This window comes from Leiobunum rupestre, chromosome 3 (assembly GCF_980474605.1).
Source record: "Leiobunum rupestre chromosome 3, qqLeiRupe1.1.hap1, whole genome shotgun sequence".
Classification (NCBI taxonomy): Eukaryota; Metazoa; Arthropoda; class Arachnida; order Opiliones; family Sclerosomatidae; genus Leiobunum; species Leiobunum rupestre.
In genome coordinates, this window is record NC_143386.1 from 71,558,648 (window position 1) to 71,630,736 (window position 72,089).

General features: G+C 35.5%; 3 protein-coding genes across 5 annotated transcripts in view; 2 read left to right on the plus strand and 1 right to left on the minus strand.

The window, feature by feature from the left end:
- The first annotated feature begins 16,508 nt into the window (after positions 1-16,508).
- Positions 16,509-17,418, plus strand: LOC149954534 (uncharacterized). Of its 2 annotated transcripts, none has more exons than XM_090170364.1 (6): positions 16,509-16,533; positions 16,605-16,773; positions 16,858-17,015; positions 17,081-17,152; positions 17,228-17,282; positions 17,388-17,418. In XM_090170364.1, exons 1-3 carry the CDS (start codon positions 16,510-16,512, stop codon positions 16,932-16,934), a joined length of 270 nt encoding a protein of 89 aa, XP_090026490.1. In that variant the 5' UTR covers position 16,509; the 3' UTR covers positions 16,935-17,015; positions 17,081-17,152; positions 17,228-17,282; positions 17,388-17,418. The 2 variants fall into 2 exon arrangements, with proteins under 2 accessions (XP_090026490.1, XP_090026489.1); XM_090170363.1 differs by having other exon boundaries at positions 16,858-16,930.
- A 7,450-nt stretch (positions 17,419-24,868) lies between these two features.
- On the plus strand, positions 24,869-56,400 carry LOC149954535 (ABC transporter G family member 23-like). 2 transcript variants are annotated; one of them, XM_090170366.1, is made up of 12 exons: positions 24,869-25,130; positions 28,501-28,660; positions 29,655-29,809; positions 40,553-40,754; positions 43,201-43,431; positions 44,282-44,608; positions 45,733-45,817; positions 45,882-45,920; positions 49,776-49,891; positions 52,726-53,062; positions 53,327-53,413; positions 55,939-56,400. In XM_090170366.1, exons 1-12 carry the CDS (start codon positions 24,967-24,969, stop codon positions 56,151-56,153), a joined length of 2,118 nt encoding a protein of 705 aa, XP_090026492.1. In that variant the 5' UTR covers positions 24,869-24,966; the 3' UTR covers positions 56,154-56,400. The 2 variants fall into 2 exon arrangements, with proteins under 2 accessions (XP_090026492.1, XP_090026491.1); XM_090170365.1 differs by having other exon boundaries at positions 45,733-45,910.
- A 9,438-nt stretch (positions 56,401-65,838) lies between these two features.
- The window catches only part of LOC149954536 (glucose dehydrogenase [FAD, quinone]-like), an 11,505-nt gene continuing 5,254 nt past the window's right edge, over positions 65,839-72,089 (minus strand). Inside the window, exons 3-11 of the mRNA XM_090169948.1 lie at positions 71,605-71,794; positions 70,902-71,033; positions 70,165-70,286; positions 69,788-69,958; positions 68,476-68,617; positions 68,111-68,259; positions 67,521-67,695; positions 66,570-66,792; positions 65,839-65,977 (exon numbers count right to left, since the gene is read on the minus strand). Of these exons, the coding sequence (XP_090026074.1) occupies positions 65,839-65,977; positions 66,570-66,792; positions 67,521-67,695; positions 68,111-68,259; positions 68,476-68,617; positions 69,788-69,958; positions 70,165-70,286; positions 70,902-71,033; positions 71,605-71,794 (1,443 nt within the window). The remainder of the gene's footprint in view (positions 65,978-66,569; positions 66,793-67,520; positions 67,696-68,110; positions 68,260-68,475; positions 68,618-69,787; positions 69,959-70,164; positions 70,287-70,901; positions 71,034-71,604; positions 71,795-72,089) is intronic.

Below are 72,089 nucleotides of genomic sequence, written 5' to 3' on the forward strand. Positions count from 1 at the left end.
AATGGCTGGCGGTGGCCGAACGGCGGCGGTTGGGGATCGACGGGAATGGCTGGCGGCGGCGGCGGATCGACGGGAATGGCTGGCGGCGGCCGGACGGGAACGGTTGACGGAGGCGGCGGATCGACGGGAACGGTTAACGGAGGCGGCGGATTGACAGGAATGGCTGGCGGTGGCCGAACGGCGGCGGTTGGGGATCGACGGGAATGGCTGGCGGCGGCCAGACGGGAACGGTTGACGGAGGCGGCGGATCGACGGGAATGGCTGGCGGCGGCCGGACGGGAAAGGCTGGCGGCGTCCGAACTCGTTGTAGAATCGGTTTATTAGACTCGGAGTCGGACTCGTTCTCCCTCCCAAATATATTTTTTTTATAAATGTGATCAGGAATTTGAGGAATAACGTGGAATGTTTCCCCTGTTCGTAATGGAACTGCTAACGGCGGCTGCGGGTGAACGGAAATGGCTGGCTACGGCTGCGGATGGACAGGAATGGCTGGACGGGAACGGTTGGCTGCGTCCGAACTCGTTGTAGAATCGGTTTATTAGACTAGGAGTCGGACTCGTTCTCCCTCCCAAATATTTTTTTTTATAAATGTGATCAGGAATTTGAGGAATAACGTGGAAACTGAATAGCGTGGAAACTGAATATCGTGGAAACTGAACAGCGTGGAAATGTTTCCCATGGTCGTAAGGGAACGGCTAACGGCGGCTGCGGGTGGACGGAAATGGCTGGCTGCGGCTGGACAGGAATGGCTGCACGGGAACGGTTGGCTGCGGCTGCCACTGGACAGGAATGGCTGGCGGCGGCTGACTGCGGCTGCGGCTCGACGGGAATGGCTGGCGGCGCCTGGACAGGAAAGGCTGGCGGCGTCCGAACTCGTTGTAGAATCGGTTTATTAGACTCGGAGTCGGACTCGTTCTCCCTCCCAAATATATTTTTTTTATAAATGTGATCAGTAATTTGAGGAATAACGTGGAAACTGAATAACGTGGAATGTTTCCCCTGTTCGTAATGGAACTGCTAACGGCGGCTGCGGGTGGACGGAAATGGCTGGCTACGGCTGCGGATGGACAGGAATGGCTGGACGGGAACGGTTGGCTGCGTCCGAACTCGTTGTAGAATCGGTTTATTAGACTCGGAGTCGGACTCGTTCTCCCTGCCAAATATATTTTTTTTATAAATGTGATCAGGAATTTGAGGAATAACGTGGAAACTGAATAACGTGGAATGTTTCCCCTGTTCGTAATGGAACTGCTAACGGCGGCTGCCGGTGAACGGAAATGGCTGGCTACGGCTGCGGATGGACAGGAATGGCTGGACGGGAACGGTTGGCTGCGGCTGCGACTGCGACTGGACAGGAATGGCTGGCTGCGGCTGCGGCTTGACGGGAATGGCTGGCGGTGGCTGGACGGGAACGGCTGGCGGCGTCAGAACTCGTTGTAGAAGCGGTTTATTAGACTCTGAGTCGTACTCGTTCTCCCTCCCAAACAATGGCCCTTAACGGGTCACGGTGTGCAATAATAGCTGGCTTTACGGGTGAAGCGAGGTCCGGCTCTTGTAAACCATAAGGGCGGTGGTGCACTGAGATAAGTAAGCCGTGATATCATGATCCTATCTCTACCTCCGACTAAGATTGGTAGGGGCTGGAAACTGAGCTACGGCTCAGGCTAGCGGAGAGGATCTGGTCAAACCGGCCGCCTCGGAAGTTTGGGTAACCTGCTGAGGGGTGGCGGGTCTCCGTATGAGGAGCTGTTGCCCGGTTTCCTGGTCTTTTGGGTCACACCCGGAACTCTGGTGCCAGCTGTGCCAAGTTATGTGTACCGCTGTGTGCCAGTCGTTCCCCTTTAGGAGCCCTTGATGAAGGGTATGGCTCTCTATCTATGTAGGTAGGGTGTCGGCTGGAGTTGCTATAGCATCCACTCTCTATCCCACAGCTGTAAGCGAAGTGTAAACTGGTCAAGCCATTGCTGCGACTTTGGTCCGTTGAATGGCTTGCGTCGAAAATGAGACCATCAGTAGTAGGGTACTACTACCCATGCTAGGGTTGTTACCTGTCCGGGCTAGTTGATGCTGGCGTAGGGCATTTTAATGAGACCCCTATCTCAAATCCAATCCAAACTACGAAGAAAATTCGTGTAGGCTCTATAAGCTTTGGCGCATGTCAATATGGTTTAATTTAAAAGTCAATCAGATCCAAAATTATAAGACTGCGTATTTTTTAAACGTGTTTAAGGGGTTCGGATGAGAGGGGCTAGCGCTTCCAACGGTCAACTGATCTGCTCATTCAGGTTAAATTTCCCCGTTAACTGTTATCCGAACAGTTATCTGACTAATATTTTTAGCATTATATCCTATGGAAACCAAATTAAAAATTATAATTTTGATGAAGTTATTTTTAAGCACTTCATCCTAACCTTGTTTTAAAATCAGATAATCAGATATCGATCTGATTTTTTTCTTATCCTCTGATCAGATATCGCAACTGATATCTGGGAGTCGGTTGGAAGCACTAAGAGGGGCTGAAGAATCACCGCTAACTACGTTTAACCAGCGGGTAGAGAAAGCCCTTTTAAGTATATCCTAAAAATATGGTATTGATGTTTAATGGATGAAAATGTTTACGGTCGACTCCACCCACCTCTGCCAAGGCCGTGTGAGGGGAGGGGGGGATTAAAAGCATGGTGCTTTTTCTTTTTTTTTTGCCACCGAAAAATAAAGCTAGAGAAAACGAGAGATAAAATTTTTAAGAAGAAAACTTAAATTTAAGAGTGGTAAAAGATGCGCTACATGTGATTTACTTTATAGTAAGAGGAAAAAGAACGATGAAGGATTAAAGTGCGATAATTGTTAGGACTGGATTTGTTTCACTTGTTTGAAACCATGTGAAGGAAACTGTGAATAATTCCCAAATGAAGTGTCAGAGTATTTCTTCGAAAACTGCGTAGCAGAAGAATAAATATTGAATTTAATAAAATATCACTATAAACACTTTTTAAAATTTTTCATATCTAATGATTTAGATTGTGTATTAAATTGATTCTATGATCTGTATAAATTATATTTAATTCTTAGGTTAAAGGTTAATTTTAACCACCGCCAGCAAACCCCGTCCGGCAGCAGCCTACACCAGCTGATGCCATCCAGCCGCCGCCAGCCATGACGCTATAACTTCCTATAAACCTTAAATAAACCTCTTATGTATAAACGTACACTGCAATAAAACCACTTAGAAAAGGTTTCTATTAACCTTAACTCATTCCTCAAATTCCGGATCAGATTTATAAAAAAAAATATTTGGGAGGGAGAACGAGTCCGACTCCAAGTCTAATAAACCGCTTCTACAACGAGTTCTGACACCGCCAGCCTTTGCCGTCCGGCCGCCGCCAGCCATTCCCGTCGAGCCGCAGCCGCAGCCAGCCGCCGCCAGCCATTCCTGTCCAGTCGCAGCCGCAACCAACCGTTGCCGTCCAGCCATTCCTTTCCAGTCGCAGCCGCAGCCAGCCATTAGCCGTTCCCTTACGACCATGGGAAACATTTCCACGTTATTCAGTTACCAAGTTATTCAGTTTCCACGCTGTTCAGTTTCCACGTTATTCCTCAAATTCCTGATCACATTTATAAAAAAAATATATATATTTGGGAGGGAGAACGAGTCTGACTCCGAGTCTAATAAACCGATTCTACAACGAGTTCTGACGCCACCAGCCTTTCCTGTCCAGCCGCCGCCAGCCATTTCCGTCCACCCGCAGCCGCCGTTAGCAGTTCCATTACGAACAGGGGAAACATTCCACGTTATTCCTCAAATTCCTGATCACATTTATAAAAAAAATATATTTGGGAGGGAGAACGAGTCCGACTCCGAGTCTAATAAACCGCTTCTACAACGAGTTCTGACACCGCCAGCCTTTGCCGTCCGGCCGCCGCCAGCCATTCCCGTCGAGCCGCAGCCGCAGCCAGCCGCCGCCAGCCATTCCTGTCCAGTCGCAGCCGCAGCCAACCGTTGCCGTCCAGCCATTCCTTTCCAGTCGCAGCCGCAGCCAGCCATTAGCCGTTCCCTTACGACCATGGGAAACATTTCCACGTTATTCAGTTACCACGTTATTCAGTTACCACGTTATTCAGTTACCACGTTATTCAGTTTCCACGCTGTTCAGTTTCCACGTTATTCCTCAAATTCCTGATCACATTTATAAAAAATATATATATATTTGGGAGGGAGAACGAGTCCGACTCCGAGTCTAATAAACCGATTCTACAACGAGTTCTGACGCCACCAGCCTTTCCTGTCCAGCCGCCGCCAGCCATTTCCGTCCACCCGCAGCCGCCGTTAGCAGTTCCATTACGAACAGGGGAAACATTCCACGTTATTCAGTTTCCACGTTATTCCTCAAATTCCTGATCACATTTATAAAAAAAATATATTTGGGAGGGAGAACGAGTCCGACTCCGAGTCTAATAAACCGATTCTACAACGAGTTCGGACGCCGCCAGCCTTTCCCGTCCAGGCGCCGCCAGCCATTCCCGTCAAGCCGCAGCCGCCGTTAGCAGTTCCATTACGAACAGGGGAAACATTCCACGTTATTCAGTTTCCACGTTATTCCTCAAATTCCTGATCACATTTATAAAAAAAATATATTTGGGAGGGAGAACGAGTCCGACTCCGAGTCTAATAAACCGATTCTACAACGAGTTCGGACGCCGCCAGCCTTTCCCGTCCAGGCACCGCCAGCCATTCCCGTCAAGCCGCAGCCGCCGTTAGCAGTTCCATTACGAACAGGGGAAACATTCCACGTTATTCAGTTTCCACGTTATTCCTCAAATTCCTGATCACATTTATAAAAAAAATATATTTGGGAGGGAGAACGAGTCCGACTCCGAGTCTAATAAACCGATTCTACAACGAGTTCGGACGCCGCCAGCCTTTCCCGTCCAGGCACCGCCAGCCATTCCCGTCAAGCCGCAGCCGCAGTCAGCCGCCGCCAGCCATTCCTGTCCAGTGGCAGCCGCAGCCAACCGTTCCCGTGCAGCCATTCCTGTCCAGCCGCAGCCAGCCATTTCCGTCCACCCGCAGCCGCCGTTAGCCGTTCCCTTACGACCATGGGAAACATTTCCACGCTATTCAGTTTCCACGCTGTTCAGTTTCCACGTTATTCCTCAAATTCCTGATCACATTTATAATAAAAAATATTTGGGAGGGAGAACGAGTCCGACTCCGAGTCTAATAAACCGATTCTATAACGAGTTCGGACGCAGCCAACCGTTCCCGTCCAGCCATTCCTGTCCATCCGCAGCCGTAGCCAGCCATTTCCGTTCACCCGCAGCCGCCGTTAGCAGTTCCATTACGAACAGGGGAAACATTCCACGTTATTCAGTTTCCACGTTATTCCTCAAATTCCTGATCACATTTATAAAAAATATATATTTGGGAGGGAGAACGAGTCCGACTCCGAGTCTAATAAACCGATTCTACAACGAGTTCGGACGCCACCAGCCTTTCCCGTCCAGGCGCCGCCAGCCATTCCCGTCGAGCCGCAGCCGCAGTCAGCCGCCGCCAGCCATTCCTGTCCAGTGGCAGCCGCAGCCAACCGTTCCCGTGCAGCCATTCCTGTCCAGCCGCAGCCAGCCATTTCCGTCCACCCGCAGCCGCCGTTAGCCGTTCCCGTCTGGCCGCCGCCAGCCATTCCCGTCGATCCCCAACCGCCGCCGTTTGGCCACCGCCAGCCATTCCCGTCAATCCGCCGCCTCCGTCAACCGTTCCCGTCGATCCGCCGCCTCCGTCAACCGTTCCCGTCTGGCCGCCGCCAGCCATTCCCGTCGATCCCCAACCGCCGCCGTTCGGCCACCGCCAGCCATTCCCGTCAATCCGCCGCCTCCGTCAACCGTTCCCGTCCGGCCGCCGCCAGCCATTCCCGTCGATCCGCCGCCTCCGTCAACCGTTCCCGTCTGGCCGCCGCCAGCCATTCCCGTCGATCCCCAACCGCCAGCCATTCCCGTCGATCCCCAACCGCCGCCGTTCGGCCACCGCCAGCCATTCCCGTCAATCCGCCGCCTCCGTCAACCGTTCCCGTCCGGCCGCCGCCAGCCATTCCCGTCGATCCGCCGCCTCCGTCAACCGTTCCCGTCGAGCCGCAACCGCCGCAAATCGTTCCCTTTCCATCTGCAGCCGTTGCCGTCCAGCCACGACGCTATAACTTCCGACCTCGAACTTTTCGTCCCAGATATAAACCTTAAATAAACCTCTTATGTATAAACGACCACTTCAATTTAGTTCTAATAAATTCAACGTTTCAATATGTGCAAAGTAGCCTGTTAAAATCGTTAACGGAAGAAAACTTTTCCTTTTTTCCCTAATCATCTATAAGGGGAAGACAAACTTCCACTTCCGGTCATCCGCAGATCACTTCCGCTCACTTGTAGACCAAAACTCAAGTCGTGGATTTTCCAAGTGCAACTTTACTATAATTCTTCAAATTTCATTAAGAAAATCTGCGACTTCATAAATTTTACCTCATATAGTGAATAAAGAAACGTTTTTGGCTATAACGCAATTTTCTTTGGTAAAAATTGTTCCACTCATAAACTTCATTTCTAGTCTAAAATTTACTTTTCTAAAGATAGTGTCACTCGTTCTTAGACAATTGATATAAGAATAATATTTAATTTATATTTCTTAGTTAATTAACCTTTTTTTAAGAAAATTTCGTTATAGAAAATCTGACTATTTAATATAATTTATTTATTATTGTTTTAAAACTATAGTCAGGGCCGTCTTTATACTTTTGCCGCCCAAAAATTTGCCACCCTTTTATACAAAATCGTAATTCTTTTCTGTGCAATATTGAAACAACAGCCACCATTGAGCGATTACCGCCCTGGGGCTATATTCCCATTCTAGCTTAATGCATAATTAGGCCCTATTTTTATCAAATAAAAACAATTTCGAGAAAAGAGAAGAGCAATAATAAATGTTTCTCTAAATAAATCAGCAAGTGAAACTATTTGTACGATTTTGCCCAACTTGTTTAAATGGAAAACGACGCCTTTAAAATTCAGTCAGTGGCGACTTCTAACAACGACAAGGGGAAACATTTCCACGCTATTCAGTTTCCACGCTATTCAGTTTCCACGCTATTCAGTTTCCACGCTATTCAGTTTCCACGTTATTCAGTTTCCACGTTATTCAGTTTCCACGTTATTCAGTTTCCACGTTATTCAGTTTCCACGTTATTCAGTTTCCACGCTATTCAGTTTCCACGTTATTCAGTTTCCACGTTATTCAGTTTCCACGCTATTCAGTTTCCACGCTATTCAGTTTCCACGCTATTCAGTTTCCACGTTATTCAAGTTGCTGTCATTTTCCACGTTATTCAGGATGCACGTTATTCAGTTTCCACGTTATTCAGCCTCCCCAAGAATTGGACACCGACGTTTCCTCCGAGGGACGATCTTCCCCGAAACGCAGAAAAACATTAAAAAATTAAATTGTAAATAAATGTAAATTCCAAACAAAAAGAATGTTCGTAAAACATTTATCTCTTTTCAATTTTATATTTCAATTGAAGTTTTTTCCCATTAATAAAACCTTTCAGTTAGGATGTTTTTTTTTTCACTTTTAAACCCGTTTATTATCATTTTGAACTAGCATGCTAATTAACAATAATTAAACATAGATCTAACTACCTAGGTAAGTAAGTACACTAACTGAATTGCCCTTAAATTAAAACAAATGGACGAAGGTGTATGATTTGTATTTAAGAATTAATTTGACTTCCCAAAACAGTCTTAGCAGGAAGTTAGAGCTACGAATACTTTCACGTTTTTATTGGTATCTCTAGATAGGAGTGAGCTAATTTTCTTTGACGATCGATTGTGGATAAACGGCTGTATTTGACGTGATATTGTATGCTCTTTCGATTTAGTAAGAATAAAATTTTCTGTATTAGGCATCGTTTTCGAGTTTTAAGCGAAAAACTGAAAAATGTCCAAATATTTCGTGGTTTTTGGCTCTAAAAAATTTGGCACAAGCCAGAAACCGTCGCAAACTCATATAACTCTTATTTGGGATGCCTACCGTCAAATAAAATTATTTCCAGCTTGTGTATATTTATTGGCAGCGCGGCCTTTTTTCGGGCTTATTTTCCCGGTCTATTAGTTTTTCATTATCTGTATTTATGGAATTTTCTCTGTATCTTATAATTTCCTCCCAAACATCGTCAAAAGAGATAATTTTCTTTAGTAATTCAAAAATATTTATATACTGAAATGTATCTTTATAAATTTTCCCGTTTCTTTCCTGTTCACCCAAATTATACTCAGTGGGAGCAAGTAAATCTAGCTCTTTAGAGCAAAACGTATTTAATTTGTAGTCACTCCTCGTAATGTCGATTAATGTTTCAGTGACAGGAATATTGTCTGGGTCAGAATTTGTGCACATATCATTCACGTTTTCCACTATGATTCCAATGTCATTTGCGAAACTACTAGCAACCGAACGTGGCAATAAATGTTTTTCTCTAATTTTTAAAGCATCAAAGATAATTTTTTTTAAATTAACTAAATATTTTTCAGAATTTGGAGTTTCACTTTGACCAGCATCATTATCAATATTAACAATGTCTAATTATTCCCCAGAAATTTGAACAACTGATGAAGTATTCCTATCATTTCCTTTTAAAACACAAACCTGCGAATTTGAATTCAATTTGAAGGAGTTCCCTCTGAGCATTTTGTTTATATCAAAATATTTGAGATTTTTTGGGCACTAGCAAGGTTTCTTAAATAGACTGGTTGACCGACTCCGTCTGAAAAACCCCATGTAAAAAAGAGCGAGCTTTCCTGCAATATCCCGGGTATTGAGATCAGAGCCATCGCGAGTTTGACTTTTGAATAAACTGAAGGTTCAATCAGGAGCGGATCCAGGCCATCAAGTAAGGAGGGGCGATCATGGACATTCAAAAGTCGTCTGCTATTTCTTCACAATTTTAGTTGGCAGGTATTAAAGTAGATGGCGCTATCGTTTCTAAGCTCGAAGCCTATTCGCCACCGAAAACTACAGCTGCGCCACCTAGTCACACTGCCTAGAACTATATTTGGGTGATACGGGTAATGGCGTTATGCGAAAATGCGCGTTTTATAACATCAATTAAAACATTTTACTAACGATTTTAGCATATTTTTTAAAGCGTGTTCGAATGTTTTGTATTAACAAAGGTGTATATACGACATTTATTTATTAATTTTGAACTGTCAATAGGTATTGAATTCGTAAATATAAGTATAAATATTCGAGTTTAATAACACTATGAGTAGGCCTTGGAGAATTCATACACGGGATCAGTTTGAAAGTTTTAAAGGTATGTAGGAAATTTATTATTATCTTCACATTAGAACAAGCCCAGATTGTTATAATTTCATAGACTAGTAGCTTGAACTAGCTTCAGCATTTTGTATAATGTATTTTAAATAATTTTATTTGGTATATTTGTGAATCGCTCCATGCTTGAAATTTTTAAGTATATTGGAGAGTAGTCTACTCTTGATCCATAGAATAAGGTGTGCGGATGCTTAAAACAAAAGTTAAAATTTGAAGTTGGTGATGGAAAACACAGCATTGAAAGTGTCCATTGTTCATGCAATTGTGGGTAAATATATTTTTTATTAAAACCCAATTCTTTAATGTAACCTGTTTTACTTATTATTCTAGAAATTCAGGCTTTTGCAAACATGCAGTAAATTGCTGGTCTATTTTCTATATAAAGATACTGAGAGCTATCCCAACTTTCTGACTTTAGAAGTGGGGTAAAATGAAGGAAAAGAACTAACTGTGCCTTCAGTATTGTACGGTAATAAAATGGTTAGAGTTGCGAGGGTTAAATTTGGCTGGCTCAAAAAGGTTTATGTACTCTTAATTGGTCACTTAGTTAGTCTCAAAAATTTATTTCTAGCTTTTAGTCGGGATGAAATATTTGTGGAGAGTCCATTTGTAGCGAAGATAATATCAATTGAAGAGGCAGTGACAAAAAATAACTAAGTTGGAAAGGAAGGAATCTACTGGTTAACGCCTGTAGAGGCTACTATGGAAAAATTCAGCTAGGCCTTTTCATTTTGTCTATTCTCTCAAGGGCTATTAAGTGAATAAAATGTTAAGATATGCAAATAAGTATTAAAAATAAAAACCATTTGAATTTACAGTATTATTTTTAACCATATTGGGATCTGCGGCAATAGCTCGAAATGTTATTAATCAACTCGAAAACTCATACCGAACCATCAGGGTGGCAAAGATAGGAAAATTGGGGTCCAATACAAAATAGAAAAATATTTTAACGCATAATTTTGTGGGCCTCAAATGTTACATTTTCCAGCGATAATGACAATCGAACGGCTTGACCTAAAATTAATTTAATTCATTAGCATTTCCTTATTTTGCAGTATATAATAAAACAGATCACCTTTAAAACGATTCACAAAACGTAGGGTCCTCTCTTTTTATTTAGTTACATTGGATTTGTAATAAGTCTACATGGTAAATTATTGCTTGGAATGGCACTGCATTTTATGCGTCTCTTGAATTCTCTTCATCTAAATGACAGTTATTATGATATATATTTAATAATATTAACTTTAAAATCAGTAATAACAAGTAAAATTTGTGTCTCACCATTTCTTTCTAAAAAGTCTATCTTTAAAATGGGCGCTGCAAATCTGTGCCCACTAACTAGGCATCTTCCCTGATTTTATATTAGTTAACCACACATTAAAAAGATTTTTGCATTTCGGAAAATTGTGAAACGATAACTCCAACGTTCTTTTCTCACCATTTACTCGAATTGTAATATTTTTAAAGGCAGTATTACTACAAAAAGGCAATTTATGCCACCTCTGCGCCTACAATCCGTCATATTAATCGTTTGTTTTGATCAACAAAGTACGCAGACAAACCAAGCTGCAGGGGTAGCGACTGTGGCGCCGCCTATACCCGTTTCGCTAGCGAATATGGAGCGTGAAAATGTAACGTGGAGCTCTCATTTTCGTTTGCTTAAACGAAGTACTTTCTACAACTAGAAAGTCTAGTATACTCTAGTCTCTCTCTAAAATTTGAAAACACGTAAAGAGTAGATTGAAAAGGCAGAACAACTGAACAAGTAACGTGTTTAGCTGACGCTTTAGGCAGTTAGGAAAGTTTTTCAAGTATTCTAAGGGGGGGCGATCGCCCTCATGCCTCCCCCCCCCCCCATGGATCCGCCCCTTGGTTCAATGTCGTCAAGCAGACACGTTTTCTTTTAGCACAACGCGTTCGTTTTCAATGGTTTTTCATGCTATTAAAATGTTCAATTAAATAAATATCAACGTAAACGATAACATCGAGTAAAAAATTAGTTATTTTTTATCTTACATGTTTAGTTTTAAAATACGAAATGCCTAAATGCTGGGTGTTAAATTGTACAACTTCAAACTATCCGAGAGTTAAGCCCAGTTCACACTATACAATTAATTGGGCCACTTAATTGTATCCAATTAATTGCAAGCAAGAAAATTGCATAATGTGAAAAGAAATATTGTAAAAATGGTACCAACTATTTCTGTTCACACTATGTAATTTTCTTTATTACAATTAGTTGTATAAATTTAAGTGGCCCAATTAATTGTATAGTGTGAACTGGGCTTGAATAGAACATATGGCGACCAAGAAAACTGTAAATATCATGTTCCACATTTTTTTGAAGCTTCAAAAGATTTGGAAAGGCTTGCTAATTGGCAAAATATATTTAAGGAGAAAAGTGGTTTAAAGCCTAGATATTTAATATGCGAAAAACATTTCAATGAAGAGGACATCATCAAGGAAAACATTAATGTAATTAACAGTGAAACTGTTATAACTCCAAGAGATAGGTGGCTTCTTAGAAAAAATTCAATACCGCTTCCCAGTGAATGTAGAGAAAGAGAGCCTTGAAGTCAGCCTTTACAAAGTATTACAAACTCTCCAAAAACAGAAATCTCAAAACTTAAAACAAACTTGACGTATATCCGAGTTGATCCAGTTAATTATAATACATTATCTGACAGTAAGCAGTTAAGATCATCTTATATTAGAAACACAGCTAGACTCACATCTGAAGTTTTTTCTAATGAAGAACCTTTACAAGAAGTTATATGCTGTAAATCAAAACAACAATAACAAGATTTGGAAAACCCATTTAAAACAGAAAATTTCGTAACATCGCAAAGCTCTTCCAAATTTCCAAAGGTTGATTTAAAAATATACACAGAACTTAACTACCGTAAAAATTGTAGGCCTAATAAAATAGCCGGCCTAATAAAATCGCTCGAGCGCGTTTTCCAAAAATTTTCATGGTTGCAGACGCGAGCGTCATCTACTAGCGTTTGAAAACCGTATCGTAAATGCTCAACGCTAAAACGGCCATGTCGGTCAACCAGTCTATTTAAGAAATCTTGGCATTAGTAATCCAAATGTTTTCTATAAAATACGGGAGGTCACGTGTACATGTTTTTTTTTCAACGTTACTAGCTATAGTTATTGAAGATAGAGAGCGCGCGTTCGAGTCGTTAATGATTTTGATGTTGAAGGCCACGTGCGAAACGGGCGTGCCATTAAAGTATTCAAAAGCTTAAGCCCTTGAGGTAGAGAAAAATATTTTATTTAGTTTTTTTTATGGAAACACCTATTGAAAAATAAATTTTTATCTCAATAGATATTTCTATAAAATAAAATGAATAAAAATAAAACACATAATATGTTGCTATTTCGTACACTTTGTCTAAAATCGCAAAATCTTTTAACTCTCGCTATGGTAAATCCCAAAATCACTTCAAAAAGTAATGATAAAATCTTCAAAATCTCTACGAAATCCCGAAATCCCGTACAAAATAATGGCAAGTGTCCGACCCCTCGTCCTTAGTAGTTTGCTCTTCGCGATTTGCACGCGTTGAAGAAAAACCTATATTCCTGAGGTCTAAAGTGAGCACACTTAGACTTTTAAAAGCAAGAGACTGGGTGGCCTAATTTAAGCAAGAGGTCCACATTAATTTATAAAAACAACTATTAAATGTGCTTTCAAAACATAAGCTTATAGTTTCCTTTAAACAATTTTGCTCGACGTTTGAGTAATTTATTTATTCCCACCATTGTTATTGTTAATTAAACTACCTAGGCTCTACTGGCCACAGGTCCAGTTAAAAAAAATCCTTATTTCTCAGCCTGGCCCAAACTCAATAGGCAAACTACGGTGAAATTGCGTGTTGTGGTTTCATCCCATATTAGCATATGTCTCTAGTAACCTTGGTTTCATCCATCAAGGCCAATGTGTGGGGAAAGAAGGAAGTAAACCGCGCGATCTCGACTGAAAACGTCGCGCCTTTCCAACGAACCTTTATTTTTTACGATACAAAAATAAAATACTCGAAAGCAGAAAGATAAATCGAGTACCCGAATTAAAAATTTCTTGCTATTTATAATCGAAGTGTAATTACAATTTCCTTATTTGAATTCGTGTTTGGATACCCGATCGAAAGCTGTGATGCCGTATTGAGGGAAATTCCCCACATCTAGGGAAATTTTGAGCTCGAAAATTCGAAAAAGGGAAAAGAGGCCTAGCGGAATAATTATTTTGAAAACTATGTAAACAAATTTTCCTGGGGTTAATTAAGCAATTTTGTTACATAAATTTGAATGTTTCTCTGGTTTTAGAAACCTATGGAATTTTGGGTCCGAAAAGGGAAGTTTTAACACCGTGAAAAGGAAATTTCATTTTAACGATCTGGCAACGCTGATCGAAAGTCAAGAGTACCATTGAAATTATAGAGAGGAACGGAAAGTCGGTCACATTTTCCGACTTCAATTAGATTAGGCCTACTCTTTTCCGGATAAAGTTTGTGACGTAACACAGTCATTTCTTTTGTTGTCTGCTACAATTACGCGTAGATCCAGCTCGGTTAAAAAATTCCAAAGTCTAACAATTTAATTTTAATGGAAATTATTGATTAATATTATACTTTTAATTTGTTCCAATCGACGATAAATCAGGGGGGGGGGCATCCCCCCCCCAAAATAGTGGTTATTTACGATGAGTATCATTTTAATATAAGTGTCAGAAATCAATACAGCTTACTGTTTACATGCCGTTGCGGTCTTTTACATGCAAGAGATACTGCAGCTACAGTAGAGCTACGTAACGTATACCTGCCATAGACATAGGAACTATACTTATACCTAGACAAACTGCTGGATCTACGAAATTGAGGCCGGTTTTGAGCAATGGCGCTTTGTTATGCGTGATATGGACAAAATTACGTGGCGCCGCCTACGGCGTCTACGTGCGGCTAACTATACCTAGGCTATAGCCTTGACTATACTAAAAAAAGTAAGTCAGCTGTCAAATGTAAACAAAGGAAGCATGGAGGAATGTACCAATAAATTTCCAAATTATATAATGAAATGTGAGTAAATATTAATGATATTTATCGGTTAATGTAAATTAATATATTAGTTTCAATATTAATATAAATAAATAAAATAAACTACATAAATAATAGGAATAAAAATAAACAGTGTCTGAGTATTTGGCCATTGACATTGCAATCAAAGATGTAAAAGCAAAAAAAAGGGAGGTATAATTGTGGAAGGGATTCTACACACATTGATAAAGGATTAAAGAACTCTTATTGCCCTTGAAAAAGTATTAGCTTCTTTCTTCATTTGATCGTTTATGTCTCTGCTTATTTTCCTCAGCCTTATGTTAACGTATATTTTGATAATCTTTTTCATCAAAACATTAACGTGGTGTTGTGATCCAAGTTCGTCATCAAACATATGTTCAGTAAGAGTCTGTTACTAACTGGCGCAGAACCAAACATTCTATTTTTAAGTCAATGTTTTTAGCCACAGTTTTGATTGATCCGAAGTATCTCACTGCCTTCTCAGTCAAGCTACAAATCTTGAGAACACTAGCTGTCGGATGACATAATCCACCATTGTCCTTTAAAAGGAGTAGAAGTTTGGTTGGGTCCTCCTTTGCATAGCTATGACTTGATAGTGAGGAATGCCTTTCGTCTAAAGCGTGTTGATGTTTCATCAGTAAGAAACATAATAAAGTCATCCATTTCTTCCTCTAGAGATTCTTCTTCAATAACTCTAAGTTCGTTGGTTGGAACTGGCAACATGCACAAATTTGGAACGTGAGTGTTATCCAAAGCAATTACGTTGCCACTTTTTGATGTTTCAATTTTAGTGACCAACGTGTTTTTGTATGCGGCAGTGAAGTTTCTACAAGTAGGATTGTTGTTCCAACCTCCTCGCTGACGAATTGTGTTAAAATATAACTCTAAATGGTCTTGCGAAAGTTTGTAAGTTAAAAGGTACCTTAAAAAATAAACAATGGTTTACAAAATTTGGTATTTGCCAAAAATTTTAAGTGTATTTAAAAAATATATACTTCAGTGGTCCATCAGGGGGAACAATGTACTTCTCTCCAATGTCCAAAACACTGTGAATTGTGACACCAAAACCAATTATGGCTGTCTTTCTTTGGCTTTTAAAAATCAAGTTGCATTCCAAGTCTGTTAAATTGAATAGAAGTTCTTTAGTCTTCATTATGTCACGTTTGGTTATTTCAAGGTTGGAAAGCCGAATTAGTGCCTTGTAACCTTTAGCCCATGGATTTCGAGAGTTTAATACATCAAACAAACTGCAATGAACAGTGAGGTCAGATATGGTGTCAAAATTGTTTAGAAAAGTTGCTTAAAAATTGTTTTTTTGTAGATACCGATCAATTTTTGATATAAATTTAGATGTTGGCCCGCTTCCTTGAAACACTGGATCACCAGCCTCTTTCAAAAATTCTATGCTTTTTGCCACAGAACTGCTAACTGTTTGTGCGGCCAAGTTGACTTTCATTTTTTGAGTTTTAAACTTAATATGAAATTTTGATAATTTGTTAGCCAACGTTAATCCTTCATATTCTTGATAGCTCTGAAGGATGGCAATATATGCCCATTCGAATTTCTAAATATTTACATTAAATGTTGTTCAATTTCCTTGATAACTTTTTAAGGTGAATTTCTCTTACTTCACCAGTCCGTTGGTCAATCAAAACACCGTAAAATTCCCATAGATTTCTCAATAGCTTTAACATGTGGCAAGCATCAAGGACCAAATGGCTCGCAAAATGGACAACTTCACCTGGATCCGCTAAAAAAGATATAACATTGTAGTCTTGAACAGATTATGTTCACCATAAACATATGAAAGTTTTATGATTTTGGTAGAGTGTTCCATGGTAAAAGATTTACTTGCTGTCCATGAAACACTTTATGGAAAGCTGATTAGGTAGAATTGTTTATTTTGATTTATTTTTTTTTGTCCAAAGGTACTTTAATACTTTCATTTATCTATGGCAATCACAGAACAAATTCAGTTTGTTTTTACCAGGGTTGGGAAAACTGCATTGAATAAGATCTTCCGTTATGACAACACCAAGAGATTGAGCCATGGAAATGTTACTTCTAAGTCCATCGCATGTAAGAGCAATACATTTGGCCCCTGTTTTATAGATTTGAAAGAGACACTCTTTTACCAAATTTTTTAACAGATGGCTAGGAGTGCCATGGACGAAGAAATATCCGACAGGGACTTTCCAATGGCCATTTATGGCTACAACCATAAATACGAGGGCAGATGTCGCAATTTCATCAGTATCTTGGGTATCGTGATCCAACCCCAAATTCACATAACCAGAAAATTCCTTCCCAGTCCATTCGGTGTGTTTTTTAATGGACATTTCATCCAAAGACAGTGCTACTAGCAGCGGATAATCAAATTTATCAACCTCATTTTTAATGTAGGTGAAACTTTCAGCCGTGAAGCCTGGTTGACCATTGACTTTGTTCGTCCATTCACGAAGTGTGTTGGGATGAGGTAAACAAAGATGTTTTCTCAAGAAATAGTAGGCTTTTGGAGAATAGAAATGCACCGTCATAGCAAAGCTTCGAATTAGCTGAGGGTATTTTTGTTTTTTCTGATTTTTTGGTCCTGTTTGACGCAAAAATGTAAACAATTCAATTGAAGTTGGTCCGAATCTTTCCTCAATATCCAGTGCATTTTCTTCTAAGAGAAGATTTTGTTTCTTCATTTGATGAAGTACGTGCTTGAGGGAAGAAAGTTTTAAAGTTTTGCGTTTCATGGCTTGCTTGGTAACTTTAAGTTTTTTTTTAGAGCTTGAACTCTATTTCTCCTTTGGGTTAAAGCCTTTTGGAACATAACATAATGGGTAGATGTTTGGCATGATTTCTATTGGGAAAAATTTAATTAAATCTAATTTTAATATTGTGCTATACTTCTATTTTACCTCAACAGTTTTAATTTCTTTCTTTAGCAATTGAGGATTAACACTACGGGATTCCTTGAAATATGTCTACAAAATTGACAAAACAAATTCTAAATAAACTTCACTAGGTAAGTATTTAAAATTTCTAACTACCCACATGATCGTGATTGCTCTTTGCATTTTCCAGTGCATTTTCAAAGTAAACACTTTCTTGTACATCATGCATACATTCATCTTCAGTTCCATTAACTTGGATAGGTTCATCGCCAATCACTATAGACTAAAAAGTGTAAAAAATATTAACCACAGTATGTGTAGATCTTCCAAGCTTACTCTTTTCAGAAAGAATTTTATATTTATTATTAGGGCAACTATACTTACTTCCGAGTGTTTATCATCGTTGGATAGTATGTCTAATTCAAGAGCATAGAAATCTAGATCTGGCTGCTCTGACACACTTGGAGACGCTGCAACATCTAATATTTCCGATAGCTGGATACTGGAATCAAACTGCAGGGTATCTGAAGTTTCCATTGCTTTATGCTTGCTATAGCTCCGCTACAAAGTCGTGTATTATGTATATATACCTATTTCACTAACATTATTAAACACTGAATTATATACTTTTGTCCCAGTTTCATTAAATGTTAGATCACTTTTTTCCCTCGCAAAAACCGAATGAATTGAGTCTTCCTTAAGAATTTTCCGCGTGAGATCTTTCGCGTTTTTGCCAACACGATAATCCGATTCTTTAAAGTGTTTTCCACAAACAAAGTGATACTTTCCGGGTATTAAGTTCAAACGATTTATTGCCTTAAGCCATTTTGAGCACAAGTTTAAGTTAGATTGAGGTAATCTTTATTATAAAAAATGGACAATACAAGGTTTTAAACAAAGATATGAAATTGTTATGATAAAAACAAGAAATACTTGTGAAATGGTATTTTTTCCTTTGGTGACCGACTTTTACAATTGGGAACTACACAAGTTTGTACCATTTTCAATTGTTTGAAGTTTAAATTTACGTAAAATATTTTATTTCGCGTTGTATTTTACCAAAAACTAACTTTATTTTCGTAAATTAAACAATTTTTACAAGTCTCTAAGAAAATACGTTTTTGCGTCCTGCGTTCGAATTTTCCGCTTTTTATAGTTTCTCCGTTCTCCACCAAACGATTTGGTGGCGCCACGGAATTTTGTCCATATCACACATGAGACGCGCGCGGGACGGAAAACCGGGCACAAAACGCTAGTGCCTTGAGATTCTGCAATACTCCGTCTAGGTATAAGTATAGTTCCTATGTCTATGATACCTGCGGAGATAAATTTGCCAGAGCTTTAACAGCGGAACTTCGACCGTCACCTATATGCTAAAGCTCTTGCAGCTGCAGGCCGAGTCACTGACTCACTTCTGGAAAATCGAGACTCGTATCAAAGAGTATGGAGGTAATAGAGATAAAACGACCGGGAGAGGTCCGCAACGGAACGTTCGCCACCGAGGGGGATGACAATGGGGAAAAAGCACAGTAAACCGAGCTTCAAAATAGCTACCGCAGCCGCAGCGCCATTTCGGGAAGAAACGCAATTCATCTAAAAGAATTATTACATTTTCAAATCGCGCCATTGACTGCAATTTGGAAATCGCTTGACTATAATTGTATGTAATACTAATACGCTAACTTTAGTGCCTAATTTACCATTATAATTTATTATTAGCATTTTGGTTTGCTTAACTTCGTAGCTGTTTTTGTCAAAGTTGTAAAAAGTATTATCAATTACTATAAAGAGATTTTAAGCCTTGGACTCTAATGAAAATATCATTATGGCATATTGCCTTTATAAATCGTGCAAGAACTACTCGACATCTAAAAGAAATCGAGATTCCGGTATTTATTTTATACCTGTGCCTAAGCCAACCAGAAATTTAGCCAAATGTATCACCTGGCTTGAAGCGATTGGTAGAAATGATATTACCCCACAAAGTTTAACTCGCTACCACTATGTTTGTTCAAAACATTTTGTAGAGAGTACAGGGCCTACCGAAGAATTTCCTAATCCTGTTCCTGACAAGCAAGCAGAAAAGATACTATCGAAACTGAAGCCTAATCATGTAGACCATTCATATGCCTGTAGACCTCAAGGTTTGTAGAGCAATTTAAAAATATATATGTTATGAACTTTCGCTATAGTTTTTTTGTTTATAGTTGGAGGAAGTTTTAATGCTACAACGCAGCTAACCAATTTTGAAGATTTTGAAGAAGGCAGGAATGTTGATCACGCTGAAACTACGAGCAATGTAATTTGATAGTTTTCATAGGAACAATTTGTAAACAGTAGTGTAGCTCAGACCTCCGAGCACAAGCCCCCCTCCGAGCACAAACAATATTCAGGATTTTATCTAGTATCTAGCATATAATTTGATCTGAAATTAGGGGACCCCTAAACCATTGGGTCCCTCCCGCTATACGAGGTCTGCGGAGTTCTTATCTACACCACTGTTTCTAAATATCCTTTAAATGGTATATTAAATTTATGGATCATTTACAGATGCTTGCAGTTATGCATGGTAGTGCAGCTGGAGATAAAAATCTTGAGAAATGTCTAGAAACTAATGGTGACAATTTTCCTACTGATGTAAATAACTGTGTTACTACAGCAGAGAAACAACCTTTTTCTGAAATTGAAAATTTTGCCCAAAGATATTTCTTATATCAATCGGATAATTTAACATCCCATTCCTGGAATTTAATTGTTGACAATTCGAACTCTGCAATAAGTGGGTTGACATTTGTCAAATCAAATAATGAAATGATTAGAATTGGAATTAAGCTATCTAACTTGCTAGAATTAAATTTGAGTGTTTACAACCAATTACTAAGTAATGAACATGCGGTTTTTCAGTCTGAAAATTTAAGTTACGGAAAACGTGTATTGGAAATCAGTGAATTATTGAATATTATGAAAGATTTAGAAAAGTGGTCCATTTGTGAAGGAGTAACGGGTGATTTGTTAAACCACTTTAAAACAAAAACGCATAATGCAGCTTCTTATTGTGAATTAAGCCACGCTTTAAAGTCCAAGAAATGTCAACCTTTTTTTAATAGTCAACAGTCGAAACTGTGTCAAGAGTGCAGGCGGGTGAAGAAATCATTGAAAAAGCGGATTAAAAATGAAAAATTAAATGAAAAGCTCAAGTGTCAGACAAATAAAGGGCCAATGAAGAAACGCATAGCTGCTTTAAGGTTGAAGAATTTAGCATTAAAACGAAGGGTTAGAACTCTAGAAGAAAAAGTCAGAAAACTTATAAACAAAGATGGAGTATTACTCAGTGAAGAAGAGGGAAACGATTTGGAGGAGCTCCTAGCAAAAAATCCATTAGATTGTAATAATGCTTTTCAGAAGGTTTTGCTTCGTGAACAAATAAGAATACTACAGACAAATATTTCAAGACCGAAAAAATGGCACCCTGCCATCATACAATGGTGCTTGTATATGCGAGCTAAATCACCAACTTCATACGAAGCATTAAAACAAACTTTAGTTCTGCCTTCACAAATGACGCTTCACAACTACTCAAAACAATTAATTGGAAAAAGTGGTTTTCATGAAGAGATGTTAAGTGAAATGAGAGACAAAATTAATATCGAAGATTTAGAGGAACACCAACAGTACTTTTCATTAATTTTAGATGAAATACATACTAAAGAAGACCTTGTGTTTAATAGTGGAACTGGACAACTTATAGGGTTTACAAATTTGAATGATTTTAGAAATACTATTCACGATGCAGAAAGAAAATTTAATGGTTCTTTTTACGAAAAACCAGTCTTAGCTAACAGTGTTTTACAATTAATGGTTAGAGGGCTAACAACAAATTTTAAATTTCCTTTCGCATATTTTCCTGTGGCTAAACTATCTGCAGATGATCTTCACTCGATAGTGAGTGAAGCTATTGAAAATCTCACTTCTGCCGGTTTCAAAATTCTCACCGTGGTCTGCGATAAGGCGGGCATCAATCAAAAAATGATTAAACTGTTTACAGAAAGTGACAGGGTGAAATATGGAGAAAAAGTTGGTTACAAGTGTGTCAATTACTTCAACAATTCAGAGCCTATTTTTTTTGTTTCTGATGTTTGCCACCTCATAAAAACAACTCGAAATATTTTATCGAACAGTGGCAAACTAAAACAATTAAAAAACAAAAAGAAGCGGTACCTTAGACTACTTAAAAAAAATAACAAGTTAATGCTGTGGAAGCATGTATACGACACTTTTACTATTGACAGACGTTCACTCATCAGAAAAGCACCTCGTGTAAATATTGAACATGTGAAAATTACAGCGTTTGGTGCCATGAGAGTTAAACTAGCAACGCAGATACTATCTTCAACTTTTGCTAATGCTATGGAACAACTTCTCGGAGATCAAGCCTCAGAAACTGTTAAATTTTTAAGGCTCTTTGATAAATTTTTTGATATCTTCAATGTATCTAATCTTGATGAGGGACAACATTCCCGGAAACCAGCTCTTAATCCATTTCGGAGCTTGGATGATTGGAGGTTCAAGGTACGTCTTTCATTTGGAGCAGCTCCAAACATTTACATTAATGAAAATCAAAACTATTTTAGTGGTTAAATGAAACATTTCTGAATTACTTATCCGATTGGGAAAAAGAAGTATCGGAGATTGAGTACCACGAAATACCAGATGGATTGGATGGAGACAAATCCAGAATGCTACTGAGTAAAGAAACTCTTTTTGGTTTAAGAATGACAGGTATTGGAATTCTCTAGCAATTAGTTTAGTAGTTAATAAATATTTCAATTAACAAATTATTTTTCACAGTAAAGTCACTCACTGAAGCTATTCAGTTTCTCATTCGAAAGGGTGCAAAATACATATTAACGTCGCATTTTAATCAAGACTCATTAGAGAGGTACTTTGGGAAGCAACGCTCCGCAATTGGGCATGGTTCAAACCCAACAATTGCACAATATGGGCAAAGTGAAAAACGATTGAAGTTAATTGGTTCCCTCGCTCTACGCCCAAAAAATGGAAACTGTCAACTGAAAAGAAAGAGATTTTTGCGAAGAAACGAAGCCAGAAAACGTTTAAGATTATAAATTTATTTCAAATTCATGTCAATAAATTGTTTTTCATCACAGGCTACTTTTTGAATTTTCAATTGACTCCTCAAAGAGTTAGTATTTAAAACTATTTTCTTCGCTATTTGCACTTCATTTTTGTATTTTGAAACTGTGGCCTTCAAATAAGTGTTGAGTAAGGTTCTGTATGATAATTTCTGAGCTCTCTTTGCAATTTCTGAATTATTCCCCCAAAGCTCACACCAAACTTTATTCAACTCTTTTGAATTATCCAGGGTCGCAAAGATCATAGATTTCCTATTTTCATTATCATGTAAAATTCTGTAGCTGTTTACTTTGAGAAAGGAGTCAATAATTTTAGCGGCAGTTTTAAAAAATTCAAATGTTTTTTCATTAATGTACAGCAGGCCACCCCGATCTTGTTTTACAGTCCATGAATACTGTAATGTAGGAACTATAGGCTTTGGAGATAGTGCATTTTTTTGGAACTCATCACAATTATACATTGAAATTATTTTGTTAACTATATTGCCACAAACCTGATGGAACTGACTATCCTCACATTCTTCGACTTTAGCATTTGAATTATGGGGAGTCTCTTGATTTTCATCAGAGAGTGAATTTAAAAAGGAACTATGAAGTTCATTGAACAATCTCACTAAAAATGTATATATAACAATTTTTAAATCCCTAGAGCTTAGTTCCTTAATTTTTGTAATGTGAACAAATGAATGAGACACTTCGTTAAAAAAATCAATATCGTTCATTAATTGTTCTTTTTTAAGAACAAAATTTTGAACATCAAAATACCCAAAGTCATCACTAAATATTCCCAAGTATTCTTCTGCCTGTGGCGTTAAATAATTAATTTTCTTAAAACGAATTTCTTCGAAACAATCAATCACATGGACTGATTTTCCCACTGAAAAAACCTTTTTTAACTTTGATGCTTCGCTCAAAATAATTTTGCTTTTGTTATCAAAGATTTCTCTGTTAAAAACACCAGAGAGCAATTCTAAAAAGAACAATAATAAGAGTTGAAATTACATTTTTCATCAATTATTTACAAATATTTATTACTTACTTTTACTTTTCCTGCTTTTCGTTTTGGAACTTTTAATAGATTTAACTTTGGCATATTTATGATCTAAATCCATTTTCAAAATTAAAAAGGTACGTCAAGACCACGCGCTAAAATTGCTGCAATTCTATTTTGAATTTTGCGTCTTTTTTGATTACAAAGAATACCGAAATGGCGCTGCGGTAGCTATATTGGAGCTCGGTTTACTGTGCTTTTTCCCCATTGTCATCCCCCTCGGTGGCGAACGTTCCGTTGCGGACCTCTCCCGGTCGTTTTAACTCTATTACCTCCATACTCTTTGCTCGTATTCGGAGATAAATTTCAAGGCCGCGGCAGCTGCAGCGCTTAACGGTGAGGCGTTGACGGCCGTTTCTATTCCTTCTTCTAGAGGAGGCAAGGGCGCGAGCCAGGCCAATTTAAAATGTACGATACCTTGTGTTTTTTTATTAAACTTCAGGAAATGTTATTGTTATTTATAATTACAATTTATAACTACACAAAAACCTCGTTTTATTCGCTGCTTCAACTTGTTTGGGTGCACGTATGCGATTATGGTACGTCACAACTCACAAGTATCTTAGTGCTAAAATTATTTTAGTATGCCTATTTATGAAATTACGGTTGTAGTGCAACCGTTCAACGATGGCGTCGTAATTAAACCTGGTAGGCATATATATAAGGGACAAACGATAAGTTTTATGGGAACTTTAGAATATCAAATGCAAGTGCTTTCTTATAAAAAATTTCCTAAAAATGTCTAAAAGCTTTATAGAGTTTTATGGTTTTATAGAATGCCTATGGTGCACTAATACCTACAGTGCCATGGGTGGATTCTCTTGGCCTAAATCAAGGCCCAGTATTCCTCTTGTGCGGATGAAGTTAAATAATGAGTAATTTAGAAAAATAAAAGGTTGGGGAAAATGATCAATAAGTAATCGGCTGACTAGTAGTAACAAATAAGTGTGATCAGAAGTAAAAAATAAAAGTGACACTGATCGAAGAAATTTTCGATGCTTTCCTAGTATGACTAGAAGTAACAAATAAGTGTAAATATGTTTATATGTGTGACCGTGGATATATTTTGGTTGCGATACCGGCGTTGCAGGTTGCTGTGAATAGCTCAAACAAACTTAACACATTAGAAGGATTGTGTGTATTCCGACCGTCGTACGTCTTGTTAATTTATAGATACATTCTTGATTAATAATTCTCTGTGCTATTTGGAAATTTTTACATTGTAAATATCTATAAATCAAAGTACTAGGGTCCACCGATACAAACAGTCTATTGGAAAAAATATCCAAGGCGTTTTTCGTTGATAAGATACGAGGGGCTCGATGATAACCGCGTCAGAGTAAACAATTGCCAGTCTTTTAGTCGGTGATCGGAGTTTTCCATTCGTAACAAAGCAACGTAATTGCTGTTAAGTAACGCAAATGATATGGATACACATGAATTAGTGCCTTTCTTGAATTCAAGTAAAGCTGTATGTGGCAAAACTGGTCATTTAGCCGTGTTTTTCAGAGACGTTTCCTATTCATACTGCAAAAAAGCTGGCGATAAAGCGCTGAATAGCACCAAACTCTTAATTGATAATGGGTCTACGTGAGTAGCTTTACAATTAATACTAAGAAAATACAATTTTTTAGTATAACATTTTTGAAATATATTAACTTATATCTAAAATGCTGAGGCGCAGACGCTTTGTGATTTATCGTGATTTAGCAGACGAAAATCCAGAAGATTATGCATTTATTAAATCAATATATATAAATTCGCCTCCACGTGGCTCTTCGTTAACTGAAAAAGCTATTTATCAACGTAGATCTTGATTACCTATTTAGGAGCTGTTAGCTCTTGATGTTACATTTTTAAGTAATTTTCGGACTATTCTGGCTATAGACGATAAATCGCTTTATAGTACAACACTGGTATAAGTTTAGATACTACCAATTTTAGTAACAGTTTCAGGGCCCGTTGCATAGACGATTTCTCACTATCGTAAATTTACAATTATTGTAACTTTACGATAAAGTGGGCGTGGCTAACGAACTTACGCTTTGTTTCGCTAAAACGATCTGCAAAGTCAATTGACTCGTAGACTTATGAGGTGTCTAAATCAGGGTTCGTACACGACCTGGAATACCTGGGAAACCTGGAAAAGTCAGGGAATTTGAAAATATTTCCAAAAGGTCAGGGAAAAGTCAGGGAATTTGAAAATGATTCCCAATGGTCAGGGAATAGTCAGGGAAATTTAAAATGGTCCGAAATAGTAAGGGAATTTTAAAATGACCCCAAAAACAAATCCGGCAAATAAATTTTTTAAAAATGTATTAAAAATACATAATTAACATTTTTCAAGATTTTACCTCAAAACATAAATTTATTCTACAAAAATGGTCAGGGAAATTTGGCAATTTAGTCAGGGAAAACCTGGAAATGTCAGGGAATTTAATTACGGAAATTTTGTACGAACCCTGGAGTCTTATACCGCGGATGTATTCAAAACAACAACAATGCTCGTGTTTGTCAATTTTATCCCGATGGGAAGAGCTGGTGATAGTAATCGAGGAATAAACGTTGAATCAGTAATTGTAAGAGGAAGGATTAATCGCTACATACCAAACCCTTTGGAATTATCAGACCGCAAGTATTAATCAAACTTTTGGATGAGCAAAGACCCGATCTGGACCATTAGGCCTAGCTTCCAAACTATAAGCAAGGGCTTGTAGCTCCCTCGCACTAAAATTTGGTGACCTCTCCTTTACCGGTATTATTTTAACATACTTATTTCCAACAAACTACGCGAGTAAAAACTTGAACATAAAATCAGAAAATACTTGGAAATGATTACTTTCACAACAGATGGGTATTTTTTGTGTTAAAAATGGCACTTTCCCATTGATTAATAAGTGGGCAGAGGGTATGCAAAAACAAATTCGAAAATACTCGACTCGTCATTTACGATAATGCAACGCGCTTTCGATTTGCAATATCGTAAATTTACGATATATTGTAAATCCGTTCTCGTAACCTATTGATTCTTGTGGAATTGGGGCAAAAGCTACATTAAAGGGGCTCCAAAGTTCTGTGGCAAAAAAAAAATAAATTTGAGCATGCTTTTCCTTCCCCCCAACCCCTCACTCGGCCTTGGCAGAGCCAATCGTAAATTTCGCACTTTACTGACTTTACACACATTTTGCCACCGAACTTTGGAGCCCCTGGGGCATTTTAACATTAGCTGACGTTTCTGATTAATTCTTGAGCTAAAAATTTTGTTAGTTTTTAATATAATAAAATTAGTGATGAAATTTATTACCAGCGACAAAAATTGTCAGTACATGTAGGGTTCGTTTCTGTGACTCAAATTCGCTTACTGTACTTTCGCCTCGCAGCAAGATGAACCAGGTTCGATCCCAGCTTGTAGAACTATGTGAAAACTCGTAACCACTCCTTCTGCGTTGAGTTTGCAAGTTCTCTCCCCACTGGTTAAAGGGGTTTTCCTCCAAGCTCTTCGGTTTCCCCTTCCATAAAAAACTTGTTGAGTTAATAGTTAGTGTAGGGCACTGTTACAGGCGGGCCCTCAGCTAGTGGTGTGTTTCGAGGCACCCTTTTCCCCATATTCGAACCACCGCAGTAAGGCCGCCTCCCCCTTTTTCTCATGCGATAATTACCGTGGCACCCTTTACCCCATAGTCGAACCACCGCAGTAATGACCCCCACCCTTTTTTCCACGCGATAATTTCCGTGGTACCCTTTACCCCATAGTCGAACCTCCCCCCCCAGTAAGGCTTCTTCCCCCTTTTCCCCAGGGGATAATTGTCATGGTACTCTTTTCCCCATAGTAGAACCACCCCAGTAAGGCCCTTTCTCCCCTTTTTCCCATGTGATAATTACCGTGGTACCCCTCCCCCCTTTTCCCATGTGATAACTACCTTGGTACCCCTACCCCCTTTTCCCATGTGATAATTACCGTGGTACTCCCTCCCCCTTTTCCCATGTTATAACTACCGTGGTATCCCCTCCACCCTTTTCCCCATGTTATAATTACCGTGGTACCCCCTCCACCCTTTCCCATGTGATAATAACCGCGGGACCCCCTCCCCCTTTGTCCCATGCGATAATTACCGTGGTACTCCCCTCCCGTTTTCCCATGCGAGAATTTCCGTGGTACCCTTTTCCCCGCAAAAATTACTCAAAAACTCGCAGGCGTCCCCAACCCCTCTGTACTCCTTTAAACCCCCTGTATCCAATGGCTGATCTACTCTCATGACGAACAAATAAAAATACGCTCGTCCTTGAGTCCCGATTTACAGTGCTAAATTCGAGCCAGTGCGAAATCCGATCCGAAATTCCAAAAAGGAACTCAATGACAAAAATATACTGAATGACCTAGTATTAAGGCGAAGCGCAACGACCACGGGTTATACACAGAGAAATTACCTTCGGCGATGTCACGTTAGACCCGATTTCTGAAATATACTAAATGACCTAGTATTAAGGCGAAGCGCTAGGCATACCATCGGTGTGTACGTCCGTGTACCTGCCACGTTAGAGTCGCGAATGAAAGTCAGAAAAAAATGCGACGAAAGGGGCTTAAGAGTTTTATAATGTAGATTATGTAGATATTTCACAAAAAATATGTTTTGGTTTTATGTTCTTACTTTATCTCTCAAGCAGATTGCTTAAAAGTAAAATAATAAAACAAAATTATATAAATGCATAAAAAACAAACAAACAAACCTGAAAGAATACGAATTTTAAAACAAAGATAAGCTAAATAAACTTAAACTTGAAAGATGATCCAAAACCCCTTATGTTTAAGTCGCTTATGTGAACCACGATACGGTGTATTAAAAAGGATTCATATTTTCAATATATCTTAAATTTAAATAATTTTGTTAATAGCCAGGTTTTGATAAAAGTCGTACGTGAAGTCCGAAATGAACATAGCTTCTATTATTTTGTGTCACAGCTACGCTCTTCTGGGTCCGAGTGGTTGTGGAAAGACGACGCTGTTGAAGATCATAAACGGGCTTCTAACTCCCGACATCGGCGAAGTTGAACTCTTCGGGAAGTCCATTGATGATTTCCGGACGCAAGAACGGGCCGCTTTGATAGGATTCATGCCTCAGGTATATAGCTCCAGGGTTTAATGTGAGAGTAAAGTAACACGATTGGAAAATGGTGAATGACGTTTGTTAAGGATACAATAATAAGCGAACAGTTATGGCCTTGGAATGTCTTCCCTTCTCTTAAAGACCAGGAACAGGGTGAATTTCTAGCCGTCTAATCCTGTCCTCGATGTTTTGACGAGTGACAGCTTAACTGACATCTATGACAAATTGATTGACATCTCTGACAGCTTGAGTGACCACTTGGACAATTCTGGATATTTTACAAATCAAAAACAGTCTGAGCCGTTGGTCAAGCTGTCCAAGCTGTCACTTCTCAAGAAATCAACAAGTTCAGATATGTGGTGGTCAAAATACGCGCACGAGAAAATGGAATATATATTACCGGCTTTTAAAATCTGCGTGATTTGCTAACCCTGGGTATTCGTCAATTTCCACCTAGTACACGTGAGCGACTGGATATTTGCGAATTTGTTGCACGAGATTTGGAAACTGAAGGTTGTTCTGTAAAAAAAACTTACCTTATTTTGAGTTTCAAGGAGTTTTTATTCCGATTTTTTATTTTTAATGTTGACGAATATTAGGACTTTCAAAGTGATTTGAAAATTTCAAGAATCTTTTTTTTAAAGAGTAGGCCAGTAGGGGGCTTGTTCACGAATATTCTTCCCCTTGTGCAACACCCTAACTATCTGGAGCGGATTATTTAATTCGGCGTTTCTATGGGAGGAAATGCTTAGGCAAGCCATTAGGCAGGTGGGAAAAATCTCTAGAAACCATGACCAAGTTTATTTTGTTGGCCGTTAGTTTATTTATTAAGTGCTCGCTTGTTTGAAAGGTATTTGGGCGACGGAGAGCTACAGCATTTCCAATATTTCGACATCGAAGCCCATTAGAAAAAAGTTAGGAAAGTGTGGTTACGGAATTGCTTTATTATGAAAGAATTTTTACACTTATTAATCAATCAATATAAATAAATGAAATTATCACCACCCAGGCTCTTGCTCAGTACTCTCAATTCACAATTCAAGAAACGATATACTTGTATGGAAAATTACACGGTATGACCAATTCCGAGATTAAATCGAAGATGACAAGTCTCACTGAACTCCTTCAGCTGCCACCGAAACACAAGAAAGTCTCCTCTATAAGGTAAATCTGGACCAATTCTACTTTTGGTTTAGAAACTTAAGCCTCTTCTCCAACTTAAGTTGTATTCAAGAATAGAGGTCGGTAACGGTTAATCATTATCCATGTTTAAATAGATTTTTTTTCAGGAACAAAATGTAAACAAAGAAATTTACCGGTTAATATTTCGGAAAATGATCAAAAAACATGTATTATTCGCAAAATTTGAGCTGTTTATCGAAAAAAACGTCGTTTTTCCGATTAATTTTCCAAATTTATCAAAAAATTAATCGGATAATACAGAAATACAAATTACTTGATCAAAACGTTTTACGAATAATTTTGAGCTTTATCTATTGATTAAAAGTTAACCATCCCCGACCTCTATTCAAGAAAATACTTTTACATATATTTTAGACAGGTGCCATTTGTATTTTCATGCCGGCGCGCGGCGGAGTGTTAAAAGCAAGGCCTCCACGCATAATGGTTGTTAACCGGTTCGTGACCGATATTTCAAGTTTTATCCCTTATACTTAAAAAATCGTCGTATCTATGCTAAAATTATTTCAAAGGTATCACTTTAAATTCAAATACCTATGGAATAATGTTAATTATTCAGAGTTGCTAGTGGGGGACGTAAAGTTTGATTTGCGCCCCCAATGGCATATCTTTGAATGAAATTGTCGCAGAAAGATTTCAGATTCCTCATTTTTAAGATAAATTATCGAAGAAAAACAATATATATTCAGGGTTTACATTTGGGGTCTGTGTTAATTCAATTCGAAGATGTGCGAAATGTTTGGAGAAAGGGGGTAAAATTTAACGTTTAACCCCCCAATTATTACTCGGGAGTATTTAACATTATTCCTTAAGTATCTATCTTCAAAATGATACCTTTGAAATAATTTTAGCTTGAGCAGTTTTTAATTATTTGGGGTAAAAACTACGATTTCTCTCCTCCCCCGTCAGCGCACCCCTGAAAAGAAAAATTGGCAATATATGAAATATTGATTACGAACCTGTTTACAACCAATATCCATTGAATTTTCGCTTTTAGCACTCCGCGGACACGATTTTGTTTTTATTCCGGGCTATAAAAGAATCGATAATAATTTATTTTCAATTTGTGTGACTGTTCAAAGTGATATACGTTCTATTTTCAAGAAAGAATTTAGGCACTAATAAGCTAGAATTAGCTTCTGGTTAGAAACCAGCACGTGATCCGAAAAATTCCGTTTTCCGCGGTGACAGTTGAAGTGTAAAAAAAAATGAAAACCTTCTTTGAAAATTAAAAAAAAAAGTGGAAGTTGGAAAAAAATGAAAACCTTCTTTGAAAATTAAAAATAAAGGCGGAAGTTGGAAAAAAATGAAAACCTTCTTTGAAAATTAAAAATAAAGGCGGAAGTTGGAAAAAAATGAAAACCTTCTTTGAAAATTAAAAAAAAAAGTGGAAGTTGGAAAAAAATGAAAACCTTCTTTGAAAATTAAAAATAAAGGCGGAAGTTGGAAAAAAATGAAAACCTTCTTTGAAAATTAAAAATAAAGGCGGAAGTTGGAAAAAAATGAAAACCTTCTTTGAAAATTAAAAATAAAGGCGGAAGTTGGAAAAAAATGAAAACCTTCTTTGAAAATTAAAAATAAAGGCGGAAGTTGAAAAAAAATTAAAACCTTCTTTGAAAATTAAAAATAAAGGCGGAAGTTGGAAAAAAATGAAAACCTTCTTTGAAAATTAAAAATAAAGGCGGAAGTTGGAAAAAAATGAAAACCTTCTTTGAAAATTAAAAATAAAGGCGGAAGTTGGAAAAAAATGAAAACCTTCTTTGAAAATTAAAAATAAAGGCGGAAGTTGGAAAAAAATGAAAACCTTCTTTGAAAATTAAAAATAAAGGCGGAAGTTGGAAAAAAATGAAAACCTTCTTTGAAAATTAAAAATAAAGGCGGAAGTTGGAAAAAAATGAAAACCTTCTTTGAAAATTAAAAATAAAAGCGGAAGTTGGAAAAAAATGAAAACCTTCTTTGAAAATTAAAAATAAAGGCGGAAGTTGGAAAAAAATGAAAACCTTCTTTGAAAATTAAAAATAAAGGCGGAAGTTGGAAAAAAATGAAAACCTTCTTTGAAAATTAAAAATAAAGGCGGAAGTTGGAAAAAAATGAAAACCTTCTTTGAAAATTAAAAATAAAGGCGGAAGTTGGAAAAAAATGAAAACCTTCTTTGAAAATTAAAAATAAAGGCGGAAGTTGGAAAAAAATGAAAACCTTCTTTGAAAATTAAAAATAAAGGCGGAAGTTGGAAAAAAATGAAAACCTTCTTTGAAAATTAAAAATAAAAGCGGAAGTTGGAAAAAAATGAAAACCTTCTTTGAAAATTAAAAATAAAGGCGGAAGTTGGAAAAAAATGAAAACCTTCTTTGAAAATTAAAAATAAAAGTGGAAGTTGGAAAAAAATGAAAACCTTCTTTGAAAATTAAAAATAAAGGCGGAAGTTGGAAAAAAATTAAAACCTTCTTTGAAAATTAAAAATAAAGGCGGAAGTTGGAAAAAAATGAAAACCTTCTTTGAAAATTAAAAATAAAGGCGGAAGTTGGAAAAAAATGAAACCTTCTTTGAAAATTAAAAATAAAGGCGGAAGTTGGAAAAAAATGAAACCTTCTTTGAAAATTAAAAATAAAAGCGGAAGTTGGAAAAAAATGAAAACCTTCTTTGAAAATTAAAAATAAAAGCGGAAGTTGGAAAAAAATGAAAACCTTCTTTGAAAATTAAAAATAAAGGCGGAAGTTGGAAAAAAATGAAAACCTTCTTTGAAAATTAAAAATAAAGGCGGAAGTTGGAAAAAAATGAAACCTTCTTTGAAAATTAAAAATAAAGGCGGAAGTTGGAAAAAAATGAAACCTTCTTTGAAAATTAAAAATAAAAGCGGAAGTTGGAAAAAAATGAAAACCTTCTTTGAAAATTAAAAATAAAAGCGGAAGTTGGAAAAAAATGAAAACCTTCTTTGAAAATTAAAAATAAAGGCGGAAGTTGGAAAAAAATGAAAACCTTCTTTGAAAATTAAAAATAAAGGCGGAAGTTGGAAAAAAATGAAAACCTTCTTTTAAAATTAAAAATAAAGGCGGAAGTTGGAAAAAAATGAAAACCTTCTTTGAAAATTAAAAATAAAGGCGGAAGTTGGAAAAAAATTAAAACCTTCTTTGAAAATTAAAAATAAAGGCGGAAGTTGGAAAAAAATGAAAACCTTCTTTGAAAATTAAAAATAAAGGCGGAAGTTGGAAAAAAATTAAAACCTTCTTTGAAAATTAAAAATAAAGGCGGAAGTTGGAAAAAAATGAAACCTTCTTTGAAAATTAAAAATAAAAGCGGAAGTTGGAAAAAAATGAAAACCTTCTTTGAAAATTAAAAATAAAGGCGGAAGTTGGAAAAAAATTAAAACCTTCTTTGAAAATTAAAAATAAAGGCGGAAGTTGGAAAAAAATGAAAACCTTCTTTGAAAATTAAAAATAAAGGCGGAAGTTGGAAAAAAATTAAAACCTTCTTTGAAAATTAAAAATAAAGGCGGAAGTTGGAAAAAAATTAAAACCTTCTTTGAAAATTAAAAATAAAGGCGGAAGTTGGAAAAAAATGAAACCTTCTTTGAAAATTAAAAATAAAAGCGGAAGTTGGAAAAAAATGAAAACCTTCTTTGAAAATTAAAAATAAAGGCGGAAGTTGGAAAAAAATGAAAACCTTCTTTGAAAATTAAAAATAAAGGCGGAAGTTGGAAAAAAATGAAAACCTTCTTTGAAAATTAAAAATAAAAGCGGAAGTTGGAAAAAAATTAAAACCTTCTTTGAAAATTAAAAATAAAGGCGGAAGTTGGAAAAAAAATGAAAACCTTCTTTGAAAATTAAAAATAAAGGCGGAAGTTGGAAAAAAATGAAAACCTTCTTTGAAAATTAAAAATAAAAGCGGAAGTTGGAAAAAAAGGAAAACCTTCTTTGAAAATTAAAAATAAAGGCGGAAGTTGGAAAAAAAATGAAAACCTTCTTTGAAAATTAAAAATAAAGGCGGAAGTTGGAAAAAAATGAAAACCTTCTTTGAAAATTAAAAATAAAAGCGGAAGTTGGAAAAAAATGAAAACCTTCTTTGAAAATTAAAAATAAAGGCGGAAGTTGGAAAAAAATGAAAACCTTCTTTGAAAATTAAAAATAAAGGCGGAAGTTGGAAAAAAATGAAAACCTTCTTTGAAAATTAAAAATAAAAGCGGAAGTTGGAAAAAAATGAAAACCTTCTTTGAAAATTAAAAATAAAGGCGGAAGTTGGAAAAAAATGAAAACCTTCTTTGAAAATTAAAAATAAAGGCGGAAGTTGGAAAAAAATGAAAACCTTCTTTGAAAATTAAAAATAAAGGCGGAAGTTGGAAAAAAATGAAAACCTTCTTTGAAAATTAAAAATAAAGGCGGAAGTTGGAAAAAAAATGAAAACCTTCTTTGAAAATTAAAAATAAACGCGGAAGTTGGAAAAAAATGAAAACCTTCTTTGAAAATTAAAAATAAAAGCGGAAGTTGGAAAAAAATGAAAACCTTCTTTGAAAATTAAAAATAAAAGCGGAAGTTGGAAAAAAATGAAAACCTTCTTTGAAAATTAAAAATAAAGGCGGAAGTTGGAAAAAAATGAAAACCTTCTTTGAAAATTAAAAATAAAGGCGGAAGTTGGAAAAAAATGAAAACCTTCTTTGAAAATTAAAAATAAAAGCGGAAGTTGGAAAAAAATGAAAACCTTCTTTGAAAATTAAAAATAAAGGCGGAAGTTGGAAAAAAATGAAAACCTTCTTTGAAAATTAAAAATAAAGGCGGAAGTTGGAAAAAAAATGAAAACCTTCTTTGAAAATTAAAAATAAAGGCGGAAGTTGGAAAAAAATGAAAACCTTCTTTGAAAATTAAAAATAAAAGCGGAAGTTGGAAAAAAATTAAAACCTTCTTTGAAAATTAAAAATAAAGGCGGAAGTTGGAAAAAAATGAAAACCTTCTTTGAAAATTAAAAATAAAGGCGGAAGTTGGAAAAAAAATGAAAACCTTCTTTGAAAATTAAAAATAAAGGCGGAAGTTGGAAAAAAATGAAAACCTTCTTTGAAAATTAAAAATAAAGGCGGAAGTTGGAAAAAAATGAAAACCTTCTTTGAAAATTAAAAATAAAGGCGGAAGTTGGAAAAAAAATGAAAACCTTCTTTGAAAATTAAAAATAAAGGCGGAAGTTGGAAAAAAATGAAAACCTTCTTTGAAAATTAAAAAAAAAAGTGGAAGTTGGAAAAAAATGAAAACCTTCTTTGAAAATTAAAAATAAAGGCGGAAGTTGGAAAAAAATGAAAACCTTCTTTGAAAATTAAAAATAAAGGCGGAAGTTGGAAAAAAATGAAAACCTTCTTTGAAAATTAAAAATAAAGGCGGAAGTTGGAAAAAAATGAAAACCTTCTTTGAAAATTAAAAATAAAGGCGGAAGTTGAAAAAAAATTAAAACCTTCTTTGAAAATTAAAAATAAAGGCGGAAGTTGGAAAAAAATGAAAACCTTCTTTGAAAATTAAAAATAAAGGCGGAAGTTGGAAAAAAATGAAAACCTTCTTTGAAAATTAAAAATAAAGGCGGAAGTTGGAAAAAAATGAAAACCTTCTTTGAAAATTAAAAATAAAGGCGGAAGTTGGAAAAAAATGAAAACCTTCTTTGAAAATTAAAAATAAAGGCGGAAGTTGGAAAAAAATGAAAACCTTCTTTGAAAATTAAAAATAAAGGCGGAAGTTGGAAAAAAATGAAAACCTTCTTTGAAAATTAAAAATAAAAGCGGAAGTTGGAAAAAAATGAAAACCTTCTTTGAAAATTAAAAATAAAGGCGGAAGTTGGAAAAAAATGAAAACCTTCTTTGAAAATTAAAAATAAAGGCGGAAGTTGGAAAAAAATGAAAACCTTCTTTGAAAATTAAAAATAAAGGCGGAAGTTGGAAAAAAATGAAAACCTTCTTTGAAAATTAAAAATAAAGGCGGAAGTTGGAAAAAAATGAAAACCTTCTTTGAAAATTAAAAATAAAGGCGGAAGTTGGAAAAAAATGAAAACCTTCTTTGAAAATTAAAAATAAAGGCGGAAGTTGGAAAAAAATGAAAACCTTCTTTGAAAATTAAAAATAAAAGCGGAAGTTGGAAAAAAATGAAAACCTTCTTTGAAAATTAAAAATAAAGGCGGAAGTTGGAAAAAAATGAAAACCTTCTTTGAAAATTAAAAATAAAAGTGGAAGTTGGAAAAAAATGAAAACCTTCTTTGAAAATTAAAAATAAAGGCGGAAGTTGGAAAAAAATTAAAACCTTCTTTGAAAATTAAAAATAAAGGCGGAAGTTGGAAAAAAATGAAAACCTTCTTTGAAAATTAAAAATAAAGGCGGAAGTTGGAAAAAAATGAAACCTTCTTTGAAAATTAAAAATAAAGGCGGAAGTTGGAAAAAAATGAAACCTTCTTTGAAAATTAAAAATAAAAGCGGAAGTTGGAAAAAAATGAAAACCTTCTTTGAAAATTAAAAATAAAAGCGGAAGTTGGAAAAAAATGAAAACCTTCTTTGAAAATTAAAAATAAAGGCGGAAGTTGGAAAAAAATGAAAACCTTCTTTGAAAATTAAAAATAAAGGCGGAAGTTGGAAAAAAATGAAACCTTCTTTGAAAATTAAAAATAAAGGCGGAAGTTGGAAAAAAATGAAACCTTCTTTGAAAATTAAAAATAAAAGCGGAAGTTGGAAAAAAATGAAAACCTTCTTTGAAAATTAAAAATAAAAGCGGAAGTTGGAAAAAAATGAAAACCTTCTTTGAAAATTAAAAATAAAGGCGGAAGTTGGAAAAAAATGAAAACCTTCTTTGAAAATTAAAAATAAAGGCGGAAGTTGGAAAAAAATGAAAACCTTCTTTTAAAATTAAAAATAAAGGCGGAAGTTGGAAAAAAATGAAAACCTTCTTTGAAAATTAAAAATAAAGGCGGAAGTTGGAAAAAAATTAAAACCTTCTTTGAAAATTAAAAATAAAGGCGGAAGTTGGAAAAAAATGAAAACCTTCTTTGAAAATTAAAAATAAAGGCGGAAGTTGGAAAAAAATTAAAACCTTCTTTGAAAATTAAAAATAAAGGCGGAAGTTGGAAAAAAATGAAACCTTCTTTGAAAATTAAAAATAAAAGCGGAAGTTGGAAAAAAATGAAAACCTTCTTTGAAAATTAAAAATAAAGGCGGAAGTTGGAAAAAAATTAAAACCTTCTTTGAAAATTAAAAATAAAGGCGGAAGTTGGAAAAAAATGAAAACCTTCTTTGAAAATTAAAAATAAAGGCGGAAGTTGGAAAAAAATTAAAACCTTCTTTGAAAATTAAAAATAAAGGCGGAAGTTGGAAAAAAATTAAAACCTTCTTTGAAAATTAAAAATAAAGGCGGAAGTTGGAAAAAAATGAAACCTTCTTTGAAAATTAAAAATAAAAGCGGAAGTTGGAAAAAAATGAAAACCTTCTTTGAAAATTAAAAATAAAGGCGGAAGTTGGAAAAAAATGAAAACCTTCTTTGAAAATTAAAAATAAAGGCGGAAGTTGGAAAAAAATGAAAACCTTCTTTGAAAATTAAAAATAAAAGCGGAAGTTGGAAAAAAATGAAAACCTTCTTTGAAAATTAAAAATAAAGGCGGAAGTTGGAAAAAAAATGAAAACCTTCTTTGAAAATTAAAAATAAAGGCGGAAGTTGGAAAAAAATGAAAACCTTCTTTGAAAATTAAAAATAAAAGCGGAAGTTGGAAAAAAAGGAAAACCTTCTTTGAAAATTAAAAATAAAGGCGGAAGTTGGAAAAAAAATGAAAACCTTCTTTGAAAATTAAAAATAAAGGCGGAAGTTGGAAAAAAATGAAAACCTTCTTTGAAAATTAAAAATAAAAGCGGAAGTTGGAAAAAAATGAAAACCTTCTTTGAAAATTAAAAATAAAGGCGGAAGTTGGAAAAAAATGAAAACCTTCTTTGAAAATTAAAAATAAAGGCGGAAGTTGGAAAAAAATGAAAACCTTCTTTGAAAATTAAAAATAAAAGCGGAAGTTGGAAAAAAATGAAAACCTTCTTTGAAAATTAAAAATAAAGGCGGAAGTTGGAAAAAAATGAAAACCTTCTTTGAAAATTAAAAATAAAGGCGGAAGTTGGAAAAAAATGAAAACCTTCTTTGAAAATTAAAAATAAAGGCGGAAGTTGGAAAAAAATGAAAACCTTCTTTGAAAATTAAAAATAAAGGCGGAAGTTGGAAAAAAAATGAAAACCTTCTTTGAAAATTAAAAATAAACGCGGAAGTTGGAAAAAAATGAAAACCTTCTTTGAAAATTAAAAATAAAAGCGGAAGTTGGAAAAAAATGAAAACCTTCTTTGAAAATTAAAAATAAAAGCGGAAGTTGGAAAAAAATGAAAACCTTCTTTGAAAATTAAAAATAAAGGCGGAAGTTGGAAAAAAATGAAAACCTTCTTTGAAAATTAAAAATAAAGGCGGAAGTTGGAAAAAAATGAAAACCTTCTTTGAAAATTAAAAATAAAAGCGGAAGTTGGAAAAAAATGAAAACCTTCTTTGAAAATTAAAAATAAAGGCGGAAGTTGGAAAAAAATGAAAACCTTCTTTGAAAATTAAAAATAAAGGCGGAAGTTGGAAAAAAAATGAAAACCTTCTTTGAAAATTAAAAATAAAGGCGGAAGTTGGAAAAAAATGAAAACCTTCTTTGAAAATTAAAAATAAAAGCGGAAGTTGGAAAAAAATTAAAACCTTCTTTGAAAATTAAAAATAAAGGCGGAAGTTGGAAAAAAATGAAAACCTTCTTTGAAAATTAAAAATAAAGGCGGAAGTTGGAAAAAAAATGAAAACCTTCTTTGAAAATTAAAAATAAAGGCGGAAGTTGGAAAAAAATGAAAACCTTCTTTGAAAATTAAAAATAAAGGCGGAAGTTGGAAAAAAATGAAAACCTTCTTTGAAAATTAAAAATAAAGGCGGAAGTTGGAAAAAAAATGAAAACCTTCTTTGAAAATTAAAAATAAAGGCGGAAGTTGGAAAAAAATGAAAACCTTCTTTGAAAATTAAAAATAAAGGCGGAAGTGGGAAAAAAATGAAAACCTTCTTTGAAAATTAAAAATAAAGGCGGAAGTTGGAAAAAAATTAAAACCTTCTTTGAAAATTAAAAATAAAGGCGGAAGTTGGAAAAAAATGTAAACCTTCTTTGAAAATTAAAAATAAAGGCGGAAGTTGGAAAAAAATGAAAACCTTCTTTGAAAATTAAAAATAAAGGCGGAAGTTGGAAAAAAAATGAAAACCTTCTTTGAAAATTAAAAATAAAGGCGGAAGTTGGAAAAAAATGAAAACCTTCTTTGAAAATTAAAAATAAAGGCGGAAGTTGGAAAAAAATGAAAACCTTCTTTGAAAATTAAAAATAAAGGCGGAAGTTGGAAAAAAAATGAAAACCTTCTTTGAAAATTAAAAATAAAGGCGGAAGTTGGAAAAAAATGAAAACCTTCTTTGAAAATTAAAAATAAAGGCGGAAGTGGGAAAAAAATGAAAACCTTCTTTGAAAATTAAAAATAAAGGCGGAAGTTGGAAAAAAATTAAAACCTTCTTTGAAAATTAAAAATAAAGGCGGAAGTTGGAAAAAAATGTAAACCTTCTTTGAAAATTAAAAATAAAGGCGGAAGTTGGAAAAAAAATGAAAACCTTCTTTGAAAATTAAAAATAAAGGCGGAAGTTGGAAAAAATGAAAACCTTCTTTGAAAATTAAAAATAAGGGCGGAAGTTGGAAAAAATGAAAACCTTCTTTGAAAATTAAAAATAAAGGCGGAAGTTGGATAAAAATGAAAACCTTCTTTGAAAATTAAAAATAAGGGCGGAAGTTGGAAAAAAATGGAAACCTTCTTTGAAAATTAAAAATAAAGGCGGAAATATTCGGAATATTTATAGACCAGCCAATATTACTCCTAGACCCTAGCGCCGCCGATCCAACGCGTCGTCGATATTTCCTCCGGCGCCGAACGGCTACCGGCGATTCATTTACATTTCGGCGCACCACCAGGGCTGCCGCCGATACATTTTGATCCCGCCGCTAAATTTTTCTTATACAACGCTTTAGATATTTTCTTCAAAATCATTTTGGATTTTTTTTTTCCAAATTTCAAAAGGGTGGAGAAATTGTTGTCCCTTCTCGACGCCCCCGCCGTAAAAAATCAACGCCGTCGAGGATTTTTGAAAAATCGGCGCGGTTAAGGCTGGTTTTCAGTAGGACAGAAACAGGATGAGGGCGACGGCGGACGAAAAAATATTGTATTAGGCATAACGGGAATTTTTTGCGTCGAAGCTAACCATCGTGGCGTTTTTGGACTAGTGAAAACTAGCCCTTATTTTCACGAAACGCCGCCGCCGACCGAAATAAAATTGGCACTAAACTAAAGATGGCTTTAGGAACATAAATTATCTTCTTCACGCATGCGCAATTCAGTAAATTTGGTCTCCGCAGCTCTACCTTAGGCATCGTAAAAAAACAACAAATGCATAGGAATTTAGGTTACGAAGAATACAAAATTTCGGCTTACAATTAGTGTAGGTTTGCGCCCTTTGGTAACTTATTTCATTCTAGACCTTTTAAAATGCAAAGGTATGATCCGACTTCATTTTGGCAGTCTGTCAATTAAATATCTATCAGCCTTAACTTGGCTTAAAATGTAGATTTATTTAGTAGACTGTACCCACGTGATCTCATTTAATATGAAATTGGTTTAAGCGGAGGTCAGCAGAGACGAGTGTCCCTCGCATCCGCTCTCGTGCACAGTCCTTCGCTGTTGATTCTGGACGAACCGACGGTGGGCGTCGATCCGCTTCTTCGGATGGACATCTGGAAGTACTTGAACGAGCTGTCAGCCACTCAAGGCACAACCACCATACTGACCACCCATTACACGGAGGAAGCTAGAATAGCCAACAAGGCAAGAAATGATTTTTAAGGCTTTAAATAATAGGGTAACTAAAAAGTGTATTTGAAAAGACCCTCAGTGATATGCTGAAGCAGCCACGGGCGTTTTTATCAGAGAACAGCTTACCTACCTAACCACTCGGGCTCGAAATATTCGCTCCCCTCCTTTCTTTCTTTATTAGGTGGGGAAATTTTTGTTCCTCTCTTTTCGCTCTTTATTGGGTGGGGGAATTTTTGGTTCTCTGTTTTCTTTCTTTATTAAGTGGGGAAATTTTCGGTTCTGTGTTTTAGCTCCTTATTGAGTGGGGAAATTTTCGGTTCTCTCTTTTCGCTTTTTATTGATTGGGGAAATTTTCGTTCCTCTCTTTTCACTCTTTTTTTGAGTGGGGAAATTATTTGATCCTCTCTTTTCGCTTGATACACTTCGCCAACTGCAGTTTCATTTATTCTAAACCAAAATGATGCTTTAAGTGAGAAAAGAAAAGCTATCGCACATCTGTTTTCGATGTTTATTGAAATTTTCGCTCTTTATTGAGCGGCGAAATTTTCGCTCTTTATTGAACGGTGAAATTTTTGCTCTTTATTGAGCTGCGAAATTTTCGCTCTTTATTGAGCGGCGAAATTTTCGCTCTTTATTGAACGGTGAAATTTTCGCTCTTTATTGAGCGGTGAAATTTTCGCTCTTTATTGAACGGCGAAATTTTCGCTCTTTATTGAACGGCGAAATTTTCGCTCTTTATTGAACGGTGAAATTTTCGCTCTTTATTGAGCGGCGAAATTTTCGCTCTTTATTGAGCGGCGAAATTTTCGCTCTTTATTGAGCGGCGAAATTTTCGCTCTTTATTGAACGGTGAAATTTTCGCTCTTTATTGAGCGGTGAAATTTTCGCTCTTTATTGAACGGCGAAATTTTCGCTCTTTATTGAGCGGCGAAATTTTCGCTCTTTATTGAGCGGCGAAATTTTCGCTCTTTATTGAGCGGTGAAATTTTCGCTCTTTATTGAACGGCGAAATTTTCGCTCTTTATTGAACGGCGAAATTTTCGCTCTTTATTGAACGGTGAAATTTTCGCTCTTTATTGAGCGGCGAAATTTTCGCTCTTTATTGAACGGTGAAATTTTCGCTCTTTATTGAGCGGCGAAATTTTCGCTCTTTATTGAACGGTGAAATTTTCGCTCTTTATTGAACGGCGAAATTTTCGCTCTTTATTGAACGGCGAAATTTTCGCTCTTTATTGAACGGTGAAATTTTCGCTCTTTATTGAACGGTGAAATTTTCGCTCTTTATTGAGCGGCGAAATTTTCGCTCTTTATTGAGCGGCGAAATTTTCGCTCTTTATTGAACGGCGAAATTTTCGCTCTTTATTGAACGGTGAAATTTTCGCTCTTTATTGAGCGGTGAAATTTTCGCTCTTTATTGAACGGCGAAATTTTCGCTCTTTATTGAGCGGCGAAATTTTCGCTCTTTATTGAGCGGCGAAATTTTCGCTCTTTATTGAACGGCGAAATTTTCGCTCTTTATTGAACGGCGAAATTTTCGCTCTTTATTGAACGGTGAAATTTTCGCTCTTTATTGAGCGGCGAAATTTTCGCTCTTTATTGAACGGTGAAATTTTCGCTCTTTATTGAGCGGCGAAATTTTCGCTCTTTATTGAACGGTGAAATTTTCGCTCTTTATTGAGCGGTGAAATTTTCGCTCTTTATTGAACGGCGAAATTTTCGCTCTTTATTGAACGGCGAAATTTTCGCTCTTTATTGAACGGTGAAATTTTCGCTCTTTATTGAGCGGCGAAATTTTCGCTCTTTATTGAGCGGCGAAATTTTCGCTCTTTATTGAACGGTGAAATTTTCGCTCTTTATTGAACGGCGAAATTTTCGCTCTTTATTGAACGGCGAAATTTTCGCTCTTTATCGAACGGTGAAATTTTCGCTCTTTATTGAGCGGCGAAATTTTCGCTCTTTATTGAACGGTGAAATTTTCGCTCTTTATTGAGCGGTGAAATTTTCGCTCTTTATTGAACGGCGAAATTTTCGCTCTTTATTGAGCGGCGAAATTGTCTCTCTTTATTGAACGGCGAAATGTTTGTTTATCTCTTTTCGCTCTATTTTCAGGCGTAAACTTTCCACTCTATTCTATTTACTCTTTCTTGAGCGGCGAAACTTTCGCTCCTCTCATTTCCGTTTTGCGAAATTTTAGAATCAGGGCTGAATTATTAAGAAAAATAATGAAGTGCTTAGGACATCAAGGAGTTTTGCAATAAGAAAAGTGCAAAATTGAAAGTGGAAGTAAAAAGAAAAAAAGAATTCGGGTTCATCATTGTTGATTTGTTTTTAAGTTCTTAGGGTTTTAACCAGCCCTGGTTTTAATTGAAATAGTGAGAAGAAAACAATCTACGAAATGGCAGTCTCTAATGTACACGCCTTTTGACACGCTTAAACTCTCTCATCTAAAATTAACTAGGTGGGTTTAATGAGAAATGGAGAAATTATGATGGAAGATTCTCCGACGAAAATTTTGGAACGGCTCAATCAAATGTCACTGGAAGCCTGCTTTCTTGTCATTTGTTCCCGACAAAACGAAACCGTTAATTTACCTACAAGTACTAAAAAAACGTTACGTAGACCATCTTTGCCAAAACTGTATATACAGATAGAAGAAGACGTTGGCGCGGCAGAAATAAACGAGCGCGAGGTAATTTATTCTTCTTTAATTTCATAATACAAAAATAGCCATTCTTACTAAACATTCTCTTATTCAATGAAAAATCAACCAATCTTTTTAGAATTTTCCGCCCTACCTTCTTAAGGTCTTATAGGCAAAGGAAAACAATTTCGGAATTATTTTGAAATCCTATAAATGGTTTTGGAGATATTTCATAATGAAATAATGTTGAAAACCACAAAAATTATATCGACTCTGAAAACCTTTTTTAAATAGCCCTATTTACATGGACTAATCTACTAATTTGCTAATTTTATCACCCTTTGCATTACAGTCCATATAGGTGGTTCCTTTTAACGTTACTATTTTAAACTTGCCTATGAGATATCAAGAAAATGACTTGGACAATTTGGTTTAGAACGTCTAGAAAATAAAGAATTTCACATGTTAAACCAAATTCACGAACATAACATGCGCGATGTTATAGAAATTTTTAAATCATTAAAATAACATTTTAGGTTTTTATTTTTACGGATAGTCGAATTGTCGAATAATAATTTTTATGGAAAGGGTTATAGAAAAATGTTACTATCACCATGACCAAAAGGTTTACATTTCAGGCGATTATTTATAACTTGTTTCGTAAAATCAGTATTCGTTAACAGTTTAGGGCTTTTCGTAGGAAATATCTTCTTTTAAATATTTTGGTATAGCCATTTATCAACCGAACATGACACATAAGTTGTTGCCTTAGTATTTTGAGAGGTGGTTCTTGTTTTCTTTATTATTTCCTGGTAATCCTAAAGGAACTAACAATGTTTAAATAGTGAAAGTTGGAATTATTTAGACAATTTTAGAACTGATGAGTAAAATTATGAAGGTTCCTGGTGAAGAGCATGGTAATCAGAAGTCACCAATCGGCGTTGGGAATAAAGTCAACCAAAGTCGCGTGCCGAAGAAGACTTTATCGTGGTCGCACGCTTCGGCCGTAGTTAAAGTTTTGTTGTGGCGAAATCTCCTGTTTTCGAAAAAAAATCTGCCTCTCCTGTTGTTCCAACTGTTCATTCCTCTGGCCACCATTAATTTGATTTCTGTATCTGTGGGAACCAACATCTTCGACGTGCCGGTCGGTGTAGTCAACGAGGAGGATCCGGCAGATTTGAGCGAAGCGTTCATCGATTCTATAGATAGCGCAGTTTTATTTGTGGTAGGTTAATTTTTCTGTACAAACCTATAAAGGGAGGGAGAGTTACGTAAATTATCAGAATTCTTAAACTTGCAAAATGATTTTATTTCAAAATCATTGACACTGTACCTTAGAATTGAACAATTTAGGTTTATTTGCGATCGTGAATTGCCTTTACCTTATTATAAAATTAACTATCTTGAATAATTTACAGAGAAATTCCAAAGGAACATATTTTAATGTTATTCGCTTAATCTTGTACAGCGAGACTACTTCGGCTCATTACGTCTTAGCATTATACATTATGGTATTTTCTATGTTTAAAGCTTAGACGTAGTGAAAGTGATAACTTTCTCTAAAATACAGTCAATTTAGCTAAGTTTCAAAACTCATCTAATACAAAAGTAATATTTATTATAAACCGATTTATTTAACTCGTTTAAGAGAAGTTTTTAATCGACCTAAGGTTGGAGGGGGAAGTTATATTAGTTGCCTTTTTCTAAGAGGGGAATTACCCCGGTTCTTAGTACATTACTGATCAATTGTGTGTTCCTATTTCTAGCTTTATTAACGAAAAGAAGCTACCAACTGTCCTTGAATTATGAATTAATAGGACCGTTAAATTTAATAAGAAAAAAAGCAGTATTTCTCGAGCTCCTTACTATCTTTTGTATAGTTTAAATGTTTAATTGATTTCCGAGTAGCAAAATGTAAAAATTTTACCATATGTAACATAATTACTAATAAGTATGCCTCTGTATAATATTTCCATTGAAAAAAATTCAATGAGACCTTGTTTCACGCGGAACATACATTGAGCGGACCCAAAAATGCAAAAATGCTTATAATCCTTGCGCTATTGAAAAGGTTACCATGGAAATGAAATCATGTGATCGCGAAGCACGAGCTAAACTTGACATGGGCAAAGCCAGAAACGCGCGAGGAATTCTCACTAACTTCCGTTTCTCATCAGTAAAGTTGATGACGCGTATTTCGTCACGGAGTTGTAAGTGACGTAATTTACGTCATATCCCGTGAACAAGGTTTCATTAACAAAAATGCTTTTATGGCATACTTATGAGTGATTATGTTACATATGATTTTACTTATAATATTTTGGATATTTATGGTATTTTGTCAATAAGTCTAGGTATGCGAATATCAGCCAAGGCTTAGACGCCGTTCGACGAGCGGATGTCTACGCCGTCTTTCATATCGAGATGGATTTTAGTACGTGCCTCAACCAAAAAGTGGAGCTGGGATTAGCTGCTAACGAACTAATTGTTAATTGCAGCTCTATCAAAGCTCATTTCGACAACACACGTGAGCCATGGTTAACTTTTTTTAATTAATTATCTTCGTTGATTGCGCCAAAGATTCGGTTCGTAAGAAGGATAAGAAATGAGATATCGATAGTTCCGTAGCTAGCTTTTAATAATAAAAAATAATAATAATAATCAGCTAGGCTAATACCCAAGGCACCACCTTAGGCCACATGCCATAATTTAAATTTGTTCAAGTGCTGATTGTCGGGTTCCGACGGTAAAGGGCATCGAGCGTGCATGCCTCCAGGTTATTGGTTTAAGTAGCGGTTAATTTATTTTATTATTTTTGACACTTTGACAAAGGCTTTAAACCGTATAGGTACCCTATTGGTATACACATAGATTCTTTAAATTTAAAAATAAATTATGGACCTTTTTTACCAGAAGTAAATAAATTGTTTTTAATGTTAATGAAATGAACTTCTTTTACAGGCTTTAGTCCGTTTAGGTTCTCTATTGACATATAGGTTATATTAAAAGTAAATGTTCTTTTTACTACAGGTAATAACAAAAGTACATAGGGGGAGAAAGTCTATCACTGCCTTCAGATTTTACCTTCCACCATGCTTGACACCCTTTCTAAAGAGCTAGTGATCCCGTGATATTTATAACCAATAAGGATAGCACATTACGCGCGAAGTAGTGCATTTTGTAGTATTCCGGTCCGCGCTTAAGATGAAAATTTTCAATTTTATTCCCTGGCAACCATGTCACCGCCTCGCGATTTCAAATAGTTTCTCTGTCAAATGCTGACCATTATTTCCTTCGATAACGGTTGATTTTAATTAATAATTACTATATCAATTGTGAAATAAACAAAAAAAGCTCGTAGCTATAGCTATTATTTAAAACTTGCAAATTGTTAGGCCTTAACATCGTAGATTTACCAATTAGTCCCGATCTCTGCTCTCAGATGGCGCCACGCTCTCCACGATTGAAGTGAGCGTTATTCTACTTACGGTTTATTTCTTTTCAAAAGTGTTATTAGTTTTAAAAGTCGCATTTTAGTTCCTATCATATATCTACTTTATTTAGGAACTAAATTAACCAAATTATCGAAACCAAAAGTTTAATTTTCACGTATTTTATAGATAACTATTTTTCATCGTGGCGGAGTACAACAGATACCTTTGTGTCCCTGTAGAGAGGCGAGGGGAAGTCATTTCCGAAGCCCAAAAATGTTACCCCTCTAATAAGACGTCGTGCTGTTGGACCCAAGTGCCAGCCTTTCTCCCCCTATATACTTTTGGTAATAATAACAAATAATAATAATAATAATCAGCTAGGCTAATACCCAAATAAACTAATAGGAAATGACATTTTTAATACGCTTCTAGGTAATATGCATTTCCACAAGGCTAAGCGCGTCTTAGGTGGTAATTCATTCGTTGACCATGACATATTTAACGGCTGTCCGTTCGCTCTCAGCGGCTGTGTGATGTGGTGAAAGTCATACTTGTTTTGTACTACTGCGATGTTTTGTTAATAGTTCCTTTTACTAGAGTTCGAGGTTACATACTAGGTTTATAATTTTGCATGTAGTTCATTATAAATGATTATGTTTAATACATTGAATGCCATTGTCTACTGATCAATATATGATCTTAACAACTTTAAATAGTGAAAAAGAAAAAACACGTGAAATTTACAAACCCTTAATTTTAATCAATAATCCAATGCCTGATGCGAAATGTTTTTATTTTTAAAGACTGAAACCCTGAAAAATTGCCAATAGAGCAACTTGTGATAAAGGTTTAAGCTAGAGACCAAAAGTCCGAATTATCAGACCAATAATATCTATTGCGATGTTCTGAGTTACAACTTAATAGTAAAATAGTATCAGTGTCTTTGGTGAAGAGCTTACTGATATTTTTAAGTTAATTTTGTAACAAATAATTTATGTGATAAAAATAAAAAAATATTGTAAGGGTGAGCTATTTCAAATAAATTAAATATAAATGTATAATAAATATCTGATAAAATTTTAACTTGATCTGAAAACTATCATACATATTAACCTTTTTACGGGTGACGGTGTATATCAATGAACATTTCTAATTTAATGAGGTGAAATTTTTTCTCGCTCTTATACGTAATTAGTTAATAGTAATTACTCTAATAAATCTTCTTAATTAATCGATTAATCTAACGTGTTCTTGAATAAGAAAACCTTATCCTTAATCGAGTACTCGAGAACCCAACTTATCGAAAAGTTTGGACACTCGATCAGCTAAAAACCACTTCTCCAGTTGGTAGAAAATATAATAATATAATTGGATATTGATGGTTGAAATGAACACATTGGCTGCTAAAACTAAACACCACACGCTAAGAATATTTTTGTGAAATTAAAATGAAAAAGTAATTTTAATTAAAAAATATAAATTCTGGCAGTATTGCAGTGGACTGCGTAAATCGTATAGGTTTCGAGTCCTGAAGAAATAGCACCATCTGCGTTAGTACCTGTTACCTATACGTGTGGTATTAAAAGATTCTACGTTAAAACTTAAAGCCGTGTATGTCTATTAAAAACTCTGAAGGTCGGGTAATTTTGACGAATATTTCAAGCACAAATCCTGTTCGGAAAATCGTTGCCAGGTGGTAGGCCCTGTTTTGGGCCTTGGGCCCTGCGATATCACGCTGCGTAGTTACGACAATCGATAAAGAAAATCACGTCAAATGCCTGACGTTTTAAGAGGCTAGTCACAATACTTAAGGTTGTTCGTATTCCGCGCAGAGCTGCCAGATAACCAAAAAGAAGGAAAGTACGAAGAAAAACATCTCCTCTAAACGCAAATTGATAGAAAAAAAAATGAAATTAACTAAATGAAACTAAAATCTAAATTTTCTTTAAGATCGTTTAGTTATTGAAGTATTGTATTTTTTGGAGTAATATCTAAAATTTCTAATTGTTTATCATCCTCGGGTGAAAAAATCGTCCTATATACCACTCAGCAACTCGAATTATAGTAGCTCGCGGTAATATCATTTCGAAAGTCATTGAATTCTTAGTGTTTGGCAATACTGTCATATATCACTTAAGATTTCACAAATTACACATTTTAGAATGATTTTACGCGTATTCCATGATTATATTCGAAAAAATTAATTACACGTTAAAATATTTTGTAACATCCGATAATATTTGGTAATAGAAAACTCTTGATATTTTACAAGAATATTTGGTAATACCGAATAATACTTTGTATAAAGTGAGACTACTTGGCAAAACAGGAAAATATTAGGAAATACACGAGAATCAGTAGCGACCTCAAAAATTGTTTTTAAAGGGAGTATATGAACTCAAGGAATAAACCATTTGCTATCACGCGACACGACTGGTTTTTAACGTTTCTAGCGCCAATCGTCCCTAGCTTGTGTTAAACCTGGGGGTAGAAATCTGAAATTCGTTGATCCATCATCAACATGGACATTAAAAATATTCGGATTTTTTGAAATAAAAAACCAAAAATTACACTGGAAAACATTATAGTATTATGCGAATAATTTTGTTACTTTTATTATATCTACATAATAAACGCCATATTACACGATGAATGGTGTCCTCTATAAAAGTATTACACTATCTAGAATAACCAAAGAGAAGTAATGAAACTCCTAAAACGATCGCGATATTTTAAAGCTATTGCTTCTTGATGAATAATTATATTTAAATGCGCGAGGTTAGCATTGTAAAATAAGTGAGTTGCGATGCAATTTTAATTTTCTCTGTTTATTTTCTAGCGTATATATTCGAAACCTTGATCCTGCCCTAAATAATGTACTTTTCACGATAGATTTTTTAAATTAACTAAATTAGTCACTACGAAAGCGTCTATTCATCTATTGGTCATTTATTTCAGAGAGTATTCAAGCAGTCCTAATTAAGCGTACCATATTCAATTCGTACAACAGGTTTATGGCAGACTTTCTACGTGAGCGTGGAATACACGTCAAAGCAACGAGCCTTCCAATAGACGTATGTAATGTTTTAAATTCAGTTTGAAATCGTTCTTGGTGAGAGAGCGGCAGAAATCTATTTAAGCTTCACCATTTCCAATTATCTTTATAATTTAATTTAAGAGTAATGTTTATAGGCAATGTCCTCCGTTTCCGTTATAACAGTAAGCGTTTAAACAAAACACCTTGAAGGAAATCGCCAAAAAGTAATATTTCCCAGAGCCAGGAACCCCGAGTTACTGTTTATATTGTGCTTGTTGAAATAATGTTAATTTTGCTTATTCAATTAGTGAGATAAAGTTAAACTTGTCTAAGTTCGACCTACTGCTAGTTTTACAAAACATGTTTATTTTGTTTAATTTGATAAAGTATTTATTTCAACGTTTTCCTAAATATAAATCACTATCGCAAGTTGTTCAACAATGCCGTATTCTTAGCTGTAGGCCTATTCGACCAAATTACCAAACGACCGACACATTTAAAAATTATATGAACGATCATGAAACGATATTCCCATTGATCCGACAACAAATTGATTATCTATTTAATCGACAATATAATCAAGAAGAATGAGTGATGATTCAATTCTGTTTGTAAGGGAGACCTCGAAAACAAAACTAGGCTTACGAGCATTAATTTCGCCATTTTTAAGAGGTTAAATTTAAAAACCTTTAGCGTAAAGAAGGGGTGATGAAGAAAGACGTAAAACTGAAATGCCAAACACTACTTACTTTTAACACTAACTTTTGTGATACTTTAAAAAGCACGATAAATTGCTCGAGCGACAGATAACTCCAGTTCTATTTAATCACTGGACCATATGGTATCTTACGGATGCAATGCGTCGAAAAAATGTGCTGGTTATTACAATCAATGCGTTGGAAATCCTCAAAAGAGCGTATTTCCTCTTTTAAAATAATGTATTTCAGCTAAAAAACAATATTTCCAAAGATTCCATTATTCGCTCTGGTGGCGTTAGAATGTTGGGAGACCTCGGAAATGCGTTTGAAAAAATGTACAGAATAATAAGAAAAATGCGATTAAAATGGCTAAATATGCATTGAAAAACGTCAGAAAGGGTCGAAAAGGCACTTTCTAAAAAAAGGAATTTTCTCTGTAAAATAGAATATATTTTGTCCCCACTTTAAGCCCCTATTTTTGCCCTGGTCTGGTAAGGTTGTTGGGATACCTCGAAAAAATTCTTTGTAATACGTAAAAATGTAAGTAAAAATTAACAAAAAATGCGCAATAATCATTAATCCCATTTTTTTTCTGAAATTTTGGACTTAGGAAGTCCATAAGTAAAAACTCTATCTTTAATGGTTTTTTTGATAAAATCGCCTAGTCAGAAGCAAATTGGAGACATCCAATTTATTCTATAAAATGTTGTATATTATAAAAAATAAATACTTACACGGGACTATTCAACCGCGTCTTTATTTTGTTAAAATATGAAAGTTAAATTACACCTTATCCAAACAAGTTGGCAAGCCAAAATATACCTCTCCTCGGTAGAATTGTCCCTAGTGGTATTAATCTCTCGAGATAACCCTTAAAGATATATCTCCGCAATTCAGAGTTATTTACTAAAAACGTAATCCCGGTTCAATCCCGCCTGGTATAAAATTTTAATTTAAATAATTGAGACGAAACAACCGAGTTTAATTTATTCAGAATTATATAAATTAAGTAGTTACAACAGCGAGTTAGACGTACTAAAACAATGCACAATTGAATTTAACCCTATTTACAGAACAAGTTTATCGGTGAAATATAATACGAAGCAAATTATAAATAATTAATTAATTTTAAATTCAATATAATTCACAAAAGCGTAAAATGTTGTTGAAAAAAAATTTACAAAAGTGTAAAATGTTGTAGGAAACAAATTGACGTCAATAACTTTATAACAGCGTAAAGGACTATCGCTTAGCTGTTTTTGAAAAACACCGAAGCCCAACAAGCGTCGGTGGCTGAGGTGTTAGAGTAAATCTCTCCACGCAGCAGACCCTGGTTCGATTCCCGGCCGGCGCCAATAAATCGCATATAGACACTAAGACGTATACCGTGAACAATTGGTGGAAACCCTGCCATTGGAAGTTGAGAGGTTCTTAAACACTCAGCATTTGGTCCGTCCCAAAAGTCAACAAGAAAAAGTTGGAGAGAAAATGCACGTACACACAACCAACACAACCAACACTATCACAACCAACACTAACATAACACACTCAACACCCACAACCGTCATAACACAAACTAAACATTCCCACCCTACACATAAACATTAAAATAACGTAATATCCAATCAAACTGCATCCACACTGTCGCGACGGTGAGCGTAAAACCATCAAAACCAAACCCAGCCGCATTGTAATCCGTTAACGCTCACCGTCAAACGGTGGTTTTGCCATCCGTTAGACTTCGCCCCCTAATTCCTAGCAACTGCGAACGCAAAGAGCCCTAGAAACTGCGAACGCGGTGATTTCAACACAAAGCGTACACAGTGATTACACTTTGCCCCGAAAATGCGTACGCGTTCGCAGGACACACACACCCACCCACAGACACGGTGATTGTATAACCCCTCCAGGGTACAAAGTACCCTCGGAGAGGTAATAATACAATTGAGTATTTGACTTTATGAAATATTCCTCTTATTCTAGCCTCTAGAAGAGCGTTTTGTTAAGAAAACGGTTCGGGTTTACAGCCATTCTGTTGGCTTTTAGAGTTATCCTGCCAGCCACAGTAGAATTGAGACAATCCGCTATTAAATTTTTATATTAACTCTGAAAGTGCATTCCCTTCTTAGTGGAGTGTCTTTTGTTGTAACACGTTTTTTTTTTTCACATTCAGATGTCCAAAGCTGTGTTTGGCTACGAGGACGAGCCATTCCGGGATTTCTTGTTGCCCGGTGGTATCGTCATTCTCATATATTACATGGCCGTTTTGGCCAACTTAATGACGTTCATCTTGGAGGCCAACAGTGGTTTGCAGGACAGGCTACGGGTGTCAGGTGTGACCACCGGTCAATTACTCGTTTCCCACTTTCTCTCTCAAAGCGTCATAGTTTTGGGACAAGTGCCGTTGGCCCTCACAACGCCCCTCCTTCTCTTCGGCTTGCCACTGCACGGTTCACTCTTATTGGCTTATTTCTTGCTGGTATTGCAAGGAATCGGAGGGGTAACGTACGGTAAGTTCCTTTGCCCAAACATTTTATCGCTATATTTCATAAAGCACATCGCTAGTTCAAAATATTTTGACAAGTGTAGTGGGAAACTTTCATCTTTGCCATCATGGTAGCTGGAAAAATAATTCATAGTTCGCTGGAAGAAATATAATTTCAATATTGCACAATCCCTAAAATATATTCCGAGCAGTGTCAGTGCCAGGGATAGTGTTACTAGAGTATGTCAATGCCTTCTGAACTGAAAGGCGTTGGTTTTCAAATTCACAGGTTTCTTTATATCCACCTTGACGTCGAACGGAGTTGTTGCTATTACAGTTTATATGGCGAATCTCTGCATAATTATGTATATTTCAGGTAAGAATCAATACGTTTACTCTCTACTTCAAATTTCGGGTGATAAATGTTTTCCTTTAAAATATACGATAACTTAACTATATGTAATTAGATATTAACACAATGTATGAAAGTCTAAATGCATTTCCAATAAGACGTAGCTCTTTTTTTAAATAAAATTTAATTTATCTATAATCTATGTAATAAAACTTGGGATAATTTTTGTGCGCCATCAAAGCGCTCTAAAGTCTTAAATAAAGCTATGCAAAACTCACTCGGATTTGCTGGGGAGGACGAGAAAACGATGACGACAATCCAATCACTAAATCTCTTATTTTATTTTGCGCCATCAACATAGATAATTAAAAATCATAAAAATTTAAATTGATAAATAAAACTATTATTATTTGATAAAGTTACATTTAATGATTTCAAATTAATTTTAATTGCATTCCTTGTTTCTAGTTGACAGGATTGTCTGATTTAAGGGTTTTGATTTAAATATCTTTTTAAATAAAATTATTATTTTTTTGTTTTAAACCGCTCATGATACTCCAATGTATTTTTGGAAATGTGCGAATGTAGGATTTCTAGACTCATTTAAATATAATTTTATAATTTTTAATATTAATTTATATTTTAGCTTAAATTCCGCTGCACTTATTTTATTAATGCAATTTCAAAAAATACAGGCATTAAACCGTTAAAACTCAATAAATTGAAAAATAATTAAAATCAATAAAAATTAAATTTTAAACAAATAAATTGATTTTTTCGATTTAAAAAGATATCAAAACTTGGAGATCCTATCTACGACTGTAGTAGTCGTTATTTAATGGATATTTCTAATTTCTGGCGGAACCAGCGGATATAAAGGTGCCAGATATAAAGCAGAACGAACGTTATAGCTATGTTCGGTTTTAGTTCCAAATGTATTTATGCATAGAAGTGGTACAATTGCTAGTTGAAATAGTAGAAATATTTCATCAAAATGCCTTTCAAGTTTTACAAATTCGATAAAAAGCCAACTACGGCAGCGCTAGTATTCGAACTCGAGCCTCTTTGCTTGCAAGGCAGAGGTCTTACGCTCAAGGCTCAAGAGCCCTCTTTAATTCTGATTTGGAACTCCGTCTAATCTCCGCAGATTCTCCTTTCATCTCAATGCGCTTGCACGAAATCGCTATACAGGGCAGAGTTCCCCGACGTACGATAGCTATCATCCTTTGTAGATAATATTGAACCAATGTTTGTGCCGAACAATGTTTTGAAATTATTTTTTAAATATTCTGCGACTCGATCACTTACGGCTAATTATTATTGGCAATTTGGATGCGGATTTTTTATAAATAGGTCCTAAATCAAAATCTATTCAGGGTACATTTCGAATTAGGACTGGTCATTCATTATTTTATAAACTAATTTATATCGGGTTTTAAAATTGCATTATTCCCGATGTTTATAGGTTGATTATAGGTTATTATCAGGATATTAATAACCTCGGATTGAAAAAAATCAATCGGTAAAGTAAAATCGGTAGAGCGTAAAGCGTAGGAAAGTTATTTTCTAGCCTGAAACGCTATCGCCATCTAGCAGGATTTTACTGTAATAAACTTCCATACGGTATCCCCTTAAGTAAGATAAATCTTACTTAAGGGGAAACCGTATGGAAGTTTATTTCCATAATGTAGTATCTGTCTGCCTAAGCAAGGACAATCGTACAAAAATATTCATAAGTAATGAAGCTAAATGAATCTGTGTAACGTAAAATCATAAGTAACAATATCCATAAGTATAACACTAAATGAAGCTGTGTAACGTTCAATCATAAGAATCAGAATATTTTATTATACTTTAGATATACAGCCAAGGTTTTAAGGGCCGAAATCATCTGGCGACTTAAGTAATATATCTTTAAGTATAAGACTAAATGAAGCTGTGTAACGTACAACCATAAGAAACAATATCTATTACTATGCCACTAAATGGAGCTGTGAGTGGTGTGTTTAACGTACAATCATAAGTAATAATTTCTTTCAGTATGACACTTAATGAAACCGTGAAAGGTGTTTTTAACGTACAATCATAAGTATCAATATCCTTCAGTATGAAACTGTGTAACGTACAATAATTAGTAACATTAAATCAATTAGTATGGTATAAAGTACGATTCTTGGTACCCCTTTGAGATATAAAATTTTAAGCATGATGTTTTGGAAGTAGCTTAACACATACGATGTGGGACTAAAATTACGGTTGCGCCAACTTTTTACTTATCTTCGCAGGTTTCAGTGTGGATGGATCATTTTTTTTCGGTACAATGTCAGTTTGCAGGTTGGACATAATCTTTCGGGTGATTCCTCAATAGATTTAAGCACAAAGCCCCCGATTTTTCAAACGATTTTTAGAAACAATGTTGGGAATTTCACATATTTCTTATGTCAAGTTTTAGGCCCTATCTGATCGAAACATAATGAATTTGTACACAATCTTTTTCATTGTAGACCTAAAGCACGCTTAATTGCATTTGTCTTTTTAATTTGCAACAGGTTTCCTTTGGCCGCTGGAAAGTGTAAATCACGCTTTTCGCATTTTCGCGTATTTTCTTCCGGTGACGCTACCGAATGAAGCGCTGAGATCCATATTTTGCAGAGGATGGGGAATCGCGCATCGCACCGTTTACCTGGCGCTCATTTCCTCCTTCACGTGGATTGGCGTCTTTCTAATGCTCACAGTGATGATCCTAAAATTCAAGAAAAAATGATGTCATAATGAGAGCTGTTCAAAGTTTTTTAACCCGTCATTTTATGTTTAAGTTCAATATATCTTAAATATTTGTTATATAAACAAGTTGGCAAGCCAAAATATGCCTCTCCTCGGAAGAATTATCCCTAGCGGTATTAATTTATCGAGATGACCCTTAAAGATAGATCTCCGTAGTTATTTACTAAAAACGTTATCCAGGTTCAATCCCGCCCGGTATAAAATTTTAATTATAATTAAAATAATTGAGACGAAACAACCGAGTATAATTTATTCGGAATATTATAAATTAAGTAGTTACAACAGTGAGTTAGACGTACTAAAACAATGCACAATTGAATTTAACCCTATTTACGGTACAAATTTAACAGTTAAATATAATACGAAGCCAATTTTAATGAATGAAATATCTACAGAGGGTATTTGTATTTTTCGCGCTTACGAAATACTTGCCGCATCTTTAACGCTCATTTTATTTCAAATTAAACATCTTAATCAGTCGAGAAAACGTTTGAAATAAATTACGAAGTAATGAAGATCCAGTTAAAAACCAGACCAACATAAGTGTAAGCGCACGATGTATACAACTCGATGAAAATATATATATTTTATAACGCAGTCAAGCAATAAATTAGTTTAAATACTTAGAAATCAAGCAATAGAAAATATAATATCAAGAAGCGCAACACCTTACCATTCACAAATACGATTTTTCACGTTATTATAATGAAACCGGATAAGCTTTTGGGCATGACTTACGCTCTTAAAGGTTCCTCTAAGACTGGATCAGTTTGCGGGTAAAAGGAAATAAACATAAAAAATAGTAGATACAAATATAAGACAGAAAAAACCAACAATACCAAAGATTAGACAAACAAGATAAAATCATCATAATTTCATTCGTAAAAAAACTAGATTAGGAATTCATAAATTAATTCATAAAAAAATTCAAGACTTTATTACGATGAGTGTCTTATTTTCAGTGAAGCTAAGCAGCTATCGGTGGTTCTGTGATAGAGCGGTTGACTGCCAAGCCGAATGGCCTGGGTTCGAAACCTGGGTGGCGCATTTGTTTTTAATTAATAGAGAAAACGCTAAATTAGGATTTCTTCGATGCAATAATTTCAATTTCAATTCTATTTCAATTAAACCAAAATTTCGTACTCTATTAAATACGCTTCCGATAAAGCTGAAGGTCTAATTTTCAATGAAGCGTAACAAGTGTCGGTGGTTCTGAGGTAGAACGTCCGCCTGTCAAGCAGGAGGTCTCGGCTTCAAATCCCGCTCGATACGATCGCAAATTGACACTAAGGCGAATATCGTGAACAATTGGTGGAAACCCTGCCGTTGAGAGGTTGCCATATCACTCAGCACTGGATCCGTCCCAAAAGTCAAGAATAAGAAGAAGTTGGAGAAAAAACGCGCATACATACCAAACACAAACACCACAAACACAACGAACACAACCGTCATAACACAATCTCAACATTCCCACCCAACACATAAACATTACAAAAAATATCCAATCAAACTGAGTTAAAACTGCCGCGACGGTGAGCTTTAACGAAAAGAAACAACCAAACCCAACCGCAAATAAATCCGTTAACGCTCACCGTCACACGGTAGTTTTGCCAATCTTTCGAATTCGTTCCCTAATTCCAAGCAATTGCGAACGCGGATTTCGAGATAATGCGTACGCAATGATTACACTTTGCTACACAAATGCGTACGCGTTCGCAGGACACACACACACCCACTCACCCACCCACAGACACGGTGATTGTATAACCCCTCCTAGAGGACATAGTCCCCTCGGAGATGTAAAAAGAAGCCCTCCGCTCGATCGCCGCGCCGTAAGTGAAGCGAGGTTAGAGAGAACACGCCTCCCACTCGCTTTGAAAACGCTCTCGTAAAAATCGACTACTCATGTTCACTCGAACTTTTAGGAGTATTTTAGTTTTCGCTGTTAACAAGTTAAGTAAATTATATTTTTGTTTGTTTACTTTTTGAGTAAACGTGACAAGGCTAAAACTTATCTTAAGTGTGATTATTTATTTATGAACACTCACATCTTTTGCCCACCTCCTTTCCTCTTAGCGCCGTATGCAACCACGTGGGGATGTTTCCCTCTCACTCTCACGCTAGCTTGTGACGTCAGAATTCAGAAACACGTTTCATCCCACCCCACTAAAGGTGGCGACTGGGTTAACCCGCTTTTGCGTGTCTACCAACCCATTTGTCTTTCGAGCAGACTAGCAGAGTAGATGTTAAACGCGTAAAGGCGAAGATACCATTCTTGACGTCACATCTTTATGTAGCTCACAAAAATACAAATAAAATTGGCGAAAACATTTGTTGATCAGATATTGGGTTTTTGTCGATTATCCGCACTACCCTTCCACACGTAATACAAATTGGCCTAAAATTGGCTGTCAAACTTTTAAAGTAATTTCCACCACCTCCCCTCCCCCTCACCGAATTAGACTTATTCTGGCGGCGTTGTTGCGGCGGGTGATTTAACAACAGGAGTAAACATGTCAGGGTAAATATAGAAAGTAGAGACAACGGGAACTAGCGATTTATCAAAGAGTACCGTTTGGTGGCTGGTACGGGTACTTTTAAGCTTTTTGTCAATCACTCGGAATTGAAGTAAAAATTTCTTAATATTGTTACAAATCTGTATTTCATTAATGTACAAACTACCGAAATTATCGTATTAGAAGTAAAAAAGTAAAATCTGTTGGAAAAAAACGGTATTGAGCATTGGTAGGGTTTCATCTTGAGTTTAGAGGATGTCATTTGGAGTAATAATATAAGACTTAATTTTTTTTTAATCTTGTAATTGTGGAGATTTCATATTAATTAAACCCTTTTAATAATTGAAATATTAATTAAAAGCTACTAAAATAGTTAGTTATACACCAAGAATGTATTTATTTATACTCAGGGAGAATGAATATGTCGAGATTATTTTTAGCGTTTCTCCAATTCCACCCGTTGGGGCACCCGGTATTCTCCTCCACTTTAATAAAATCAAATAATACTGCAATCTCATTGGTTCTTAAAAATAACGTTTTTCGACGCGATTAACGCTGCTGCGAGGACGCAAAAAATAAGATATCCTCCTTTTCTCCCCCCCCCCCCCTTATCGTGACGTGGTTAGGGCCTCAACGTGTCCGTCGATAGTCTCGACATATTCATTCTCCCTGAGTATAAATAAATAAATACATTCTTGATACACAATGTAAAATTTTATATTTTATTTTATTTGAAAATTTTGCGTTTTAAATACTGAAAACGTACCGTACCATTCATTCCTTTATTTTGAAAACGTTATACAAAACATATCCCAAAGTATTCCGTTCAAATTTACAATTTTTGACCTTAAATAATATTATTTTAAAATTCAAGTAATTTGAGAGTTTTAGCAACTTCTTAAACTAGCGTAATCATCTGCGTCTCTCTACGCACCAATTATCATGGAAGCGTAGCTGTACGCTTCGAGTAGGACTCTACCTCACCTCATCGTTTTACTTAAAATTAATTTGGGCTTGTTTCGGGCTCAGTTTCAGAAATAAATAATTGAGGACTCGGCTCGCCCTTGCTTAAAACAAAGAAAAGAAAATGGTCTCTTCTCAGGCTCCAAATCATGTGAATTTCTAAAAAGTTATCAGATTTGTTGCCAAACTTTCGGTTTACTTCGAGTCTCGTCTCGGACTCAACACTGAATTATTGCATTGTAAGGACACGTCTCGTACTCATTTTTAACTACAGGATTTCAAATAGAACCAAAGCCTGTACGCAATAGGTGGCGCTAAGCGACAAAACGCAATCATTGAACTAGCTAATACCATAAGTTAATGATGTCTCATCAAAGTTGGTAGTAGGTGACCTGAACCTTTTCACAGCTAATATATAAAGAAACATATGGAAATTTTAATGTTTGTATGACGGCTAAAAATGAATGTTTTTCAAACTAATTTTTTTTTGGTAATTAATTTAAAAAAAAAAACAATTTCCGAAATTGTTGAATTTTTTTTTTCAAATTTCCCAAAGCTTTTTTGGCATTTGCACTTCGTTGAAAAAAAGGTTTTCTTTAAAGTGCGGAGTCACCAATATTAAAATCTGTATCTCAACTTACTTCAGTAAGAAAGTATGCCTCGTTAGAGCCGTGAAAGCGGTACAATTAAGATGGTAAAGTTAAACCACGGTGATGGTCATCAAAACGCACGTCTAGTAAGTCAATTATTTCATATGTTCTATCCTAACAGTCGACCAGATCACCGCAATATTCTCCGTGCTGTTCGTGACTTTGAAAATGATGGAAACGTGAATGTTGAAGACAAAGTCATCGCTTACTTCTTCACCTACCATTGAGTACGTATAAGAAAGGCAAGCTCCAATTTGGACTTGTCAACGTATTATGTCTGGAATGTCCTCAACAACCCTAACTTTCAACCATACCGACCAAACTAATTTAATTTAAGGTTTTCGAGTCGGCTCTACAACTTGTTCATTGACAGTTGTCTTCTACCACCTAGCGTTAAAAAATAAAAATTCCAAAACCGTGAAACATTTCACGATTTTGCTGAAATTTACAAATAACAACGACTTTTCCAGATAGTGTACACTCGGAAAATTTTACTTTTCGATAGGTAATAACGTTTTAGAGCAAAATGCCTGGAGTGATCAATTTAAAACACCCTGTAGAGATGAGGGTTTAGAGAGTTGTCAAATTTCAGCTTCTATGCAATTATTATTCAGTATATTTTTCATATGTAAATTCAATTGGAAAGAATGAAGAATTATTTAATCGAGCCCCTTGTGGCAACCAGCTGTCAAATCCATTGACAAAACTAAATCTGGACCCAAAGAATACACTCGAGTTCATGACATGCTTATCTGAAACTCGCAGTTTATTTCATTGTTCTTAGTTAGGTTTACTTCATTTGCACTTAGTAAATTTATTTCTTATGGTAAATTTTAAATCCTTCATTTAACACCTAATCACTTAGTCATTTTGAAAAAATCCTGTAATTTTCGTAAATTCTATCTTTAAATCTAATAAATTTAATTAGTACCATTTCAATGTTTGGTAAAAAATAAAATTAACAACTTGGTTTTTGAATGGTTTCGAGTCATTTAAATTAGGTGGGCATTATAAAAATCATTATTTAGCAAAACATAAGTCTCAGAGTTCACTAATCAACTTTTGGCACTTGTTAATAATTTGATCATTCCACAATAAAAAGCAAATGCTTATTTAATGCAAACAATTTGGTTCGTTCATTTGAGTGAGTTTAGTTGTTTGAAACGGTTATTTTTGGGGTCCCATATCTCTGAAACGAAACACTGTACGACCCATGTTCATCAAACATTTTCGACCCATCTGAACCCAAAGAACACGCCCTCGAGTTCACGATAAGCATATCCGAAACAACCTGTTTATATGTATACACGCGAGCACTATTATACTAACAATTGTAAGTTACTAACATTATATTTACTAAACGCGATCAATATAAAATACTACACGCAAACACTTAGTTACTTATGTATGGTACTATACTACTAAAAACCTAGGGTTAAAATACCATTTGTACACCACGTCTTAGATTACCTTAAGGCTAATTGAAAACAAATGAACTTATATGGTCGTTGCATGGTTAATACTAATTTATATTTCGTCGATACGAAGACTTATTGCGGCAGCAGCTCACGAACTTTCTTCTAGTTCATCTCCTTTAAGATCTTAGCCGGCTGAAAACCGTAGCTTTGAACCATAGTAGAGGAGGTTATTTGGATACAGACCATCTTATTCTTAGCAGAGCGTCTCTTCGATTTTCCGAGCTTCTTCGGTCCGACTAGTCCTTTTATGTGGTTTAACTTGTGTAAAACCGTTGAAGGAAGAATACCGCAACGTCCGAAAATATACTATTAGCACAGTCAAGTTGTATTGGAACCCGGAAAAAAATGGGTACAAGCAACTTTCATCGGTTTTGGGTTCTAAATGGTCTCCTTATCATGTAAAAAAAATTATACCACTTTATGCGAAGGGGAACATGTCTAAAAATGGCCGCCATTTTGTCTATTTTTAGTTTTTTGACGTTCTTGCGTGAACGATACTACATAGGCATATAGTTCCTCTGGCAAAGTTGTTCAGACCATAATTAGTCTATCGTGTCATATCTCATTTGTTAACATAGCATGAGCGCCACCTGGTGCGCATAGATTGAACATGTGTAACATAACCGAAATCTACCCTTTTTTTGACATCCTTGCGTGAACGATACTATATTGGCCAATACATCGTATAGCAAAGTTGTCCAGAAACACATTTGCTATCGTTTGATATATCATTTTTTAAAATAGCGTAAGCGCCTCCTTTTGGGAAAAGATGGAGGCAACCCTTCACAGCTTTTCAATCGTATTATTTGTACTAACACAACTACAGAAGATTTAAAGGAATGTTTCAAATACGAACTGGCTTCATTCCCTCCCTCAATTTTTGTTGATGGGTACGTGAGAAAAACCACCAAGTCTAATCTTTTGAAGGAACTAGAGAAACTTGAAACTCCAACTAATTCGGTCTTACAGAATGTTAACAACATCTTTGTGATTGATGGTGGGCATTTACTATACAAAAATGTTTGGCACCGACCTTCAACTTACTCCAATATTGTAGAACAGTACATTCACTACTTAAAATATCACCACGGATCAAATAATTCGAATATTACAATAGTATTTGACGGCTATGATTTAGAACACAGAAGTACCAAGTCGAAATAGCACCTAAAGAGAGCAATAAATATTCCAGATATAGTTATTAAACCAGAACTGTTTTGCTCAGTACCTCAAAGTGATTTTCCCTCAAAATTGAACAACAAAAAGTCACTCTTAAAAGAACTCACTATACGGAATTGGTAAAGGCTAAAATTAATGTCACTCACGCTCCCTCTGACGCAGATACTGTAGTAATAACAGCTTAATCGTTGGGACTGAAACCTAGGAGCAACAAACACAAGGAGAACGCAGCTAGCCTTTAAACACGCTAACGAAGGGTTGTGTACGAATTTCATTGGACGAGCGTCGCTAGCCTTTACGCTGAGCGTTTTACTGGCGGGGGGAGGGAAGACAATTTCCGAATTTTCCCCTTCCGACGGCAGCAGGCGCTAAAGCGTCTAGCCAATGAAAAATGTACGCAAGAAAATCCATGACTTTTGACGGGTTGCGTTCTCCTTGTGTTGTCAGTGCTCCTAGCTGAAACGAAGAAATAACCACGTATTTATTGTTGCTGACGACACGGATATAATGGTTTTGCTAATATATCATTGTAAAAAAAGGATTTTTTATGATAAGACCTGGAAAAAATTCCAAACCTGACAAAATTACAGATAACCACAGTTTGAAGACGAAACTAAAAGATAGAGCTGAAATTTTGCCTTTTATTCATGCCTTTTCGGGTTGCGATACTAAGAATAAAGTCCTTTAACTTTTCGTGGATAATCCAAGTTTAATTCAAAATGCCAAATTCTTCAACATAAGAAACTCAGATCGCCAAGAGCTTATGAAAGCTGGAGATGAAATTATTTTAAAACTTTACGGTGCAAATGTTAGAACCAAAACTCTTCACGAACATAGATTTCTTATGTACAACAACTTTGCTTCGAAGCAACTTTTGAAAAGTTCTAATGAATTAGCCTCGCTTCCTCCCACGTCGCAAGCTGCAAAAAATCATATCGAAAGGGTATACTACCAAACCCAAGAATGGCTAGGGGAAAGTTTGGAACCCGAATTATGGGGTTGGAAAATAAATAATAACGTTTTGAAACCTATTCGTTCCGAAGTAGCTCCAGAAAGGTTTAACTTCTTATATTTTGTGGATGTAAAGTTAGTAACTGCGGTAAAGCTTGTTCTTGTCGAAAATATGGCATAAACTGTTCGCCCATGTGCGGTGAATGCAACGGAATCGGCTGTCTCAAATCTTATAAAGAAAATGAGGAAAAGAATTTCCGATTGTGAAGAATTATAAGAAATATATATTTAATATTTATGTTTTATCTTAAAATAGTTACTTAAACTTACATAAAATTTTACAAGTGCGCATATAATAACACTAAAATGCATAAATAAAATAATGTTATTATGAATAAATAATATTAATTATTTCTGCTATTAAATCCCAGACGAAAATGGACCTTACTTCCGTCTTTGCCCAATAGGAGGCGCTTACGCTATTTTAACAAATGATATATCAAACGATAGCAAATGTGTTTCTGGACAACTTTGCTATAGGAGGTTTTGGCCAATATAGTATCGTTCACGCAAGAATGTCAAAAAAAAAACTAAAAAAAGGGTAGATTTCGGTTGTTACACATGTTCAATCTATGCCCACCAGGTGGCGCTCATGCTATGGTTACAAATGATATATGACACGATAGAAAATTATGGTCTGAACAACTTGGCCAAAGGAACTATAGGCCTATGTAGTATCGTTCACGCAAGAACGTCCAAAAAATAAAAATAGACAAAATGGCAGCCATTTTTAGACATGTTCCTCTTCGCATAAAGGGGTATAATTTTTTTACATGATAAGGTGACCATTTAGAACCCAAAACCGTTGAGAGTTGCTTGTACCCATTTTTTTCGGGTTCACTGGAAATTTATTTTATTTTGACTGTGCTATATAGCTATATATACCAGGTTGATTTTTGTTCAGACAAATGATGTTTTACAAAACCTTCCTAAGGTAGATATTTGAATTTTTTTTGGGCCCTAGAAGAGTGAACTTTTCTTACTGATTGATGGATCATCAAGTTTTTGATTCATTATTTTTGCGATCGATCATCGAGGGCTTAAAATTTGGGCTGTTTCCTATTCACCAAATGTTATATTGTATATCTAACGATATTACACTATCATAGGCATTTACTGCATATTTGAAGTAATTATCTGGAGGAAGCCAAAGTTTGGGAGCAGATAGCTTTAATGAGGTTGTTAATTTTCTGTTTTTTACACTCTACGTGTTTATTGGGAAACGTAGAAATTTATTGCATAGGGTTAAAATAGCATTTAAAGTGTCACTTTTGGTATATTTACTATTGAGAAACCGTTTTGATTAAATATCTTCTGATGAATGACAGGGTGATTTTGACTGTTCCCAATGCACTAGGTGCTTCAGAAAGCGCTACTTTGGTAGAAAACCATTTTACTTTGTTTTAGTGTGCTTATAAAGTTTATGTCCCGGATGATTGATTTTTTCTAACTTATTATTGATAAAGCAATGTAATATTTTTCTTTATGGTAAAGATACTCGTCTGGTATTAAGGCTTAGTGCGCGCAGTGTGTTTAAGGGTACGGTTATTCAGGTATTGTACAGGAGGGTCGAGATGCCATTCAATTTGGTGATGTTTAAGTGCGCATGTGAAGTTATTTGTTCCTGTTTAATAGACAGGGCGATTGATAAAAGATTCCAATGCCTTTTTCCTTGTAGGTTACACTATGGCTGTTAACGGTTAGTGCGCTAATAATAAAATACACATTTCATTTTAAGAATTTGGTTTTTAACCTTATCCATCGTTTAATATCTATAGTTTCAGACTTGATTTTACGAAATATAAGCAGCAGTGCCTAAACAAATGAAGGATATCCTAAGACTGGCAGTAGAGACTTATAAAACCAGGTCATTTCAAATTAAGTTCTTGTTTAATGATGTCCGCCGCTTTCTCGGCGATCATCTGGACAGGGGCATTCGGGTTTCCAGATATCAGCTTTGGCATCACAGACGCGTCCACTATTCGGAGACGACTCACCCCTTTCACCCTGTTAAAAGGAATTTAATTGTTAAATTAACAAGCAGTAATTTAAATGGTCTATTTTTGAAACAGTCGTGGAAGAAAATAGCTGTAAGCAAATGAAAGTAAATATCTTAATAAAGATTTTACATTACACGTCTGAGTGAAATGTTTGCTAAAGATTAATTTTCTATCTATTTTCTTTTCAAATTGAAGATACCAAATTAATTTGTTAAATTTACACATTAATTGTAAAATTATTTTAATTGTTTAGGTTATTGTAAATACCACTGTTGATAATAGCCTAACCAATTTAGAAGATCGTTAGAGGCCGGCTTGATCGTTGTAAATACTATTTTTGGTTTTATTGTGCAAATTTAACAATGTAACTTTTTGTCGGCGATTTTTTATATACCAACGAATTGTTTTGAAATAAAAAACATTCATTTATAAAAGAGTATAAATAGTTTTCCATTTTCAAATTTTATCCAAAATTATTTTCCCCAAGAATAGAGAAGCTAAGCAACGCTAGTATATCTAAGGCGCTTTTATTCCAAAACAAAGATATTTACTACTTAGCATGGAATATCATAGTGTTACTGCATGCTAAATATTCTGACCTCAGTAAAGGATCAACCACGGTATTTCGATCTTCAGGGGATCCCATTGGACAAGTACAACAGGCGTGATATCCGGGAACCGTTAGCGTCCTGGCGACACAAGCAAAGTACTCGTAGCTGTACATTTCGTAGTCGTTACATCCCAGTAGAGGATTAGCGATGGGTTCCGCTTTGATTCGTCGAAATGGCATAGTATCAATCATTTTCTTCACAAATTTCATTCCTTTAAGACAGTTAACTAAATTGACAATGTGTTTCAAAGACTTAAGGTTCCGGACGTTAAATAAAATATGAACTATTCTAATCTGACGACTTAAAGGCGCGAAATTTCGAAACCCAAATAGGGACCACTAAAGTAAAGCGATAGTTTATCCAGTTCAAACAATAATCAGTTTTGAAAACCCTAAAGGCGATTACGAAAACTTTTTATTTTAAGTAAAACTCAAATTATTAAGGGATTTCAAACCTACCTAATTTCCCATTTGCCCCACAAATTTATCTTAAGCCAGCCATAATAGGTTTAAAACAAGCCGTAGCGCGTGTCAGAGAGTGCTTTTAGAAGTTACAATACACTTCCTTCAAGGCCCGACTAATTTAAGTTTTAATTCCAATAATCCAAGTTACTTTAACCTAGGAGTAACAAACACAACACCCCACACAAGGAGAACGCAACCCGTCAAAAGTCGTGGATTTTCTTGAGTACGTTTTTCATTGGCTTTAGCGCCTGCTGCCGTTGGAAGGGGAAAATTCAGAAATTGTCACCCCCCCACCCGTAAAACGTTCATCGTAAAGGCTTGTGACGCTCGTCCAATGAAATTCGTACACAACCCTTCGTTAGCGTGTTTAAATGCTATCTGCGCTCTCCTTGTGTTTGTTGCTCCTAGCTTTAACCATCTGGTATGGAAGAAGACATGATTGCTGGGTGACCGGTTGTGTGTTTGTCAAGCTTACCCTCAACCATAACGTTCAATTCATCGACATCAGTTAGCATCGGGTAATCAATGAGAGGATGTTCCTTTGGATCTTTTGATTGGATCTGCACTTTGCCTTTGGTCCTGGGGTGCAAACTAACCACGTTCGCCGAAAACACATTTTTCAGAGCCAGAGGACCGTATCGAGTAAAATACTGAAATAATCCCAAAATAACTAAATTATTAGTGGAACACTCTTCACATACTCAGGACGGAAAGGTTATCTGGTTCCGGTCAAATGACATTACACCAAAAACCAATTTTTCTATACAGTATAAAGCTCAAACAATTCTCTAGCACGAATTGTTTGTTTGATTTTTAGTTGATTAGTTAAACGATGAGATAGAAAATATTGCACAGAGACTAGATTTGCGTGGTTGATTAAGATTTGTGTGGTTGGTTTAAAATAATACGATTCAACTAATTAACTATTAAATTTCCAATTGTCAAATCTATTTTGAATACTGAATGAGCAAACCCAATGCGAATAAAGATGTCAAAAACCATGATACCTTTCCCCCTTAAGGGTTACCAAAAGAGCTATTTCAAAACTATTGAAAATAGGTTTACCTCTGGTTTAAAGCCTTTAAATAGACTTAACACTAGAGTAAAGTATATTGCGATGTCGTTGTAATCACCTTCCCTGCTTTCGTATTTGCTTTTGATAATTCCAACAGAGCTCACCAAGTTAGACGAAAGAACGCCCGTCAGTCTACCTGCTAAAACAGAAATATCACAACAGGAACATAATGGTTCATTGGCAACGTTTGTCTAATTCTTTAAGGCTTTTCGGACACTTAAACAAGAACGGGTAATGGACCCGAAACTACGCAATGAAAATAAAGATAACGTGGGTTTAGTACTTAGCTAGACTATTTAGTAAATAATTAAAATATTATTGAGCACACTTTTACTAATTTAAAAAAGCAACTTACCATTGATCATTGACGATGTAAGAGACGTATATAGATTACCGAGGTTTGGTCCCGTTGTTACATTCGTGGAATAAAATAATCCACTGCTAAATGTGTGATCTTGCAAGTTTTCACCCACAGGAATGTCCGCAAACACTGGAATCTAATATAATTGAAATATATTCATAGAGTTAGTATATACAATCAATAAGATAAAACTACAGGCATATTGCGCAAGTGGATATTATAAACACTTTAGCGTCAGTTTATTTCCTCAAAAAATCTTGTCACCCTTTTCTCAAACAATTGGTGTCTTGAAAACGCTAATACTCGGATCATTAAGAATATATAGTTACTTTCTTGATAATTTTCATATTAAAAATAACTATGAATTACCTAATATTAATTTTACTTTTTATAAAAAATGTTTGATAGCGGTAAAGATCGCTTGGACTGATATTCCATGTAAAGATTGTAATCATACTTATATAGGATAAACAAATCGCAATTTTAAATAACGACTAGCCGAACAAAAAAGGAATTAAATTGGACTTGAATGGTAGCTTACCACCATCAACTTAATAAACAACATAGATTTTGAACAATGAAAAATTAAAACCCAACCGAATACGTATGTGCGTAGAAATACGACATAAAGTATAGAAATATGTAAAAAGAGAAAATCTTATGAATTTTGATAAAGCTTTCTATTTGAATACCAAATGGAAAAAGGTTTTTAAAAGTAAATTAACCCTTACCCTAATGTTGTTAAAAAAATGTAGTCGCTCTGAAATTCAATTTAGTTTGGATGATGGCACTAACTCCGCCGAATCTAGTCGACGATTTAACTGTTTCAATAAATGTTATGATTGCGCAATAATTTCTGTAGTTTAACCTTATTGAATGCTACAGCGCAAGGATAGAGCTACTAATAAAATTTTGAAGAGTAAGTACGTATATCATTCGCGTATTACAGAGTTCAGTGATATTCTTATAAAAATTCAATATAGCTTAAAATTGCATCTAAACTACAGAAGAAAAATCAATATTGCAAAAAAATCAATACGCAATACCTGATGAATGGTTTGAATATCCAAAAGCTGCGCAAAATTAGTTTTCCAAGGGCTATAATAAGTGAATTTAAGCTGTTTTTTTTCTATATTCCCTAGCAAGGACGTAAAGTTTGAAATCAAAATTAATTTTCCTGACCCTTAAAGTTAATCTTTCAATTTGCAAATATTAATTTATTTTTAAATTAAGCTATAAATAAAAGTTAATGCTCCATAATTTTTCTAAAACATAAGTCCAGCAAAAGAAAGTTCTTGTTTCCGACCTGATACTTTTTGAGAAGCTCTATTGGTCCGACGCCAGAGAGTTGTAGTAGCTGTGGACTGTTGATTGCTCCTGCTGAAAGTATGACTTCTTTCTTAGCCGGAATGAAATAAATCTTTCCATTTTGCAAAACAAATACTCCTTTCGCTGTGTTCGCCTTATTAATGTGAATCTGGGTAATGATAATTTATTAAATGAAAAAAATTATTCTTATGTTACAGTTATTATGCTTTAGAATCTAATTTAGAAATTAAATAACAAATAATTTCATATTTTAGATTTAAGATTAATTTAGCAGACTTCCTGCAAATATATAAAGTGTTCCAAATGGGGTATTTCATAGTTTGTTTAATATTAATTTATTTCGAAGTTACTCACTTTTAGGACCAAAGTAGAAGCAAGAACGACAAGATTTTCTCTACTATAAGCCGGTCTTAAAAATGCTTTTTCAGTTCCACATCGAAATCCATTCCGTATTGTAAGAGGTATTAGTGAAAAACCTGATAAAAAAGGCATAGCTTATTATCATTATTCTTATGTGAAAATCTTTGCTTGAAAGGAGTATTAAGATTATTTCCTATGTCTGCCATCCGGCTTAACAAACGCTTGTGGTAACTGACGCTAATTAATTTCTCACAATACAACTTTTCATTTCTTTCATTTCATCCTACGCATTTTTTACAGTTTTTTTTTAAATTTTAAGTTCCAAACAACTAAAGTAATGACGATACGCAGATATTCTTAAGGAGAGGTTATCAAGTATCGATACAAATGAAATGGAGGTCGAGATCACCATTCTCTATGTCGAGATTACCATGTTGAAAGCAGATACTTTATATTCGAGATCACAAGTTCGAAAATTGAGGTAATCATTTCGACGCCCCTGTTCTAAAGATTATTGCCAGTACCCTGCCTTGACTGTATTGAAGCAGGCACTACTGTACAACTGCACGATAAATGCGATTGTGCTTGTGTAAAAACAAGCCTCTGAAAAAGGTTAGTTTCTTATTTTTGAAATTTCATAAAATTATTAAACGGAACTGCTGTTTCTATTTAATTTATTTCTAATAAAGAAACATAATAAAATTAACGTCACTAGAAATCCGGGAATTAACCTCTTTGAAATTGTCCGTTGATGTCACCCGTTGGAACTCCTAAATATCGAGCAGCATCCAAAACGGCGTCATCAACAGGACTCTTGAAAGAACTATATTCAACAGTTTGCTCTCCATTGTATCCGTGATATTCTGCAACGAAAATTTATTAATCATTTTATGAGCGGCGAGTTAAAATTTGAGTCGGCAGACCTAAGCTCAACAATTAGGAAACAAAACTAACTTCGACATAGCAACAGAGGGAACTATTTTAATACAATACCAGTAGAAACATTATTTTTATTTGTAAATCTCTAATTTGACTGGTAGAAGTTTATTTTATTAGCGTACCTCCTCAAATCAAAGACATAACTTTTATCGCTACTTAAAAAAGAAAGGTTTCAACGAGAATAATCTATATAATTATCTAGAAAGTGATTAGAGTCCAGGAGAATCTGAAACGTCGCTCTCTCTCAATTTAAAACCGCTCGACATGAACCAGGTTGTACAACGCAGCGTAGACGTTCTCGTTAATACCAGTGTTAGCTTTAAAAAACTGATACGATCACTTGGATAAATAAATTTGTGAAAATTTATAAGGCTTAAGACGAAATAATCAAGGCACCATGAGAGAGTTAACTACTTTCAATGTCTATAATTGTAACGATCAGGCATTTTTTAAGAAGTCTACTCTTAAAAAATTGACAATTTTAGAAAAGATTACCTGAGTCAATGGGGGACGTTATTCGATTTCCTTCCGATTTCTTGAAGTATGGCAGAACGTGTTTGTACGACCAATTTGTGGCTCCCATTTCCTCCCAGATGTCGTAATCCACTTTATTCCCTCTTACGTAAAGCATGCCATTAATGGAACTAGTTCCACCTAGTGCCTTCCCTCTTGGGTAAAGCGGTTGCTAAAAGAATATAATTTTCAAATTCAAACTATCAATGAAGTATAATAAAAGCCACGGTAACACAACGGATTAAATCGGTTCAATACTCAGTTTAAAACTTAACTATTGAAAACAGTTTCGTTGCTAGTTTGTTCGAAGAAGTTCACACGGGCAGACGGGCCTTATACAAAGCCACTAGTTAGCGTGCTTGTATTTTTTTAAATTAGGATACACGACTACGAAGTAGTCAAGCACGGACTGCAGTCCAATGGGCCTTTAGCATTGTTGTAGTATTGTCCCATCACTTCATGTACCC

Excerpts from the sequence above, each read along its gene's own strand:
- LOC149954534 (XM_090170363.1), top strand. The coding sequence starts at position 16,510 with ATGTTACTTCTAAGTCCATCGCAT. Across the intron at positions 16,534-16,604 it reads TACTTCTAAGTCCATCGCAT|ATGGCTAGGAGTGCCATGGA; the intron begins GTAAGAGCAATA and ends ATTTTTTAACAG. Across the intron at positions 16,931-17,080 it reads ACGAAGTGTGTTGGGATGAG|TTGGTCCGAATCTTTCCTCA; the intron begins GTAAACAAAGAT and ends ATTCAATTGAAG.
- LOC149954535 (XM_090170365.1), top strand. The coding sequence starts at position 24,967 with ATGGATACACATGAATTAGTGCCTTTCTTGAATTCAAGTAAAGCTGTA. Across the intron at positions 44,609-45,732 it reads ATAGCGCAGTTTTATTTGTG|TCTAGGTATGCGAATATCAG; the intron begins GTAGGTTAATTT and ends TTTGTCAATAAG. Across the intron at positions 45,911-49,775 it reads AGCTCATTTCGACAACACAC|AGAGTATTCAAGCAGTCCTA; the intron begins GTGAGCCATGGT and ends CATTTATTTCAG.